Source organism: Lygodium microphyllum, chromosome 21, assembly GCF_053477565.2.
Source record: "Lygodium microphyllum isolate KBCC chromosome 21, Lygodium_microphyllum_v1.1.10, whole genome shotgun sequence".
Taxonomy (NCBI): Eukaryota; Viridiplantae; Streptophyta; class Polypodiopsida; order Schizaeales; family Lygodiaceae; genus Lygodium; species Lygodium microphyllum.
This window is the reverse complement of record NC_141155.1, coordinates 51,348,526-51,420,614: the sequence shown is the minus strand read 5'-3', so window position 1 is coordinate 51,420,614 and position 72,089 is coordinate 51,348,526. Positions and strand designations below refer to the sequence as shown.

General features: G+C 39.0%; 1 protein-coding gene and 2 pseudogenes across 5 annotated transcripts; 1 reads left to right on the top strand and 2 right to left on the bottom strand.

Moving 5' to 3' along the window:
- Nucleotides 1-21,457: 21,457 nt before the first annotated feature.
- Nucleotides 21,458-25,017, bottom strand: LOC148017997 (transmembrane 9 superfamily member 12 pseudogene; annotated as a pseudogene). 4 transcript variants are annotated; one of them, XR_015687648.1, is made up of 3 exons: nucleotides 24,886-25,017; nucleotides 24,737-24,797; nucleotides 21,458-24,490 (listed from the first exon to the last, which is right to left on the bottom strand). The product of XR_015687648.1 is annotated as a transmembrane 9 superfamily member 12 pseudogene, transcript variant X4 (transcript). The 4 variants fall into 4 exon arrangements; XR_015687645.1 differs by having other exon boundaries at nucleotides 21,459-24,497; XR_015687646.1 differs by having other exon boundaries at nucleotides 21,458-24,497; nucleotides 24,680-25,015.
- Nucleotides 25,018-35,375: 10,358 nt separating this feature from the next.
- LOC148017996 (monodehydroascorbate reductase, seedling isozyme pseudogene) lies at nucleotides 35,376-36,391 on the bottom strand (annotated as a pseudogene).
- Nucleotides 36,392-37,559: 1,168 nt separating this feature from the next.
- On the top strand, nucleotides 37,560-38,033 carry LOC148017995 (uncharacterized). The gene is made up of 2 exons (XM_087661536.1): nucleotides 37,560-37,667; nucleotides 37,914-38,033. The coding sequence occupies exons 1-2, from the start codon at nucleotides 37,560-37,562 to the stop codon at nucleotides 38,031-38,033; spliced, it is 228 nt and encodes a 75-aa protein (XP_087517662.1).
- The last annotated feature ends 34,056 nt before the right edge of the window (nucleotides 38,034-72,089 follow it).

Genomic DNA, 72,089 nt, shown 5'->3' with positions numbered 1-72,089 from the left:
TGAGGATGTGAAAGCTAATATCAACAAATGGGAGAACAATGAGGGTGAAATCTCTATAGATGAGGAAGGTGGAATAAATGATGATGAGGGAAACATTAATGACAACATCAATAGGTCCCATATAGGATAGAATGGCCCAAGACTAGTGGAGATGCAATGGAGGGGCACTCAATAGCTAGCAAGGGCCCCATGTGACACCCCAAGCTAAAAACTAAGCGAGCCAAACAACCTCCTTCTCCTCCTCCTCCTCTAGTACCCCTCCTCCCCACTCTAGAATCATCCCCTAGCAAGCAACGTTGTCTATCTAGGAAGCTAGAGAAGCATACATTGTCACCCTTTTTGAGGACCCATATCTATGTGCGATTCATGCCAAGCAAGTAACCATCATGCAAAGAGACATCCAATTAGCTAGGCGGATAAGAGGGGAGAGAGATTAGAGCTATCAAGGGCCTACAGTTTTTATAACACGCTACATTGCAATGTACTTTGTGAATTTTGATATGTAATGAAAAACCTTTGCTTTTTATTGTGCCTCGAATATTTCATATTGTAATTATGCATGACATTGTAATGATTAAATAAATTGTAACATCGATTGAAAACTTGACATTTAATTAGAATGCACAGTTGATTATCGAGGCAATGGTCTAGTTAACCTTTTTTCTTTGCCAAACGACAAGTTCGCATGCATCATACAAGTGAGGAAGTATAGGAAAATTTTTAACATTTTATTAGTTTAAAATTTTTGGTTTGACAAGCATGTTGCTCTAAGAAATGCAGGATGCCCTAGACGCCACGGTGCATGAATGGGATCATCTTGCCTATTCACATGTTGTGGCATCTAAGGCATCATGTACTACTCAAATCACCATTTTTTGGCATTTTGGGGCTTTTTGAGCCAAAACCAAGCACATTAGCATGTTAAATCAAAAAAAAAATTATCAATAAATTTTTAATTGTATTTTTGCATCTGTAGTACTTTTGAAAATATTAACATTAGTATCATGTAATGCCATTTTGTAAAATACTTCAATTTTATCATAGTTGAACACAAATGAATAGAAAATCTGATCAAGACATAGATTGTAAGAAAACTATATTTGTAATATAGTGCAAAGTACAATGGGATTTTCTTTACAGGGCTATGCTTAGAATCCTAAGGCTCAATACGAGTTTTAGGCTATTTTGAGGTGCTTGATTTTTTCATGGGTCAACTTTCGTCTCTTCTTGGCCTCTAACAACAACCCTATCTTGACACTCTCTTGCATGATGGCTTGGCTGGCTCCTATGGATTTGCCAATTCCCATGGCATATAGTATACTTCCTATCTTGACACTCTCTTGCATGATGGCTTGGCTGGCTCCTATGGATTTGCCAATTCCCATGGCATATAGTATCCTTCCAGGCATGCATGTACTAAGAACATGCTTCACCAAGTCCTTTTTAACAAGAATGGTCTTAGGCGCATTGGAAGTGATGGTGGATGAACATAGCACTTTTGACAGGGCCTTTAGGATAGAGAGTTAAGCTGGTCCATTTGGGGTGAATGTGGCTTGGACAATGGCTGTGTTACCAATGGGAATCTAGTCAATGTAGTACCCTATCAAGGTATCCTTCTCAAATGCTCCCTGCCCCTTCTGGTGACTTGCAAAATCATCAATATCAAATACAACCTACATTGACATGAAGTTAGCTCAAAATAGTATGCACAATAAAATAAAGTAAAAATATGGACTATTGATACACTCACTTCATGCTCGACATCGGCAGCAACCTCTAAGGGTTTGTTCAATTCCATACTTGACTTGGACTCATTGATTGGGGGGACTTGCTACTCTTCCAAGGGCACCTCTCTTGCCACCAAGTTGGCTTGCACTACCTCAAACTCTTGGATGCCAATTGTGGCATGCTTTGCTAAGTCCATGACATCTCCAAGATCTATGAGTGTGCCATTGATATCTTTCAACTTTGGGATGATGTACTGCATGGCTAGATCATTAGACATGGGGGAAAGCCATTGGTGATCATCAACATTGGCAATACCTCATCCTCCCTCACTCCAAAACATTTTTCCACATCATGGAGAAACATGAATTCTTTGTCATCATTGATGAAGACTTTGCTCATACTATATATGTGACAATTTGCATTGATGGTAGAGGGTGGGGCCTCTTGCTCACCTAAGCCACCTCCTAAGGGCTACCCACAACAACTATAGCTCTATCAAGAATAGGATCTAGAGCTCTTATATTTTCTATAGCCTCTGTTTCCTTTCTATCATTGTCCAATGGTGAAGGCTTTGGATTAGGGACATCCTTTAACAAGCTGCCCATATGCTCTTCAGTATTCAATGTGATAGCATGGAGGTTGTTACCTTCATTGAGTAACCAAAAAGAAGGTGGTATTCCATGAAAAATAGTTAGTGCAATTCTAATCAAAGCTATATTTCTAGATCTACCAAGGAGTGATGTTCTTGAAGTAGGCGAGGGTGAGATTTGCATAAAAATAACCTAGTTGTTTGCAAAATGCCTCCATGCCATTGATGTACTTTAGGAGATTGCATGGCACCCATTCCTTATCAAAATCCTCAAACCCCATAGTATACTCTTGTAAGCATGTGTTCATGCTTGATAGGGTATTGCAAGCTTAGACAATGCCACAATACCGTATCATAGTACTAATATTGGGACGATAGATCTTGTAAAGATCTAATCTCCTGGTGGATTCTGTTCCTTGAAGGAATTGCATGAAGTTATTAAGAGTACAATTCATCATGGAAGAAGGGGTTTAAGAGGTAAGTATAAGGGTGCTTGGGCATGAAGTGGTTGGAGAGTTGGAAAATGAAAATGAGGCCAATCAAATAGTTTTTAGAGGCCATGGACTTAAAGGTTTATTTTTTAAAAATCCATTACATTTTAATAGAGTTTTAAAATTTTAAAAAAAAATAAAAACCAATATAAATATAGAATGTTAGAGAATGTAAAATATGTATAAAGAATTTAAAAATAAAATTCCATGATCTATTCATTGTAAATTTTTGATACATCATTTTGTATATGAAATCTAACTTGTTGCAAAATAATTGATAACATATAATTCTTCTCCATTCTTTTGCCTATCTAAAAGACAACAAACAAAATAAGATTTGAAATATTATGTCTCAACTAAAAACTACCTAGATGAAATAAGAAAGCAAATAAAACACTATATATTGTTAGGAATTAGTTCTAATTCATGGACAAATTATTTATCTAGAAAAAGAAACCCTATTGTACTTTCACTACAAATAATAATAAAACTTCATCAACACCGATGAAATTATCAAGATGAACTCTAGGAAAATTATTGAACTTAGAGTGTATAAGAAAAATCATTATAATATAAATGAATAAGTCACGTTAATTTCCAATAATTAAGGACCATAGAAAATTATATAATTCTCTAATGATACAAAACACTTAAGGAAAATAATAAGGATAAAAACCTAGTATGCCATATTTAGGAGGAATTATATTAAGCTAAATAATGGCAATTATTTAGAAATTGAGTAAAGTAGCTAGGCAAACTTTGATAAATGAAATATTTTGATCTTCTCAAATTGGAAATAATGCATGTAAAATCCCCTAATGATTGCCACTAGGACCTAGACATTCTAATTATTATCACTAAGACTTAGACAAATCTAATGATTGCCACTAGGACCTAGACATTCTAATTATTGTCACCATGGCCTAAACATTCTAACAATTGGCACTAAGGCCTAGATAGTCTAATGATTTAAAAACCCATTGGGAGTCCTATATACGTGAAATAAAATCAATGAAGATCTCATTAATTGAGAAAATAGTAATTATCCTCTTATTTCTTGTTGTGATATAAATTATTTTTGTAGAGAGAAAAAGCAGTAATGTACCTTGTAAATTCCTTTTAAAAATGATTGCTAATATTGCTAGGAGATGAATAGTGTTTTTTTGGAAAATCCTCCTTGTGTCTTATATTAAAAATATTCTAAAATCAAGTTTGTGCTCTAGATGTTAGATGGAATTAATCAATATTGCACCTCCCTAAGGGCATTGTTGGGGCTCTTACACATGAGTTGGTTCTATTTGTCTCTATGAGCATCTAATCAATGTGTAGGTAGAAAGTCATATATCAAAGGTTTTCCCTAATGATGGAGCAAGAAATAGGGGGCTTGGGTCAGCTTTGGTAATGCTCACCACTAGTCCTAAGATAGGGTAGAAAAAAGTTTAAGTATAATGCAATATGCATCGAGAGCCTCGGACTCTAGGTAGGGTGATTGTCTTTCGACAATGCGGCTTTTATATCTTTGGCACTTTCAAAAGCAAAGTTGATATTGTAAATATTGTAAATATCAAGAAACTATTTTTAAAAAGAATACTTTTCTTACTTTTATGGATATGCATTTAATGAAGACATGAAATGAACCTAGTGCTAAGGGGGGATAATTAAGGAAGCAAGTACGTTTAATGCTTTTCTGTTTTAGTGATTGCATCACACAAGTTGATGAAGTCACTGGAGGGAGCCTTTGCTACTGCAGAGGAGCTTCTTGTGGCCATTCAAGGTGGTATCATCCCCTTTTTGAGTTTTTCCCTTAAGCAGATAATGTTATATGTGTATGTGGGGTTTATTTTCTTTTCATTGTTGGGGACCGGCAATCAAGGCAAGAAGTCCTAGGGTTGGTTAGGTATATCAGGGGGGGATTTGAGTCATCTACCTCCTGTTAGGACATTGTCATGCTATAAAAACCTGTGCTAGAGGGTAGTCCTTGTGACCCTATCCTCCGTGCTTGCTAGGCAATTGTCCTAGGAGTCCTTGCTAGTGTGAGGCAATTAGAGAAGCCTGCCAAAATATCAAACGAAAAGAAAGTTATGAATATATCTAAAATATCGCCTTGCGGAGGCTTGGTAGATTCCTAGAAACAAGTCAGCAGACCCGAGGTCGATGCCTTATCTTCCTAGGGGTAGTAGCTAGCTAAAAGGAAAATAAGGGGGTGTGGAGTGAAAATAAAAGTAAGCGTTAAAAAATGGTGAAGTGTCGCCTCGGGAGAGCTTGGTAGATTCTTGGGTACCAAGACAAGACTTGAGGCCGATGCCCTATTCTCCTTGGGTCACTCTATGCTCAGCTCCCTCCTTTTTATATGCACAAGTATGGAAACCCTGAACGGAAAATGTGTTATAAGAAAAATATGATGACTAAGCTATAGGATTCCTCACCTAGTAGGAGGCCTTGGTCCAGTTGTCCTAAGTTAGGTAGGTAGCTCAAACCACCACTAGAATAGCCTCTTTGATAGGCTTTTTAGCCAGTCTATTTTCGAGCAGCTGGTTAGAGACTCGCTTTGGATTTCTATCAAATTACGCTGGGCCTATCCCTTGTGGATTTTCATGCCTTGGTTCTATCAAGGGGTGGTGTGAGAGCTCTTCTTGTGCTTTGTTGATCATAATTTTTATATCAGCTTGGTGCTCTTTATGATTATGCATGTGCAAATCTATTTGTGGGATTTGACGGGCTAAGTCACCCTATCCCATGGTCGCCAATGAGAGCTAGATTTTAGGAGCCAATTTTAAGTTGTGCTTGAAGCATTTGAGACCTTTTTAAGCAAAAAGTGCCCAGAAAATGCCAAATACCAAATTCTCATGAAAAATCAAACGGTGGTGGATGGCCAAAGCTGGAGTTTTCCTAGATGCATTTCAACGTCAGGAATCCAACTCAAGTCTCAGTTCGTCGATCAAAGGTCGTTTGACCCCCCCATTTAATCCCTACAAGGTTTGGCATTATAAAGCAGCTACTAGATCCGAGGGCCAAAAAGTGTGTGGCAGGTCCCAAGCTTATAGATTTCGACGTCGCGAAGTCGCCTATCCAAACGGATCTCGAATCCAAATCTATTTGCCCATCCGAAATCGAAATATCCACTTCGGGATAGTGTGAACACAAAAAGGTGAACCAATTATTTTAAATATTATTAACCTTAGGCTTAATAAACAAATCCCAAAACTCATAAAAAACTGATAGCCTTTTGCGCCCTCTCCAAATCTGCCCGATACCTCTTCATTCATGGAAATTCTAGAGAGAGAGAGATTCTTGATCTGGACAGAGAGAGAAAGGAGATGGCTATAATCTTGTTGATTTTCATGGAGGAATAATAAATCTGAAAATTTGGTTTTTCTCTCTCCTCTCTCCTCTTTGCTATTGTTTGTATGCATCAATTCAAGAGAGAAGGGGGAGGGTTGTGGTGAAGAATCCAGACCAAATGATGATGCTAGAGCAATGGAGGACATAGATCAAACTAAGAGAGTACGTAAGCGGCAAAGAAGAAGTGTTAGCAGCCTCCCGTCTATGAGATATGAACCTCGAAATCGCGGTTTCTATACGTAAGTGAGCGGTTCTTTTGTTTTATGAAAAATGATTGAAGAAAGTGCTTGATTTTGATTTTCCATGTTGCATTCTCTCTAAAATGTGAAAGAAAACCAAAAAATACAATGATATAATATTTTTTTGCAAAACACACAAAATCTATAAGTTGCAATTTCTATAAAAATAATAGAATTTGGGATTTTTGTTGAGTGTTTTGGGATCATATGGGATAGAAATGGATATGAAAATGATGCTGAGTGTCCTTGATCAGTGAGAACTCATAATTCCAAAATATCTCATTTTTATGAAGAAATAAATGGCAAAAAATAGAAAAATAAAAAATAGTTTTTTCACCTTAAAATTTAGAAAAAATGCATTCTATGTCTGTGAACATATAACAAGGCTAGAGCATGAGGATTAAGCCTCAGTCAAGCCTTATTTCTATGTTATTTTTTTTAAATCGATTTTTACATGAAAAATTACATAAAAATTGAACGCTACACCTACCCAACAAATGCAAAACCTAAACGATAGGAGGGAAGAGGGTTTGTGAGAGCGGTTAGTTATTGAAAACAATTCAAATTCTAATCTATTTATCTATGCATAACATATAGGACAGATTATCAGTTGAATTAAGGAGACTAGTAGCACGAAGAAATTTGGTGCTAGTCTCTATCAACGCCGCCCATACGATTAGTTGAAAATTTATTGAAAGGTTGTTTTTGTATTTCACCTAGATGGTTTCTAATGATAATGCTTGAGCAAAATGGTCATCCACATTTGCATTGAGCATAACATGGTATCAAACCTAGACACATTGCAATTGCTTTCCGAACATTGACCTACGTGGAGTGTGAAAGGAAACCTAAGCTGTAGGGTAGATGAACAATTTCTTGGGGCAAGCTTGGTAAGGAACTATCAAATCTCCTAGATCGTTCAAAATATATAAGATTAGAGACTGTTCATATGTTCTTTATGTTAGAGCAATGCATCGAGGGACCAATCCTCTCAATGTAGGAGAGCTACAGTAGTGGGATCACGGCATTCAGCCGAGGGGTTGTCTCCTATGTTTATGTTATGTGGTATATTATACTAAGATGTGTGGGATCTCCCTCTGAGGAGTAAGAAAGGGCAATCGTTGGACTATGTTCCATTACAAACGCAATATCTATAGTAGTGATTAGGACAGAATGCCCCTTGGACGCTCTTGGCCGCAAGGCCATGTGGGATTGTCTTGTGAGTGTTATAGAAGCCTGGCTAGTGCTATAGCCAGTGTCAGTTCTGGGTTCCAATAAGTGCAAAGCAACAACGACAATACTTGAGGTGCTCTAAATAAAGAGCTAGAGGAGTTTGGGTTTGGAGAGTAAGAAAAATAGATGCATTGCCCTACAGAGAAGCCAAGAGAACCGGTGCAGGAAGAGGGGCTAGACTTTGAGCAAGGCTAAGATGAGGAAGAGCAACCACATAAACCTAGCCCACCATGGCAAGAGATGCCACTCAAAGATCCTGAGGGAATCACCATTCCAGAAAGGGTGATGGAAGCAAAAAGGAAGAGACAAGAGATGGTGAAGCAAGCATAGAGGAGGTAGAGAGCCCAACCACAGCAAGTTCCTGAAGTCCAAACCTCTTGCAAAAAGAAGAATGTTATCTTGTAAATTGGGCCCAGGAACAAGTTCTGTTGGGAGTAGTGGGAGAACAAACACCAACCTTTTGAGCTCTCCTTCCACTTTTCTTGCTCCTTAGACGATAGGATCATGTCTCTAAGAGTGATGAAGCAGGTGATCATGCTCGCACAATGACTAAGAAACGGATGGATAGATGAAAGAGCAAAATACCCTACAAGGTGACAGAGAGAGCCTACGAATTACTGGCAAGACAAGATTTGGGAGATGCCAAAGACCGTCAACTTATACAAAGCCCAACCGAAACGGCAGCGACATGTCTAGGACTCCAAGCTTGATGCTTGGATGGCCTTTTCTAACACCATACCAAAGGAGTGAAATGATCCCACCTACATGTCATATCCGCAGAGAATAGGAATAGACTATAACTCGAATATGCATGGCATGTATAATTTTCCCAAGATCTATAATATGAATGAGGAGAGTCTTGAGGAGTACTTAATCTTCATTGAGTGGGACCTCCATCCATCCATCATGCACTTCCTTGATGAGTTTTCATCCTGTCCCAACCCTGCATTCATCACTACCTATAATTATCTCGGGGTACTCACGATTTTTCTCAAACAAAAGCTCGCACAAGATAAGATTCCTGGTTGTCGCCACTCTTTTTTTATCTCAATGTAGGAATTGATTGCTGCCATGATGAGGGCCACACTCCTACCTTTCTTTTGTATGGCAGTCCTTGAAGATATGAACAACAGACATTTCACCAAGTGCAATCGCCCCTTCTTGCCAACGACACCCCTAAATGTACGTATTAACATAAAAGGCTACTTGCAGAGCACATCCTTCCTTACCAAGTTCCTTAGGCCTCCTCGCAATGTAGCTCTTGAAGAGCATTAGAATGACGTCTAGCATGCTCTCTCCTGATGTATTAAATATATTTTTTTAACAGAAGAGAAAGAAATAAAGCAAATAAAAGACAAAGATGGAGCACAAGAAGAGGAAGAAATGGAATTCTCATGTACCATCAGAGTGCCACAAACACTGCACCTAGGGACAATTATATCCCCCCTAGCCCCTTTCCCCCACTTTACACTTAGGGCACATCAAGGGTAGAATATGCCTAGGGAGTTTACACTTGCCTACAGTTAGACCTGTCTCCCTAAGTCACATCCACAGCACCTCTCCTTGCACAATCTAGGTCCTTAAGTGTAGGACAACACCATAGGCTCCCAACTCCCAGTTCCATTGGCACGAACACCATACACTACATAGTGAGATAGACACACACCCAGGTATTACACTTTCTTTTCCTTTTCAGGTACATTCGATCACCCATGACCAACCACCCACCTTAGAGGCCCCCATCACCCATTCAATCTCTTCTCGGTCACCACAACCTCACATCCATTTTGTTATGATTCTTCTCCATGGCCAATCTCCCCAAAGCCCCATCATCGATTCACATGGCAAATCTTCAACCACCTGAGCCCTCACCAATACGTGCCATGGGATTGGCACTCAGCTAGGAGGGGGTAATGTAACCCCAATGAAGAGAAAAAAAAAGTGAAAGAAAATCAAAAGACGCAGGACAAAGCAAAAAAATGTGGCCCAGCGAAAAAATAGAAGGAAAAAGGCCAAAAGCGCAAGAGCTGATTTAAAAATCCAAAGCAAGTGCAAAAAGAGAAATGTGCATTTTAAATATAAAAGTGCATCCTAAATTTTTGTAAAAAAGTGCCAAGCTTTCTCCTAGGCAATTTGTAAATGTAGATGGGCATGGATGAAGGAACAATGTAAATAGGAAGGAAACAGGAAAAGAGGACTTAGGCTAAAATGACCGGACATGTAAAAAAGGGATGGGCGCCCGAGGAGGAGGTAGAGCATGTATAAAAGGCAAAAAGTGAATGAAGAAACTCATTCTTGTGTGTGGCCAAAATTAGCTCTCTTCTTCTTCTTCTTCTTCTTCTTCTTCTTCTTCTTGCTTGTTCTTGTGCTTGAGAGAGGGAGTGTGAGGGAGTGAGAGGGTGAGTGTGCGAGGGTGAGGAACCATGGTGGAGAAGCTCTCTATCTTCTCCTCTCTTCTTCTTCTCTTTTCTGCTCTTGTCTTGTGCATGGCAATGGAGCTTGGAGATTGAGGATTAAGCTTGCTTGGACTTGCACCTTAGATCGTGGATCCACAAGATATTGAAAGATATGAAAATTGATGTATGCTCGAGGAAGTGATGCTCTAAATCCCATATGCACAGTGAGGCAGAATGCTACCATCCAACTACTATAAAGCATTGTACTTGACTATCACTTTCAAAGAGTTGAATACAATATATCATGATGTGTTCTTCTTTCAATTAGTGTCATTGTCATTGTTAGTCTCTTACACAAGATTATATTTATGAGTCCAAGCTTCCATCTTGGAAACTAATTCGCTTCTCTAACAGTTAGTCCATTATCTATGTCATCATGAGTCTTGTATTCATCTTCCAACCTCCATAGCTCCTCCCATGCTCTAGATCTGTCTTTCTAACATGATATCAGAGCTCAACTAAGCACGGCGGCTTAGCTCTCCTCTCTACTTCTCCATTTTCTCTTCATCTTTGGTCAGCTTAGTTCCAACTGAAGATCTTATCTTTCACCTCTATCTTCACTTTACTCTTCATGGTAGCCATAGCTTGCAGGACCCTATCTACTTGGAGCACTCATATCTCTCTCCACATGCCAAATCTCAGCTAGCTCTCTTCTGGAGATCTCTTTCTGGTCTCTTTGCACAACTTTGTGTCGTATCGCTCCTTGACATTAGGACATCTGGAGCTCAGCATTGGCGAGTTTGTGGTCGATGTAATTATGCGCCCCCGATTCCAATCGTATAGCTCATTCTCCTCTTGGGGGCCGCCATTGCTCCTATGAATAGAGGACATTTGAAGCTTGTCTTATAAGCTTCTTGCACATCAAATATTTTGACAAATTGTTGCATCTACGAGTTGCAACAAATTAAAAAAATAGTTGGTCAGAAAACCCTAAATCAAGAAAGCCATAGCCTTGAACTTCAAGCTTATCTTTCACTTCATTTTCTCACTGGTTCTAGCACACTGAAGGTTCTATCACTCAAATCTGAAGTTTCCAACAAGTCAAACTTCAAGAAGAAGATTTGAAGTGACCCATCTGAAGATCAAGAAACCTACCTGAAGATCAGGCATCATAAAGCCTAACATCAAGCTAGTATCTCTTGATACTAACCTAGTGCTTCTTGGCACTTGTGTTCTTAACATATCCGAGAACAATTCATTTGCTGGTTTTACTTCAATTCTTGCAATGATAAACATGAGGATTTTTAATTTGGAATGTCCAATTGATTAAATCCCTTGTAAGCCTCAAACTCATTGTAAAATGATAGACATTGCCCGAGTATACTCACCATAAGACCTCCTTCAAAATGTCTGAACTTGAGCAAATAGTCAAATTCAATGGTGAAGGCTTTCACATGTCGAAAGGAAAGACAATGTACCATCTCATGAGGAAAGACCTTTGGGATCTATTTGAGGATGATATATGAGATGCAAATGACAATAAGGAAGATGATAAAGATGGGTTCATTAAAGAAGTCTAGCTCAAGACAAAAGAGTGAAAAAATATGAACAACAAGGCTCTAGGCGTCATTGCCTAGGGACTATCTGATGATGTATTGCACCATATCTCCGGCATCAAAGATGCAAAAAAGACATGGGATGAGGTAGATAGGATCTTTGAAACTCAAGCTAAAAACTCAAAAGTAAAATTACTCATGCAGTTCTATAAGCTAAATGTAAAGAATAGTTTTTCTATGACCATGCACATTAACAAGTTTAAGAGCCTAAAGACTCATTTTGCAACTTTAAAGAAGAATATAGATGAGGATGAAGCCATAGCAATGCTATTATCAAGTGTAAATTAAGAACTGTATAAGAACGTTGTGTCTACCCAAGTAATGTTCCTAATCTCTCATTTAAAGACATTAAGCATTCTCTACTTGATGGAGAAAGTAAACTTAAAAACAAGGATGCAAAAGAACCCATCTCAAAGGAGGACAATCTCTTATACACCAAGGAAACTTATGGAGCAAAAGGATGTGGATAAGGATTCAACACCAACAACAAGGATTGAGTCACATGTCATTATTGTGGTAAGACTAGGCACATGGCCAGTGAGTGTTTCCACAGGAAAAGAGCACAACAGGTGCAAAATGGTAACCATCGAAATCAATTCATGAATGAAGAATATGCTTCCGCTCTATCGACAACAACTCTGACAGATTGTTTTGAAGAAATTTTCATTGTGTCTTTCCCATAGTGGATATTGTGTTTTCCCATAGTGGATTTACTTTGTAAAACAAAACTCTTGCCAAAGATGTAAAGTTTCAAGCTTTAACTTGATTAGGTTGCCTATAAGCTAGTCTCCTAGGTCATGTCATCATGTGGGGGGGCAAAATCCAGCAAGTGTAAGAACTCATCATTTGAGAGGGGGTGTTGAAAGATATGACAAATAATGTATGCTCTAAGAAACTCTTGCCAAAGATGTAAAGTTTCAAGCTTTAACTTGATTAGGTTGCCTATAAGCTAGTCTCCTAGGTCATGTCATCATGTGGGGGGGCAAAATCCAGCAAGTGTAAGAACTCATCATTTGAGAGGGGGTGTTGAAAGATATGACAAATAATGTATGCTCTAAGAAGAGATAGTCTAAATCCCATATGCATAGTGAGGCAAAATGCTACTATCCAACTACTATAAAGCATTGTACTTGACTATCACTTTCAAATAGTTGAATGCAATATATCATGATGTATTCTCCTTTCAATTAGTATCATTGTCATTGTCAGTCTCTTACACAAGATTATGTTTATGAGTCCAAGCTTCCATCTTAGAATCTAATTCACTTGTATAACAGTTTGTCCATTGTCTATGTCATCATGAGTCTTGTATTTATCTTCCAACCTCCATAGCTCCTGCCATGCTCTAGATCCATCTTTCTAATACTAGAGAGCTCATGAGCGGAGGCAACTCCATCAAGCATGAAGGTAAGCTCACTACATTTGTAGGTGTGAGAGTGCTCACAGCTATGTGAGAGCTAGCCAATTGCACTTGGCTTGAAACACTTGAAACAATAAGCAGTCCGTGGATCTTGGCAATCAAGCGTGAGCTTCCACATCCACTATCAAAACCATCAAGGTGATATGTGGCCAACACTTCACCGTTCTCTTTCTCCCAACATCAGTAAATACCTCCCAATCTCATCCTGAGATCGGAGCCGCAACAAAGCCCACATCCCACCTCACCAAGAACACCACAGAGAGCACCAAGTTGCTCAAAAAGGAGGAGCGGCCTGCCCTATAGAGCGGCAAAAACCAAGTTCTCAAAAAGGATACAACCCCATTGCCAAGAAAATTTTCGAGCAAGATTCCACGCCACAAGAGTCCACCATCTTCGATCCCCCAAAAAATCCAGCTCTTCCACCAACCCCTCTACCAAACTCACCCTCCTCAAATCGAAGGGCCACAAGCACCCAAGGGAGTAGGAGACCACAAATGACACTAAGTCTCCCATTCCCACTTCTTCCCTCACCAGTCCTAACAGCACATCCCAAATGGCCATACCCCTCCTTACCAACTTTTTCCAATATTGCCTAAGTTCAGCTTAGGAGATGGCCCACCAATCATTGAAATTCATCAATATAGGACTTGATGATGTAGGTGGATCACCTCAAGCGACGTAGGTGGATACTACTCTCCGAGAGCATCACCAAAGGCTAGAGATATGCCAACACATGCATCTGGCCTTTGTTGACAATGCCAAGAACAAAGTGCAATAGGTGGAGCAAGTGAATATCTTCCTCCAATCTCGAGCAGGAGCAGAGAACTTGGATGGCGCAACCCTTCTCACCTTGGAGATCATTAAAAGGAACTCCACCATGACTGCAAAGCGGAGTGGATGGTGCAATGGAAAAAGCTTCAACACGAACTTCAGGCCATTATGATTGACTCTTGCTCCTACTCCTCCCTCTACCCGCTAACAAACCAAATGAGTTGGAATCTAATACCCAAACCACTCCCCTTGCTCATCCACCGACCTCGACTCCTCCACCCCATCCATCATAGCATGTCAACAATATCCCAACCAGATTTTCTCCCTCTCACTCCACTATATATCAAGCTTAGCGGCCAAGTTCAAACTTGTCGCTCAAGACTGCCCACACTCTGGATCCTTTCCAATTGATTGTCCAGCACAAGCAGACAAGGTCAAGCATCCGCTATCCACTAGTAAACATAAAGAGGTTACCATGGAGGAGCCTATCGTACCCTTGAGCGAGAATGACATATTGTCGCCAACCCCGGCTCTGGACTTCTTCGACTTCTCCATGGGTACCATTTCCACCAACCCAAGAGGCAACTCATGGTGGAACACTACAAGGCACTAGAACAACAAAATGCAGATGTGGAGGAGCATATCCAGATGCTTCACCAAGTGGTATTGCACCTGAATCGAGACTAGAAGGTGAAATTTGATCTTCTTTGGAAACACATCCTAAAGGAAGAGTGGGCTAGAGTGGCCCGAGCCATGAATAAGGTTAGCATTTCCCATCCAAGCTAGGATTTAGTGGATCCATGCCCTGTCCCCCCAAAGCAATGATGCATGCCTCTAGCCCCAAGTTAAAGCCGAATAAGAACTGCACCAGAATCTAGAGAACAAATCTCCCAACCCAGATGACCCAGTCCAAGGTCAAAGAGGTAGTGATTCCAATCTTGATGATCCACTCTTTGAAAATACCTCCATCTACACCTCTAACATCATGAAGGTGGCCAATATCACCCAACTTCAAACCCGCATGACTTAGTCCAAGGCCCTCTCTCCTCAAGCACTGGCACCAAATCCATGTCCTCCTAAGTACTAAGTCCCAGCCTAAACTTGAACTGGAAGGAGTCCAAGCCCGCCGCCTTATCCAAAGCACCTTCAAATGGGACCAACTAAAGCAACAAATCTCGCTCAATGCTATCTACTTGGAGAAGCTCACAACAGAGTTCATTTACCACAACATTCCACAATCTCCATTTGGACTTACATAGACCTATGGCTATAGTAGCAACATCTCTAGTATAATCCCTACATCCACCTCCCTACCCAATAGCACCTTGACTTTGGCCCCCACCCAATCCCAACCCACCTCATCCCCTACTACCTCCCTTTTCACCGCCCTTCTCACCCCACCTCTGCTACCAAACCAGTTCCAAGCTAACGATGCACCCAATACAGTGGATGATGGCGACATCAACATGAGTAACTTCGTGGATCAAAGTCCACCATTGTGCTAGTGTTAAAGGCAATAGCAATTAGCAATCTTTAAAGCTAGGAGCCGCCAACGATGCATTAAGGAACTAACGACTGCAAAAGGAGTAAAGACTACCTAGCACGGCACATAGGCAAAGAGAATGTCTCACTACAAGAAATAGCCTATATAAAGAAAGGGAGCGAATCAGTGTTATTGTCGAGCATATGCATAGCCCTAGAGATCAAGTACCAAAGAATCTTCCTGCTTCATGCCATATCCTTCTCAAGTCCTTTCTACTACTCTTCATTGAGTGGCATCGTGAGTGTTGTCTAATAGTAGAGCTTATATTATACTATCCACAATCATTGCATTCGGCACTGGTACTGCCTTAGTCTTGTATCCCTACAGGTATTTAATATCTTTTGTCCCCAAAGATATGTCTTGTTATTGTTCCGATCCCTAACTATTGTATTGATTCTTACTTCAGCAATATATTTTGGATTGAGTATTGAGTATGTTTGGTGTTTGATCTCTATGCTGTGAATATGTATCGCTCTGCAACTTGGGTGCTGAATGTCGAAAGTGATGTCAATGTCTATTTGTGTCAGTTCTGAGTACGCCCATCGTCATTCCTGTGATAGTTGTGGTTGGACATTGATTATACATTTATAGTCATTATGATAGGTTCGTCACCTGATATTGCTATTTTTAATATTAAAAAGCTTGATGGCTATAAGTTTCAACACTAGAATATGCAAATATGGTAAGCTTTGATGCAAAAGAGATAGGCTAAACCATTGAAGTTAAGAGGGCATAAAGCCTAAGCTTTATGATGCAAAGGATTGGGTAGAACTTGATGAGCTCTACAAATCTACTATCATTCTGTTGTCATCAAAGTAGGTGTACTTTATTGTCATTGATACTCAGGGTAGTGCTTATGCATTATGAAAAAATATTTGTTAAGAAAAGTCCTACATCTTAGTTATAATGATTGAAGAGACTTATGGATCTTCGCATAAGGGAGGGTATAGCTATGTCTACTCAATTGTATGAGTTTCATTCCATTTTTAGTGAGCTTGTATCATAAAGCATTCAACTTGTCTCTACTCTCTACTAGATAGTTGGATGATGCAAGATATCGTGTCTCTTTTGATGATTCTGGCATGGAAGATTACATGTGGTCACCTTGTTTTTTCTCAAGGTGCCAAGGCTGGAAACCTCTATTCTTTATTTGTATATGGATATGTTGACCATGTATTGGTTGTGACTATGGTATCGTCGCCTTAGGCACATGTCTTTGAAAGCAATGAGAGTATATGGGTCTGTTAACCATATATTGGTTGTGACTATGGTATTGTCGCCTTAGGCACATGTCTTTGAAAGCAATTAGAGTATATCGGTTTGTTGACCATGTATTGGTTATGACTATGGTATCCTCACCTTAGGCACATATATTTGAAAGCAATGACAGTATTTACTTATCTACAATATATTTTGCCCATTAATTACTCGCATTTTGATTCATGTGATCATTTTCTTTATGTCTGGCAAACGCGTAACACTCATAGAAAGTCTAGCTTGATACACATGGGTGAGCCTCTGGCTCTTGTGCATTCTAATGTATGTGATCCCATGCTCTTTCAATCATTGGGTGGCGTAAAGTACTTTGTAACATTTATTGATGATTATTCGCATAAGATCTAAGATTATCCTATGACGCAGAAATCGGATATTCTCGCTACATTTTAGGATTGTTGCTCTTGTTGAGAACCAATCTCTAGGTAATAAGTTAAATGCCGAAGGTTTGACAATGGGAATGAATGTCTCTAAGGCATTTGAGCAGTTTTGCGATAGATGGCCTATTAAGTGTCAGTTGACCGTCCCATATACCCAACCCCAAAATGGTATTGCAAAGTGCATGGACATGACTATTCAAGAAAGAGTCCATAATATGCTTACTAATATGCTTAGTCAAGCAAGCTTACCACAATACTTTGGGGCTAAGGCAGCTACCATTGCCATGCATCTCATTAATAGATCCCCATACACTACTCTTGGTTGTCAGGTTGTAGAGGAGATATGGTCTACTAGGGAACCTCCGTCGTACACTCATTTGAGGATCTTTGGATATGAGAATTTCTACCCTGTTCCCTAGACAAGCGTAACAAGCAGGATCTAAAGTCTATCAAATGCATCTTTCTTGGATTTGGCAATGTAGGTGTAATGGACTACTACCTTTAAGATCTGCAAGCTTGGAAGGTTATCTATAGCCATGATGTGTTTTATGGAGAGAAAATGCATAAGCAATCTAAGCAAGTAGTTGAGGTACGCATGGTGGTCTTTCAAGAGGAGCCTCGTATTATAATACAACCTAAGCACATAGTTGAGATACACAAGATGGTCGTTCAAGAGGAGACACCTATTAGAGTACAGCCATCTGGATAACCTGCAATTGATGATGTCGTGCCAACTTTTGAGAAGCTCTGCTAGAGCCTCATGTTCTCCAAATCACTATGAGTCCTCTATGGATTATATCATGGTGACAGACTCTACTAAGCCACTTATCTATCAAGAGACTATACTGAGAGATGATTCTCATTCTTGGGAGAGATCTATGAAGTCTGAGTTTGATTCACTGCAGAAGAACCATACATAAGACTTAGTTTCCTTGCATAATAAAAAATATGCATTGTCATACAAGTGGATGTACAAGTTGAAAAGTACCCCCAATCACCCCAAGCCAACATATAAGGCTAGATTAGTTGCAAAAGGTTTTAAGTAGAAAACATCATCTTTAGGTATGTCTTTACCTATGCTAGAGATACCTTTTCTCGGATATTAAGGGTGCAAAAACAGATATCCTTGTCTACCACTAAGACTGAGTATATTACATCCACTCAAGCTTGTAAGGAGACCTTAGGATTGGGCCATTTAGTTACATATCTTGGGATACCGATGACATCTACATTGCATTCAAATTCTATAAGTACTATTTAGTTAGCCAAGAATCCAGTCTTCCATGTTAAGATAAAGCACATTGAGGTACACACTCACTTCATCAAGACAAAGGACAAGTCCATTGAGCTTGTCAAAATCTCAACTAACAAGAATCCTACAAATCTTCTCACTAAAAGTAGCTCAGCACAATATTTTGCCTTCTTGAAAAAGATGATGGACATAGGATGAGATAGTATCTTTCCTCATCCTGTTGTACTCTATGTACATGTACTTTTTCTCTTTTTCTTTCACTCCTCACTGAGGTACATTTGACTTTCAGTGAGACATTGTTGGGGGTAAAGGTACATGTCCCTAGCCATCCATATTTACTCACTATACACTATACATGTACAGCTATATACTACAAGTGACAAGCCCCATCATTATCACTTTCCTCTTTATTCTTTTGGTGCATATTGAATAAGGAAAGATTGGTCACACATCATGACTGTTGGAGTTCCCATATATTGTTTCTCTTACTTTCTCGCTCCATCCACCATAGCTCTCGCCTTGCCCTTGCTTCTCCTTATGTGCTTCCCCTTGGGCTCCACACATCATATAGTGCAAAGAGATCCTTGACCTATTCAATCTAAGCCTTTAGATCCTATAACCAATCTTGTTTTCGCCATCAAATTCATTGAGCTTACTTTCTTGAAGACAAACTTCATGTTAGATTCTCTTGCATCCTCTTCAAAAAAAATTTCAATTTATCTTTCTTTATTGCATACTTGGTTGTTGCGATAGCTTACAGCCATTAGAACTACTGTCAATTATTATTTGTTCACCGCCCAAATCTATGGCAATGTCAAGTGTCTTCTCAACTCCCTTTCCAACTTATACTCTTTTCAAATCAACAAGCAATCACTAGATAAGTTCTTCCTATTGAGAGAGAATAGAAGAGGAGCTCCATATTGTATATAACAAAGTTATAAGGAGCAATAGCCAATACACTCCAATGTGGAGCTCAATTCACCCAACCACCCCTAAGCTATATTCATATACATGAAGAATGCCAATCACAATCATAATCTCTTTTAATCTTCACTCAATCTCATTCTCATTCACAATCTCAATCTCAAAATTTACAAAGAATCACTTGTCTCAATCAATTGTCTTCTGATCGACTTCACGCACTTTGGCAAAGAAGCTTTGTGACAAGAATGTATTTTTTTCAAGAAAACCATGGATATAATCTTCCAAAGTTAGTATACTAATATAAAACAAATCAAAAATCGCAAAAGAAAAGCAAAAGCAACACAATAATATGATTTCTTAATTTCACAAGTGTTGAAAATAATTTATATTTCATTTCTAGAGATTCGCATCTTCAAAACAGTGGGGAGTTTGACCAAGCCTATAAGAGAACAAAGTGCTCTCGATATCCTCTTCAAACTCCATGAGACAGCCTTTGACTAAATTCTGCTCAGATTGACCACAATTTAAGCTTAAAGACAAAACATGTTACTAAGTGCTTGAAAATTTTTGACCAAAAATGTGCAAATACCAAAATGTATCCACACACAAATAACCTTAAAATCACTTCTAAACACTATTTACACAAGCTACAAGAAAATTTTGTACGGTTTTATTAGAACATATCATAGTCTAAAAAAGCTCCAATTAGAGCTCGTAGTTCTATCATTCCCTTTTTTAGTTTCATCACATCCAAAGCATTCACCTCAAGGTCACCAACATGTTTACCTTTATGTTCTATAGCTTGTGTGTATCAAATGCTACCATAGAAATGCTTGAAAGCATTACTCTACTATGCTCCACCATCTTGGGACAAGGTTTGACTCTAGCAATTAGGATCGTGTCTTCAAAGATCACATTGACTTTAATATCTCCATCAATAATCACTACATTGAGTCATTCCTTCCTATGAAATCTTTGCAACTCCATTACATGCATCACCTTCCATCCACATATTTTACAGATATACACACATACAAATGCATACATACATACGTGCATGCATGCAATTCATGGCACCTAGCATGACTTAAGTTGGTTTACTAATGGTGACCCATCAATTGGGGGCCCAATACTTCTATTTTGAATACTTCTAATGGTGACCCATCAGTTGGGTGCCCAATACTTCTATTTTGAATGGATCAATTTCCTTGGTGGATAGCATCCTTTCTGAATCAACCAGGTAGTGAGGGATCATGGGGACCAGGGGCCACCAAGGCCCAATACCATTTTATCAAGATGCCATGATATCCCCACCCACACAAGCTCTACCAATGCTTGACACCAGTGATGCAAGGTAGACGCTTTGACCTATGCACATGACAACATGAGTCATTCAAAATGATGAGCACGTATGACATGACACGAATATACCATATCCCATGGTGTAAATGTGACTATTCTTCAAACTGGGGGAAATTCTCATGCTTGAGAGTTGTTACCATGGTAGCTCAAGGGCATTCGTATGTGATCTCAACAAGGACTAGGATTTACTGTTGCATCCTAGTCTACTGTGATTGGCCATCCCATTTTAGATATATTTCAATTGTATGTGGGACAAGACAAACGTGCCACAAGAGACCCGATGATTTAAAGCCAACAACCTCAAGGCAATTGCAATGTGAAGAAGTTCACAATGCAAGGAGACTTTTGTGAAGCTTGCTACCATACCATGGTACAACGCCACCTGAAGAAGTTGAGCCACAACATATATATAAGTTGGGAGGAAGCTGTCTGCATTGAAGCAGGCTGTTCTCCACTGATTCAAGGCAGGAATAGCCAAGAGAATAAACTTAATGCTCCTGAAGCATAAGCTCAGAAAGTTGATACATTGTCTCTACATCTGAGATAGCATTGTAAGGAGATTTCAGCATAGGAGAGACATCAAAAATATTATAAAGTACTCACACCAAATAACCAAAAAGTGCCTAAGGCAATCTGCAGAGAATCCAGTGTACTAACACGAATGTTTTTTTTCAAACTCTGTGCAACAATCAGTTAACAGTTGAGCAGCCGAACAAGCTCTACATCTGAGCTAGCATTGTAAGGAGATTTCAGCATAGGAGAGACATCAAAAATATTATAAAGTACTCACACCAAATAACCAAAAATGCCTAAGGCAATCTGCAGAGAATTCGGCGTACTAACACGAATGTTTTTTTCAAACTCTGTGCAACAATCAGTTAACAGTTGAGCAGCTGAACAAGCAAATGAACATGCATGCAAGGGACAACACACCCAGTAAAGCCTGAACTAGTTGGGCCCTAATCGAGGCAATTTTGTCATTTTTTCTACACAAGTTACTACATAGGATGTTTCCATCATAGATTGCAATTCTGCTCACGAACCATACTTGATGGCCATTACCGCATAAACTGAGAAAAGCTTGTGCTTCATACCTCATAATGCCCACCCTAAAATGCATTTCACTGGCTATGGAACCTGAAACATTTTGCCTTACATTGATGTTTCACTGTACAAAATGTTCCATAGTAATTGCATGGTTTGAAACAGAATAATAGTGTACCAGTCCAACATTTTTTCAAAGATTCGAACGGTGAAACCATTTAGGCTGAGTCTGCAATCCCCTTCATACTACAACAAAACCAGGTCTATTACATTGTCAAACTTATAATCCTGTGCTTAGAGACGGATACAAAACACTAGAATAAAAATCAAGCCAAATTTTCCACTGACCCACTTTTCTTGTTTGCCATTGAATTCCCAAAACGTGTACCTTGAGAGGGAATGATTACTGGGTGAGCTGAAACCATCTTGGTCCAATGTAATACAAAGCCTCAAGAGCTTTATCTATGGACTTTCACACAAGAACTTTTGAAAAAGTCAGTCTAGAAGCAACAAAAACTATCAGCAGCACAAATACACTATTCTTAATAAATGGAACGTATTATGCTCATATTCATCAACTTCTGGTCAAAAAATACTACAACTTAGATTCTGTGATCCTTAACTACTGCCTGTTTCTTGGAAGAACAGGCATTGCTCTACTCGCCTGTACCAATCACTTGGTGAGCAACAACATAGACAGCAAAAAAAAGTCAAGGAAGGTACTCTTACGGCGGCCACCTTCCAAACCTGACCTCAATCAGATGGAAAATAAGGGAAATATCTCGTCACAAACTGGCTATTAATCAATTTTCACAGATGAAAAGAGATAATGGACGAAACAGAAAGATGTAAGGAATCCAATGGTGCCAGTAGCAAGCATAATGGCCAAAACCATCAAGACTGAGTATCCCAAGTACAGTGCAGTGGAAATGGAACCACTGAGACTTCGCAAATCAAAAACCAGATAGTTGATGGCATATAAGAGAACATAAAGAGCAACTGAGCCTGAGGCAAAGAAGGACTTCCACCACCAGCGCCAATCCTCCACGCATAGATGCATGTATGTGAGTACCACAGAGACTTCAGCGCAGACAATCACAAGTAGGATCAGCACAATAAAAAGGAATCCAAATACGTAATAAAACCTGTGAAGCCAGATGCTGGACATAATGAAGAAAAGCTCAATGAAAAGAGTGCCAAAAGGTAAGGTTCCAGCCCCAAGCACCAAGAGCCATGAAGGGTACTTCTGTTTCGGGATTTCCCTTGGAATCTGATTAGTGCGTACGGGGTACTGAATATGCTCCGCTCTTGTGCCAATAAAGCCTCCAAGTAAGGTCAAAGGGACTGAAATACAAAACCAAAGGGCCAGAAGCCTGAAGAAAAGAGAGATGGGAATAGCACCCGTGCTCTTATTGGCCCAGAGAAGAAAGTTTAAAGCCATGAAAATCCCAAAAGCAATCCCAGGAAAGAAGCAAGCCACACGCCATGCTATTGATCTCCAGCCAGATGTATCTCCTTTCATAGTCCTCCACAACCGCACTGCAACATACCCTGCAGCTATTCCAAGAATCAAATACAGCATAATCATCCCAGAAAGAAGCATTCCTCTTGAAGCAGGAGACATAAATCCAAATGCTGCAAAAAGGATCGTTACAACTGCCATTCCAGTAATCTGAACCCCATCCCCAACCATGATACTCAGCAGCTCAGCATGTGGTGGAGCTCTGAAAACATCCCCAACCACAAGCTTCCATCCAGAAAGTTCCTCTGTCATCTGGGCCTGCACTTCCTTGTCTAAGTCTTCATACTTGGTCAGATCACGGCGTACAGTACGAAGGAATATGACAAAAACTATTCCAGCAAGAAATGTGATGACCATCAAAGAGTTTAGGATTGAAAACCAGTGCACCCGTGCACCTTCCATCTTTAGATATGCATCCCACCGTGACGGCCAGCGAATGTCACTCTTCACAAAGGTTACATCATAGGAAAAGGCAATCCGCTCACCTTCAGAGATACATTGCTGTACGCTATCTTCACAAATTATAGGAGGAATAGTGTCATACATTTGGAGTTTTGCGAGGGCCTCTTTGTCAGCATGGCGAACACTGCAAGGACTCACTTCAAAGCCTACCACCTGAAAGACTGATGAGTTTCCATCACCACCTGAGGCAATTACCTCTAGCCCATCACCAGTGCTCATCGCTGACACAATCCCAGAATCCTCAAACTCATGAATGTGTACAGTAAACCTAAGATGGTTAATGATGCAATGCTGCCTCGAGTGAGTATCATCAAAGTAACCCACTGGAAATCCTGTCCATTGAATCACGAAGTCCCCTATCTTGGTATGTCGGATAGCAGGCAGATTATCCAGCATTATATTCACTTGATACAGGTCATTGATCCGCTGTTTCAAGACTTTTACAGTGTCTACACTGAGTTTCGGAGGCATACAAAGGAAGATGCTGGACCGATTCACGTTCATGTGAAATTTGTAAGGGGAATTCTCTATTCGATCACCCATAAGAAGCTCCCCAAGATTCTCGGGACTATGTTGTTCGCCTTCTTGCGGCCTGCAGTAAGGTAGACTGTAGTAGCTGAAGGGAAGCTCTGTCTCAATTGATGTGATGGAATTCACCATTACCATAAGAGTATCGTTGGTAGCAAATTTCCGCATATAGCTGCCAGGCAAATAAAATGCATCTGCGTCTAACTCAGAACCCCATAGAGCCAAGATGAAGGCACTGCAAATGATGGCAGATCTTGAGGTGCCCATCGCGCAGATCTACGTCAACCAGGCCTTGAAAGTCACCTATGGGATGCAGATCTGAGAGGCCCTGCTAGGCGGCCGGATGTCTCTTGCTTGCAAGATGGCCCATCGCCTGTTCTCTAGACATTTACACAAAACAAAATTACAAAATAAGGATGATCCATTGCCCCGCTATCTAGACAATTACACCGGGGGGAAAAAGCCTAACGGTAAATTTAGGACAGTAAAAGGTAGACTTTCGTTGCTTCAAACAGCCAATCTTTATACATCTGCAGCTACAGTCGAAGTGTTTTAGGGTTACCGGGAAAAACAGTGGCTGTCAGGCAGTGGATGCTTCATCAAACGATCCGAGACTTACCTCAGATCGAGAGGACGCAAAACTATCCGTGCCCTCGAGAATTAATGGTCGATGGGCGCACCTGCATAGCATTCAATTCGCTTCCTTACTGCGCACGCTTAGAGTGCCTTGGCAACTGTCATCCCAGGCGCATGTAAAGAGGCCCTTACCTCCAGGGTTTATTTACACATGGTTTCAGGCGGCGGGGCATCGCCTTTTCCAGTGAGGTACAGGAAAGACAAAGGCCCCGGCAACCTCCATTGCTGGATTTTTAAGTTGTAGCTGTGTGGAGAAGAACTCGGAAACTGAAAGAGATGAATGAAGTACAAAGTGTAATAGGTGTATTTATTTATTAAGTGTCACAAAGTATTGTAAACATCGTGTATAATTGTTAATATGTTGCTATTTTAAATCAAGTTTCTTCTTTTCAAAAATTGATATTGTTTGCATCTCACTAGGTGTCCATATAGGTAGGTTGTTGTAGCTTGCAATAGTTGAATTATTTTTCAGAATCATTTTGTGCTCCAAGTTCTTAGCCTTTTCTATGCTATCCACCATGGCCTCAATGCTAAACTTAAAATTTTCTTTGAATGGTTGGTAGGTTTGGATTCCAGAGATCATGTCATCGTTTGTTCTTTCAATACGACTGATTTTACATGTGGCACCTATAGTAAGGTCGACGTTCTATATTATCATTGCATTCGCTTCGACTGCTATCTCTTCTATCTTGTGGAAGTTCTTGTCTTGTAACGAGCTCTGCAATATTGGCTTTTCAACTGTGTTTGTTTGAAGCTTGATAGTGTGGATCTCTTTGGATGTGTAGTATTTATGTAGAAGATGCTTGCTATATTTATGTACGTCTTCATTGTGTATGCGTATGATTGTTGTTCTCTGGTCTATGAAGTCTAAGACCTCGTTCTCATTAATGATGTATTCCTCCAAGCACTGTCATATCTCTTTTTTAGTTGGATACCGTTGCCTAATCACTTGCAAGAATTGTAGGAATGGTAGGTCTTGAGCATATCAAACTGAAGTGTGGAGGGTGTGGTGTTGTGCATGTGTCCAATATGCTGACAACGTGATGTGATATTGTTGGTAAAAATGGGTCTAATGGTTGCAGATCGATGGCAACTGTGCAAGGTCACTAAACAAGATCATGAGCTTTTTATTAAATGGATTGAGTAGAGAGCCTTGATAGATGGCTATTTGGCATACCATTATGTCAAATGTTGTTCGCGTCAACATTGGCATCTCATCGATGATGACTATGTCTACTTCTCTTAATGCAATGTACCTCTTATTTGTCTCCTGCAATGATACATGATATTGCTATGCATGGATCTATATTTTAAATTGGTAGTGGATTGTGGTTGACAAGCTAGATAGTGTGGCTATAGTTGCTCATGTACTTGATGTTAGTAGCACACTTTTATTCTTGGCAATGAGATTGTAATTGTTGTAGCATATGAGGAAGCTTTCCCCAATGCCTAGTGTGCCATTAATGATGTGAAGGCTAGATTTTGCATTAACGAATTGGTTGTAGACTATTTATTGTTCTAGTATTAAGGTACTACCAAGTATTGTTCTAAACTCTCTTTTTAGCTGCAACATCTTAGTTCGTATTGATGTGACGTTGTTCTAATGCTCAGTTGATGTTGAAGCAATTGTGAATATTACTAGGTTGTCTTTTATGAATTGGATGATCATATTCATTAGCTAGTGGGTCTAGTCTAATGTGAGTAAATTTCTTTGTGTATACTCGATGACATATATTTCAAGGTCTTCCTCATTCATGACGAGATTATGGAGTTGGCACTCTATGTAGACTGATTGTGTTGTATTTTCTTCACTTATCAACTCATTCTCAGATCTAAACATTACTCATTACAATAATGTGTTGAAAAAAAACCTTCAGTTTGGTGGCCTATGTGGAAATCGGTGAATCATATTAGTCTTTTGTGATGTTGGATGATGTTTCCATAAGTGTCTTGTAGATTATATTTGATATCAGATATAGATGTACATTTGGTGATGCTATAGTTTTTGTGATACTCATAGAATGTTAGGTTGTCTAAGCATGATGGTTGGGCACTGTATATGACTTGGTGCATGATGATATTTCCTGTCTGTGTGAGCTGTCATTGTTGTATGCTAGAAGGGGACATGTATATGTATTCGATAACCTTACTTCTTGTTTGTACCGGAATTTGGATGCAATTAAAGGCCGCCTCAATGGGAAATATTGGCTTAGAAAGTGTTGTGAGACAGAGACTATTTTTTGCTTGTTTGAATCCAAGTCTTGCTGAACTAGTCTTTTAGCATCTTCTATATGAATGTGTGATCTACCAAATCGCTCAGCCTTCATTGCATATTTCAACAAGTAGAATGAGATGGATGAATTTGTTACTCATTGAATGTTCATGTGGACCCCCACAAAACTAGTAATATTGGGTGATATGGCACAATATTGTGGTGCTCATCTCCAAGACGCTAGTAGATGTATTGTTGCATTTTAGGATCTATTATTGGTTTTGGATTGTTATATGCAACAAATCAAAATCCATACTTACATTTTGCATAGCTATTAGTACCAATTCTATAGTAGGTGCAACGACACTTATGAAGTTATTTTGCCAAGATAAGGGCTCTTAGTTTTTGTGTCAAACTATATTGATCACCATTTGATGGAATATATGTGTAGATCTCGTTTGTTGTATTATCAATGTTTGCATCATGCAACCATAGGATGACATGTGTATGTAATGAGCCCTTCTGTTGAACTTCATACTTGGCAACATGATGCAAGATGTGCCCTAAACAACTAGCTTTCCCAATGACATATTGATTGAAAAATGTGGAACCTAGTGAACCTAGTGTAAAACAATAGAGCGCACTCCATAGGACAAACTTTCCATGAGAATTGTGGATTGAACTACTTTGCAATGGCTTCCAATGTGTTGATCTCAGCCCATCTTGTACTAGTCACCTCATCTACAAGAGTGAACATAAGGAAAAAGTGAGGCATGCCCCACACATTCACTATTGTGATAAGGTCCTTCAAGTTTCGTCGATGCCAAGAAGGGGACCCTTGTATTGATGCAAGAATGCTATGTCAAAATATATGCCTGATGACTTTCTCAAGGAAAATGTTCTTATTCACTCGCTTATATTGTCAATGTCTCTTTGCAAGCAAGTATTGCTTGTGTTGTTTGCAATCAACACCACTTGTTTTAGTTGGTATAAGATTAGGATGTAGGGCTTATGTAGGGTATAGACAGAGAACAATGTTGATGTGTGCATCTTGATGTATTTACTAAGATATATACTACCATTGTATGTACCACGTCCAAGTGGAAAGAGGAATGGAAATAGCACATTCTCTAATGCGATATCTGGGCAAGATGAGCCTATTGCAAGTAAGTCGTTGTTTTGGACGTTGTTGTTCTTTGTAGAAGCTGGATGTTGTCCTAGTGGATTATGTATGCAAACTCATGTTGATTGGCCTTTTGAAATGCTTGTCATTTGTTGGCAAACTCAACTATGTTGTTGAGTAAAGTATAACCTACTTCATTTTTTATTTGTAACATTGGATCAAATGGGGATCTTTCACAATGTTGTTCTAGAATCCTTTCAATTAATTACTTACTAAGAACACAAATACTTGTCTTTGGATGTTCATGTTCTGTAATTGTGTTGTACTTTTGGATAACTGGATTATGCATGATACTGAATACAAATACATTAGTGACGGTAAACGTTGTCAAGTTAAGTCTCATGGATGGATGAGAAAGCTGTGCATCATTCCAACAAGCCAAAGGATTGTTAAGAATTGATCCATCGATCCAATGTTTCGTTTGCGATTGCCATGGTTGTTTTGGGGACTGGCATGGAGACATCAATGATGCTTAGAAGCTATAGTTGTAGTAGTTTAGCGTGCAGAATCCTTTTTGTGTAGTTTGGCAATAGGACCACTATGTATTTGTTCTAGTCTTTATTTGCATGACACAGTGCACACCTTGCCACAATGATGTCAATCGTGTGTTGTTGGCATGCAAGAATCAGGATGATGCTTGATAAAGCTGTCATAGCTTGCATTTGTTTTATATATGTGTTACTTGTTTGTGAGCTTGTAGATTGATGATGCATCTTGACTACTCCACAAGTTGAACATATTGTTAGTGTGCCAATGATGCTTGCATATTCTATTACCCAAGATAATTCAATTTTGTGTATGTCATACCAACTTGTAGCATATGGTCTTAGTGTTGTTTTTCTAGAAGCCATAATTTTCATTTTCCTAGAAGACCTTAATGATGACCTACGATTGGGCATCTACATGGAATCCATTACTATTATAGGATAATGTATATTTATGTGTTATTGATTGAATAGTCTCTTACATCTTAATTCATATGCATGAAATAACTAGAAAATGTGTTCAAGCATAGCTATGCAAAATGAAATGACGTCTTTGAACTATACTTATGAGTTTTTGGAGCTAATTAGATGTTGTTAGGAACTTGTCGTATAGCTTGGCACGTTTTGTTGATCAAGAGTACCTTGGAAAATAGAAAATGGAAAACCAAAAAATTGCATAATCGAAGTCTGAGATGTGGTGTTTTCTATGTTTGTCTTTTTTTTAAAACATATTATATTTGAGATTGAACGTATAAGTTTGTAAAAGTAAAGCATCAAGAAAAAAGAAGACACAAGCATACTATAGAAGTAGCATGTCGAAGAGCTAGCATAAGTCTCATCATTGTTTTATGATCATGGGGAAAGGTCCCATTCCCCCATCTTTTGAGAAGGTGTGGACTTTTCTTTGCTTTGCTTTTCTTTCCTTTACTATTGATTATGACAAAATGGGAAAATATAGAATCTAACCTTGTCAAAGATTGTATATATCATGATTGTTCCTGCCTTTGCTAAACTTAACCCTGTAATGATCAAATGGAAGCAAATGAGCAAACTACATTAATTCTAAGTAAACAATTAAAAAAAATAACAATATAAATACTAAAAGTATTAGTAAACTTAACTATATGTAGATTAAGTTTTAATTGAATTACACTAATTAATTGTAATAATTACCAAGTTAAATTAATTATGATCACTTCTAACTAATTCATGATATTATAATTTCGCTTGCTATAATTATTAAGTAATTAACTAGTGAATCACTAATCACTATTATTAAATTATAAATAATTAAAATAATTATTAAATAATAATTTTAATCATTTTATTAATTAATATTACTATTAATTAACTCATTGTAATATAATTACCATTACTATGATTATAAAGTAATTGAGTACTAAAATATTTAACTAATTATTATTAGTATAGTAAAGTAATTAATTATTAATTTATTTAACTAATTCTAATTATTAGTAATTAATTAATTATACTATAATTACGATCACTATAATCATAAAGATATTAACTTATAATCAAAAAATCAATCTAATGTACTAATCAAAACTATATAACAATCCCCCACACACATGTCGCACTAGTAACTAATTAATAGTCTAACTAACTATTAAATAATTATACAAATATTTCTAACAAATTAACAATTAAACTACTAATTGACTAATATTAAGTGAATTAACTAGTTAATAATCTAAATAATTGTCACTAATAACTAACTAATTAATCATTAATAATCCTAACTACTAACCAATTAATAGTCTAATTAACTACTCATTAAAACTAATTAATTATTTATGTACTTCCAAGGCTTAACTATCAAAACTAACTAATTAATACTTAAGAATCCTAACTAGTAACTAATTAATAATCTAATTAACTACTAATTAAAACTAATATTTATTTATTTATTTATTTTCAAAACTTTGTAATTAATTAAGTACTAATAAAATGCAATACTATTAATCAATTAATATGTAAGTAGTTGTTAATTATTAATAAATAAATAATTAAGATATACTTATTTGTTATTTAATAATAATAATAATAATAATAATAAATCAATACTAACTAAATTATTAACTAACTAATTGCACATTAATTAATTAATTGATGTGTAGCTAACTATTAATTATAAATAAATATTTAATAATAATAATAATAATTGACACTAAATAAATTGTTAACTAACTAGTCACACACTAACTAATTGCTAATTAATCTAACTAAATTGTAAACTAACTAATCACAAGAATTGACACTAACTATATTATTAACTAACACTATAAGTATACAGGAGTATAGCGACAGCTATTTCCAACGCAAATTAGTGGCGTTGCTATTTGCATCACAAATAGCGACAGTACTCCGATGAAAAAAAGCGGATTGAAACTCGAGCACGGCATTTTGCGCGAACGAACGAAAGATGGAGTGAAAGGAAGAGCGAACTGCATCTTGCGTTTGAGAGGGAGAGGGAGAGAAAGGGAGAAAGAAGGAGAAGAAGAGCTTCTCACTGTCGCTGCCACCGTTTGCAAAGAAGAGGAGGAAGTATACGGAGGGCGAAGAGGAACCGCCGTCACGAAGAGGAGCCGCCGAATCCATCCTTGGGCCTTTGCGGTGAGTGCATTGTTCCCTCTTGGTTTATTTTCGTTTTTTCACTTTTTTTTTTGCTTGTTTTTGTTAAAAATGATGCGTATTGAGAGAGAAAGAGAGGAAATGAGAGAGCGAGAGGAAGAGAGAAAGAGAAAGAATGAACGAGAGAGAGAGGAAAAAAACATTAAACATAATAAAGAAAGAGAGAAAGAGAGAGAAAGGGAGAGAACGAGGAGAATGAATGGATAAAAAACAAAGAGAGGGTAAGATCATGTTCTTTAATTTATTTTCTTGTTTGTAGTAGTAGTAATAGTAGTAGTAGTTCTTTAATTTCTTCTTTTCTTGTTTGTAGTGGTTCTAGTAGTAGTAGTAGTTCTTTAATTTCTTATTTTCTTGTTTGTAGTAGTAGTAGTAGTAGTAGTAGTAGTAGTAGTAGTAGTAGTAGTAGTAGTAGTAGTAGTAGTAGTAGAGAGAGAGACAAAGAGAGGGTAAGATCATGTTCTTTAATTTATTTTCTTGTTTGTAGTAGTAGTAATAGTAGTAGTAGTTCTTTAATTTCTTCTTTTCTTGTTTGTAGTGGTTCTAGTAGTAGTAGTAGTTCTTTAATTTCTTATTTTCTTGTTTGTAGTAGTAGTAGTAGTAGTAGTAGTAGTAGTAGTAGTAGAGAGAGAGAGAGAGAGATGTTTTGTTAAAAGAAACGAGAGAGGGAGAGGAAGAGAGAAAAAGAAAGAAGGAACAAGAGAGAGAGGGAATAAACATACAACATAATAAAGAAAGAGAGAAAGAGAGAGAGAGAGAGAGAGAGGGAGGGAGAGAAGAGAATAAATGGATAAAAAACAAAGAGAGTGTAAGATCTTGTTCTTTAACTTCTTCTTTTCTTGTTTGTAGTAGTAGTTGGTGGCGAGGTCTGGTGCAATACCACGAGACAAGAAACACTCCCCGATATACATTAATTTGTGGGTGGGTGGAGACTTTACATACATTAATTTTGTTGAGTTACAAGAGAAGAAATCCCTTCTCAAACAATTTAAGAAAGAAAAAAAGATGATAATAAAAACAAATTGTTTGTCATAAGGTAGACCAAATGGAAAATGATGAAGGTCATGATGTTCAAGATTGCGAGGCGTATCTTAATTAGTGTGTCCCATGTCCTTGCTCTCAATGTAAGCTGAAAATTAGATGAAAATGTTGATTGTCTATAGAACACGTACGACGCTTCGGTGAGTTTCAATCAAAGATCATTGATCAGGCGATCTCAAATTTTGAGCAAACGGTAAGAAAAGTGTATATCAATCATGCATTGTATTCGCAAACTAATTGAATATCATATACAAAAACATTGGGTGTGGCTGACAAATTTACTACAGGGAGGTGACATCTCATCCCAAGGAGGAGTGCACCCTTTGCGGCCAATTAGAAGAGTTCGTGGGTGTGCGATGGATGGAGTGCATGAGCCAATCCACCACTTGGGAAGGTACTTCCCAATCTATACTGTCAATATCAGAGGAGACATGCAGCCTTCTAGACTTTCCTACAATCTTGGAGCTTGAGATGGAGGCAATGATCGATGCATTGATGCCCATGGATGTTGAGACATTTGATCAGCTTAGAGAGGAAGCATCCATACCATTATATGATAGGTGCCGAGTATCTCGCCTGAAGACATTGCTTGCACTTCTAAGTGTGCAAGCAAAATATGGGTGGAGCGATGCGAGTGTGACCGAGTTGTTCAGGTACCTTGTACGTACTCTTTGTTGATTTATTTTCGACACTATCATTAAAAAAAATTGTGCTTTTTAAAAGTATTTTATGATTTTTTTTCAGGTTACTAAAGTATCATATATTGTCACTTGCAAATACCATACCTGAGTCTCGTGATGTTGCGCGACATGTTTTAGGAAAGCTTGGCATGGACTACAACAACATCCATGCATGTATCAATGATTGCATACTGTTTCTAGGAGAATACAAGACTATGGAGACATGTCCAAAGTGTGGTGCTCACAGGTATCCACAGGACTTGCAAGGGCAAACCATCCCTCAAAAAGTTCTTAGATAATTTCCACTTATCCCTCGCATAAACCACATGTTTCATACGTTCGTCATGGCGAGCTTGACAATGTGGCATGCACAGAATAGATCCATAGATGGAGTTCAACGAATATCAGCGGATTCACTCGCATGGAGCCATATTGACTCTACCTTTCCAGGCTTTGCCCGAGAGCCAAGGAATCTTCGGCTCGGTATTGCTATGGATGGCGTGAATCCATTTGGTTTGCGCTCAACTTCTTACAGTGTGTGGCCCACAGTCCTTGTCAACTACAACATCCCTCCATGGCTTTCTACGAAGACAAAACATCTCATCCTTAGCTTGCTCGTTCCTAGCTGCTACAAAGTCAAAAATATGGACGTGTATCTTCGTCCATTAGTTGATGAGCTTAAGATTTTGTGGGAGGAGGGGGTCACCATGGAAGATATGAGCAAGCATGATGATTGATGGTCCAGCCGCCGCCAATATTTGAGTCATTCTCATGTGGACCATGCATGACTTTCTGGGACTCGGGAAGTGCTTAGGTAAGTAGGTTTCTGTTCTCGTTGGTAATATCTATCATAGCTCATTATCGAAGGGTTTTTGAAAGCAAAGTCGTGACCACAGAGGTCCTTGAGAAATTCCAAGATAGAAGATCAATCAAGCAAATAAGCAAGATGAGAAAATGATGTCAAGTCTTTGTTTTTATTTCTACCAATAACTAAAGACGAATAGAAAGCCAAATCAGCTTATAGTGGCAACCTCCACAACCTTCATATTTACATTCCAACAACTCTTCAGAAGAGTGATGAGACAAACAGCTTTCTAGCTTAGCAACTCCCTCTTTTACATCAGAAGAGTTGAACTCTGTTATGACAGCATGTTCTTTTGATTCAGACAGGTAATTATTGTCTATGTTCACATCCACAGTCTTTGAGAATCCTGAACCCAATTTGGGACAACAATGCTGTATATCTCAGCTCTTAGAATAGCTAAAAGAGCCTATTTAGGGGTGCAGCCTTGGCAAGGAGAAGTGAGCATTCATGTCACAAGACCTTCTCCAAAAACACCTTGAATCCAGTAATCCAGCACCAGACTGTACCACGTTACATAAATGGAGCTCTCTACTAAAGCATTAGAGGTCAATTGCAAGAGTGAATGATGCCTCCATACAGCAAACTAAAGTGACCAAGTTTGTATGTGAGGGTCTTGCTGAAGTATAGACAGAATTGGCTTTGTGTTGATTTCAAAATAAAAATCATCAGTAACTGCTTGCTGGCATAGCAGGTAATGTCCACCACAACATTTCTCCAGATGCAGAAAAAGAGTGGCTCATTTGGTAAGCATCATTCTCACAAACTCCTCATAATTTACTTGTCCATCATCATCTACATCTACCTTACAAATCATCTCATCCATTTCATCATCTGTCAACTTCTCTCCAAGATTCGTCATCACGTGGTGCAGCTCTGCTATACAGAAATAAAGCCATTTTGTTCTTTATCCAAAACCTTGAAGGCTTCCTTTAATTACTCTTTAGATTCAGTGTCCATTTCCATCCGCATCAACCTCATTGATCATCTCTTGCAGCTTAGCCTCCGTTGGATTCTGGTCAAGGAATTGCATCACAGTTTCCAATTCTTTTGTGGTAATGTTTCCGTCCCTGTTTTTGTCGAACAAATTGAACGCCTCTTTGAATTCAGCAATCTGCTTACTCACTGTTGAGGCCGCAATTTTGACTGATTACTGGATACAGTCTTGAAGATCCAAAAGCACAATTTAAATGTCGTGAGGCCTAATTAGGTTGCTAGATGATAAAATTCACTGGGCTTTCTGATTAAGGGTGTCGTGGTCCCCTATTAAAACTACTCTGCATCCGTGCAAAAGCCAGAAACTCACGGCTATCATCAGAATGTGCTCACAACTCTGTAGGCCCTTCCTCAACAAGCTTGACCAGCCTTTCAACCTGCTCCTAGATTGCCAGCTTGACACATCCTCCTCCCCCCGTAATGTCCCAAAAGCTTTTTTTTCCCTTTGTTTTTCCATCCCTTGCTTTCTCTTCCCCGATGCTTTTGCGTTTCTCCTCCAGAAATACGGTTCCCCTCAGAAAAGCGGGCCAATTTCTCCAACACCAACCATAACCACGTCAGCTGACAATTCTCGCCCATCTTTGAGCTTCACTACCTTAACATTTCCAGATGCATCACTCTCAAAGCCAGTGGCAACTGTTCCCTTCGCAATCTTTACACCCTTATTTGCATAATAGCCCTCATAAAAGGCTGCTATCTCTGCTGTGAAAAGGTGAGGCATGCACCATGGCTCTGGATAGACCATTGTAACGTTGAACTTATTCAGGACCAAAGCTGCTGCAAGTTCCAAACCAATGTAACCACCCCCAACTATTACAGTTGACCTGCCTTCTTTTCCATGAATACCCTCCATCAGAGCATCTGCATCAGTAATCTCTCTCAAATAGTAAATGCCTTTGGCATCTGCTCCTTGAATGCCAAAATCAATCAGCTTGATGAATGTGGCCCCTGTTGCTATAATCAGAGATCCATAGGTGAAAACAACTCCAGGGTTTTGCTGGCAAGGTCGACCTTAACCACTTCAGTACTAAGCATAAGTTCAATGTTTTTCTCGGAGTACCATTCAGGTAGTAATCTTTCTCCTCTACTGCCAACACAAGTATGGAATCCAAGAAGCCTTGCAACACCTTCTGGAAAAAGATAAGCTTTGCTCAAAGCAGGCCTTTGAATGTCAACAAGTAGGTGACTTTGCTTGGTTTAATGCCCTCATCAAGCATTTTGTCATACTGTTTAAGAGCAGAAATACCATCACTGCTTCAGACATATGCACCAACCATGGCTGTCCATGCAACTGCATTGTGGACTGGTAATATATCAATCAATTAGCATGCTTCCTCTAGACTATCATGCTTAGCATACATATCGACCAGAGTATTATAGATAAGTTCCTCTTGCTCCAAACCCCTCTCCACTTTACTGCCCACACAAAACAAAATACAAACATAACAACTAAATATGTACAAAGTAACAAATGTCACACACACAACTTTTTGGTGGATTCCACACCTCAGATGCGTAGCAGTACGACATCGTTAAAATTTATATTCACTGGATAGAGGTGTTGGGACATATCTGTTTACCTCAAGTTATCATGCATGTCTATTGTGTGGGCCACAATTAGACTCCCGAAAGTCACAAACCATGAAGAAGATGGTATATCAAGGACACACCCCTTTCTTGCCAGAGAGTCATGAACTCAAGGAAGGTTTTCTTGGACGACCTCTAGCATGTATGAACACCCAAACGGAATGTGACGATTCTCAGTTTTCTACGAGTTGCCGTATTGAACCCACTTACAGATCAACCACTTGTTGGATCCCATGCATATTTTCAAGAATGTGGCCAGCTTACTATAGGATCACATCACAGGAAAGAGAGACACTGCAGGGGCACGAATGGATTTGAAGGAGGTAGGCAAGATGGATGTGCTTTGGCCGCAGTCGAGTGCTGATGGTCGCTTGTAGCTATCTCGCGCTCCTTGGGTTTTGTCCACTAAAGAAGAGCGCATTATGAAGCAAATTATCAAGTCTATCCACACTCCGACGGGTACGATACGTTCTCTCAAGTCTGCATTTTCTAAAGACAACCAATTATCAAGGCTAAAATCCCATGATTGTCATAAGATATGTCAGGTTTGTACTACTAATGGATTGTAAGTGGCATGCGTATTTTGCTATTTGGAGTGTAGTTGTTTATAATACTTCCTCATTTGTGGCAGTTTTTACTACCGATCGCGATCGCAGGATGCCTTACTCCAAAAATACGCGGGACGATTTACAGGTTGTCAAATTTAGTGCAATGGATCTCACAGAAAGAGATCAAGATATCCTCTATTGAATCTACAAGGTGGGGAGCAGTGGAGACGATCTGTCTCTTTGAGAAATACCTGCCCACCAGCATGCTCACAATACAAATCCACCTTCTTGTGCATCTTGTAGATGAAGTGGAGATTGCTGGACCTGTCCATACGTGATGGATGTTCTTCTTAGGGTGCTTCATGAAAAACCTGAAAGGCTTTGTGTGACAACGAGCTCGGTCAGATGGTAGCATGGCTGAAGGTTGGTTGGTGTCTGAGATGTTAGTGCATATTTCACAGTGGCTACCAACGGTGGATTCAAATAACAGTATGCTATGGTCACTGAAGGACGATGATAGACTGACCGGAGATGTGGTGGTTGGTAATGGGATAGAAAAAAGAATGGATGTTGTAATGGAGGAGAAAGTGAATCACTTTTGTATGTTGCACCATGTCTCCATGGAGACGTGGCTCGCTAGGTACGAGCAATCCAGGAAAGATATGGAAGAAGCGCGATCTGAATTTCGATGTAGTACATACCATCAACCAATTCCTGAGGGCATGGAGGAGATGCCGCGGTTTATGTCAATGCGATGGTTGCATGGATCTTTGACCGTAGCATCTCGCGAAGGAGCGGAGGTCTCAATCGAGGAGTGGGAATTCTCTCGGGGATGTAGTCCAAAGGTGACGATGTGTTTAGGGTTTGTCGTATCTACATTTTATATGCGACAACTAATTGAGTGTTTCAATGTACAGTACAAAATATATAGTGCGACATGGTCGCACAGACGACATTTCCGCATGGAGCGTATCGATAAAATGCGCTCAACAATAGATTGTGGTATCATGGCAAAGTTTGAGCAAGAGAGCCAATGACGAGCAATGGATCCAAACACCGTTATAGATGAGATGGAGTATTTTGGGAACTTGCAAAGTATTATCACGGTGGATTACCATAGCTTCTCCATGATCCTATTCGATGTGCAGTGGTTCAAAGTGGCACTTGAAGGAGCTAGAGCAAGTTTGACGAGGCCCATCTGGATTTCTCAAAATAGATTTAAAAAAAAAGACTTATTTGCACGACACGTTTGTATTACCGGCCCATTGTGAACAGGTACATGAACTCATGTTTTTTTAAATTTTATTACGACATGGTACATGTCACAAAAGTTAAATCTCTCTTGTACGTGATTTTGAACATGTAATTTTCTATCTAAACCCTCGACAACCTCGATGGTGATATGTTATACCTTCAGCTCCCTGAAGTGTGAGAGTATATGATCAAAGCAATGTTCCCAGCCTAGATGGGGACAATATGCAAATAGAGGGGTTGATATTGCAAGGGGTGGAGGCCGCCGAAAGCTTGGAGCATGTAGAGGAGCCAAAATCAGGTAACAATGATGGAAATACAGGAGTCCATTGAGAACGAGGTGGACTCATCCTTTTGTGGTGAACTGTCTATCGATCTTCCAGTGTATGCGGACTTGTGTTAGGAGATTGACATGGGACCATAGGGTACTTCATACTTGGAGCATTCACCTACTCAATTCGTTGACGAATCGCTTTTATAAGGATACATAAGATATGCATTTTAAGTCAAATCATTTTTTAAAGATTTATATTACCGTGCTTTGCTTGATTTATATTGATTATGCTAACATCAATTTTTGTATGTGCAGGTGACCTTTGTGGATATTTAGATCAACACGATGAGTTGAGGGATGAGTGACGAGGAGCTACAAGAGATCTTCACACGCTTGTCTCCAGATCAAATAGATCGATTCAGAGATATGGCAGACCAGGAGCTATCTCGAATACCATCATCCCGTTCTGTTAGATCTACTTTGGTGTGCTCTGATGCTTCAATTTCCAATAGACGAGGTCGACGCTCTAGACTTGGGCTAGATGGAGGGAGTGGTTCTAGGGGATGCTACGGAGACGTGGATGCAGTGAGCTCGCGGTCGCCTCAGGATACATGTACTACTCCTCGCCCTCGTGTAGGTTTGAGAGAGGGTGGCTCAGGTGGTTGTTGTGGAGGTACCGACACAGTGTCTTTGTCTCGTCGTTCTGCTGGAGTTGCGTCACCTATGGGATTTGTCACACTTGTGGGGACGTCTACTCCAGTCACTCCAGCTTTTGCTTAGCTGTCCGCAGGTGGCATCCCTATGAGTGCTACTCTGAGAGATGCTACCCCCATAGGTATACGAGATGTACATGGGTCTCTTGGATATGCCCAGGAATGTGGTCACATGTGGGAGGGGACACATCTTAGGCATACCCCAGAGGGGTATGGATATCTTGTAGATGATAGGACAGGAGCCATCATGAGGGGAGGAGGGTGATGACTCATTATGTATGCCATTATAGCCATTGCATTTGCAGTTGGTGTTGTAGCACGCTATATGGCTACACCTGGCAAGAAGCATTGGGATGCCGTGAAGGGTATCATGAGGTACCTGAAGGGCACTACAGATATGTGCATATGCTATGGTAGCCAGGATACAGGAATAGTGGGGTACACTAACTCTAATTATGCAGGACATGCAGATAGTAGGAAGTCCACTTCTGGCTATGTATGCACATATGCTGGAGGTGCTGTTTCTTGGATGTCCAGGGTGCAGAAATGCATGGCCCTTTCTACTTTAGAGGCCGAGTATGTTGCAGCCTGAGGCTTGCAAGGAGGCCATTTGGTTGGGTCATTTGGTTACTGACCTTGGTATTGATGCTATCCCTACACTTCATTTGGATTCTATGAGCGCTATTCAGTTAGCCAAGAATCCAGTCTTCCATGCAAAGACAAAACACATTGAGGTGAGGTATCACTTCATACATGGGGTCGTTGAGGACAAGTCTATTGATCTTGTCAAGATCTCAACTGACCAGAATCCTGCAGATCTACTCACGAAAAGCCTCTCTATAGAGAGCTTTGCCTTCCTCAGGAGGTTGACGGGTGTGGGATGAGATGACGTCTTTCCTCATCTTGTTGTACATGTGTACATGTTGTACTGTCTTTTCTCTTTTTCTTTTCACTCCTCACTAGGGCAGATTCGCCTTTAAGTGGGAGGTTGTTGGGGGTAAAGGCACCTCCGCCTAGCCGCCCGTGTATTACTACACTGACAGTCATCGCCATTGCACACTGCAGGTGGCGAGCGCCCATCACCATCACTTTATTCTTTATTCTTTTAGTGACAGTTTGAATAAAGGAAGGCCCGGTCACACATTGTGACTGTTGGAGTTCCCATTTGTTGTCTCTCTCTTTCTTGCTCTTGCTCTCCTGCCATAGCTCTCGAGTCCAAGCTTTGATCCTTCTCACCTTTCAACATGTCCTAAATTATCATATTTAAACCTTGGAAGCCTTGTAACAAGCTACTTACACTGCATACTTTTCAATTTTTGAACATCTATATGTCCAATATGCACATGCCAAATATTAATGTCTCGAATACTTGTCCCATCCTGAGCAAACATAGGAACATTCAATTTAGGGATGTTTGCATCTAGTGTAAACATCCTTCCATGTCTTTTGCCTTTAGCAACCAATCTACATCCTTTGCCATACTCCTTTATGAAGTAGCCATCTTTATTAAATCGTACCTATAGGTTTTGCTCAACTATCTTTCTTACAAATAAAAAATTCTTGGTGATCAAGGGAACATGTAATACATCATGCAAGTGTTTTTTCCTGCCATCAGGCATAACCAAGGAAACAATCCTTGTGTGTGCTATGTCATGCTGAGAATCATCTCTAGTATATAGAGATAGCCATTAGCACATGTTTTTAGCTTATCAAACTACCATCATGTGGTGTCATGTGGTTTGAGGCACCAAAATCTATATACCAGACATAATCAAAATTTTCTTGTTGTTTGCCCTTGAACACAATATTAGTGAGTTTGGAAATCTCCCAATTCCCATTTTTTGAATACTAAAAAGGTAGCACTTAGATAACATGCCCATAAGTTTCTCAAAACCATATGATGTGACCTATCATTGGAAAGCACTTGAAAAATGGAATCTATTGAGCTATAGAGCGCTTGATTTGGAGTTATCGTGTTCAAGTTATAACAAATCCAAAGATTTGACCACGTGTCCCAAACTTATGGGAAATTCCCGTGGGTATGTTACTTATGAATATATGTGAGCATCACGTGGGTTCAAAATAAGGTATTTTTAAAATATCATATTTTTACATTTTTTACATACAGAAGGGTGTAATGTAAAGGGGTTATTTACAGATTGAATAGAAAAGGGTTATCTTTTATTCAATAAAATTTTATAGATAAGGATATTTGGAAATAGTCCTTGAACGTGTTAAAAATGCGGGATCTAGAGCATGGCAAAACCGGAAGCTATGGAGGATGGAAAAAGAAGTGTAGACTCATGATGGAAAGGACACTGTTTGTTACACAAGTGAATTAGGTTCCAAGATTGAGACTTGGACTCATAAACACAATCTTGTGTATGTGGACAATGACATTGACACTTTACTGAAATGAAAAGAGTACTATCATTGCATTAAGAAAGGAAGCAAGTACAATGCTTTATAGGAAAGTAGGAAACTGTAGTAGGCACCATTGTGCATATGGGATAAGTTAGCCTGCATATCCTTGACCCTGAGACTCCATACAAAGAGGCTGTTTGAGTGTGATTGCTGATTCTCAACAGAACGCACGTGATATAGAGGATATATATATAGTAACTTCCCTGAGGAAATTCCCATATTCTCTAATATGGTGTTCTTGTTGTGTACATGAGTCATAGCAAAGAGTCTCTCACCAATCTCAGGCTTTGCATGACTAGAAGATACATAGTGTCCTTGCTATCTACCATTTTGATCAGCGTGCTTCTTCTAGCACTCTTTTGCAATGTGGCCATGCTTGCCACAGTAATGACAATATTTATCCTTGTTTATATTTTCATGACTAGACTCTGTATGCTATTATCATTTTCCCTTACACTAAGAGCTTTCCCTTGCACATGAGTATCCACCACCTCTACTAGCAAATCCATGCTAGCTTTGCCTATACTAAGAGGCACGCTACTGGGTTTTCCTGCCATGGCTAGAACCTCTGTGGCCATGATGACCACAGCCTCTCTGATTAGAGAAGAAAGCTACATCTCTATTTCTAGAGCTACTTGAGCTCATAGTCAGAGCTCATAGTCAACCGCAACTTTACTTCTTCATAGATAAGCAAGGATACTAATTCATTAAAGCTAGGTATCTCAGTCCTAACTAAAATTGACATATCAAAGGACTTATATTCCGATCCTAGACCATTCACGGTTATGACCACCAAATCCTCATCATCTACCTCAATCCCATTGGATGCTAGCTAATCCGCAATAGTCTTTATCTCAGTCACATAGTCCTAAATGGACCATCCTTTCTTGTCCATCGTGTTAAACTTATGCTTCAGATGTATTTTTCTAGCACTAGTGGTAGTACCATAATATCTCATCAGAATATCCCATGAATCCTTTGATAAGTTGAATTTGATTATTTGCATAACCATAGCATCATAAATACATAGGGATAGCCAATGTAGTACCCTTCAATCTCTCTCAATCCTACCATGCTCAGGAGTTGTATCCTTGTCATGGAGTTTGAGCTTAGTCTTTACACCTCTAACCAAGTCCTAGTAACCCTTATTGATGAGAAAGTTCTCCATCCTAAACTTCTAGATACCATAGTTGTTGTTATCGTGTTTCTCATCCACTGTTTGAGTTATGTTATCAATCCTATCATCATTTTCCATCTCTACAACTTTGGGTATTCAATGCAATTTGAAATAGACAGTGCTTGACTGCCTACTACACATAGCACAAGATAGTTTCAGTCCTTCCTTAGTTTTAAACTCTTCAAGGCCACCCCCAAATGCATGAGAATAAATACATATACATTGCCAAGCATCAATAGACAACAATGGAGTTCAATATAGCTCCCAATGAGCTACAATAGATGTATGATGTCCTCTTCTTGTTTGCCCATAAACACGTGCAACCTATCTTGCCCATGTTTTTTAATGTCATGCACTTATTGAGGTCAATGATCATTGTCAAGAACTCCAATTATCACCAACAACCATTGCAAAAAAGCCTCAATAGGGTCTGATTACTATTTGGTAGGTAGACTATAGAAACATATCTAGATCTTGAGCTATGGCTACCAACATTCTAGGACAACTCTTTACTCTTGTAGACCACTCACAAGTCTCTTCAGTCTAGCTCCTGCAACTCCAATGCCAAGCTTCCAGGCTCCACACACTTCACGGGTTCATGGGGGCTCATTGCTCTAATACCACGTCAGAAGAATGAGAGAGAGATAGGGGTAACATAGAGTAGATAGCTCTCAGTGAGATTTTTCAGCTTATTCATCACATATACTCACTAACTTAATACATGAACTAGGTCTTAGTGACCAAAAGAACTAACCACTGACTAGCTATGGTTAAGTCAAGTACCAACTTATTGAAGGCACACCTATGATAGGGAGCTAGACACACCTAGCTATCTTGTCGGTAGGTAGTAGGTAGGTTGATTGAGCTTGCATATCTCAATACCCTTCTCCCAATAAGTCAACCCACTTCAAGTGGGATTGTAGTAACACCATTACAAACTCTTATAGAAAATCTTATTGTTGTTATGGTGCAACCTATTGCAATTCCTACAAGAATACTGGATTTTCCAACCTTAGGTTTCCCTTTATCCATATTTAATGGGTTAGCGGATGAGGATGTGGAGCTTCACATTAGTGAGTTCTAGAAACTCATGTTTAACAGCCAAATTTAGGACATTGAGGGATATCTAATGACGTTCTTTAACATGACCCTAAAATGGAGGCCTGCAATGTGGTAGCATGGCTTTGAAGCTGGTAGTACCATAATCACAATCAATTTATTCTTTGAAGCCTTTCGAAGGAAATTTTCTCTTGAGAGAGGTGGTCAATAGTATTGGCTACATGCTCTAAATGTGACACATCAAGAGCCCCATGAAAATGCCCGAGCATATGCCAAGAAGATGAAAGAGGCATTTTGCAAATTGCAAGCCTCTATCTCTATCCCACTTGTTGCTCAACTACTATATTTCTTGCATGGATTGGACTTCAATATTCAAGTGCAGTTGAGCATTGTCTCTCTAGTGGATATATATATCGCTACAACCCGAGCAAAGGAAGTAGAGTCTTTCTTACAAGCGACCTACACATTGAGGGAAAATCTAATTTTGAGCCTTAGTTGTCCTAGAAATAATTTGAGATTGGTTAGTAGAGATTAAGGTCCGATGAGTACCCTTGTGACCAACCCAAATGCTAGAGGAAGCATGATACAGAATGTGTATTCGTTGCCAGCTTCTCAAATTTCATTAATTCAACATCTAGCCAAAGAGCTCCTTTTGTAAATCAAGGGTCAGTATAGGTAGCACCCCCTTTGCAAGCTATGCAACCTAGTGGGGGGGTAGCTCCTCCTGTGCATTAGACATTGTAGAAGAAGTAAAAGATAATAGATGTTAATTTTTTGAAGCACTAAAAAAATTTGATGGGTATTGAAAATCTTGATAATGAGGGACCCATCACAATTTAGTTATAAGTGGTGCGGTGGATAGTATTTCCCTCGTAATTGTCCTAATGTCAAATGTGATATATGTGGGAAGTCTAGTCATTTAGCCACTACCTTTTGGAGTAGGGTTAGTTTTCTCCAACAAGGTAGTTAGCAACGTGGGCCTATGAACCATCATGCAAATAATAAGAATACTAAAGGAGAGGGGTTTAAGAAAATTTTGCAAAGGGATAAAGCCACACTCAAAGGAAATGCCCAGTGGGATAAGTCTAGTTGAATATTTTCCAATCAGTGAGAGTTTATCTCCTAATAATATTAGGGTCGTAATTAGGGGTCAGAAATTGAAAGACACTCAACAAGATAATCCTAGTACAAGCAAAGTTAACCTTAAACCTAGCAGGGATGATAAGAAGGTGTTGGATGCCCATGCAAATCTCTTAAAAATGATGGTGTTTTAGAGGAGCTAGTGGTCAAAAGAAAATGAAAATGGAAAGAAAAGAGAGTACTAAGATTATCAAGAAGCCAAAAGCGTGTCTGGTGTGGAAAGAGAGGAGAGTAGTGGCAAACTTCCATGAGTTTGACCTAGCAAACATGCTATGTGAAGTCAAACCAAATATAAATGTGCTACAACTAATCTAACTATTACCAAATGTTTGTAAGGAGTCCAAGGAAATCCTATGAATGGGTTATGTTGTAGAACCTTTTGGTGTCCATTGAGTGGGTAGTGAATGGTGGGATCATGTAGAGAAACACTGCCTTAGCATGCAAGTATATGTCGATGAAATCTTGATAGAAGATATAGTGGTGGACCCTGACTCATTTGTGAACATTATGACTATGGATCTATTGGAGAGACTAGGTCTACCAATCCAAAAGGATGTCAAGATGGTTTTAAAAATGGCTGATGATAGCCTAAGGCAACTAGAAGGAATGGTAGCGCAAGTATATGTGATGGTTACTAGTATTGAGTGCGCCCTTGACTTTCATGTTATTTGATTCACTGGGAGGCCAAGCTATCAGTTGTTTCTTGGACATCTGTGGATATTACATTCCCATTGTTTGGTAGATATCCTAGCTAGTTGATTGATTTTTTGGCATGGATTAAAGAGAATAATTCTGGATGCATACCTTGAATGCCCGTTGGATAAAAGGGAATTACCTTCCACTATAGAATGGGAGACACTTGAGGGAACCTCAAATAATGGAATATCAAGTTTCAATGATTCTGAAGAGGGTTCTACCACTGAGGAGGTCTACCAAGTGTGTTTAAATGAGCCAAAAGAGGCAAAGGATAAGATTCATAATGTTGATATGATAAAGCTAGATCTTAGGAGTCCCAATGATCCTTGCCTGGAACTATGTTATTTATTGATGAGCATATAGATTATGTTGCACTCCTATAAGAGTTTGAGGATATATTTACATGGAATTATGATGAACTCAAGGGGATATCCCCCTCTGCTGCCATGCATACGATCCCATTGAAAGACGGTAGTAAGCCAATGAGGCAAAAGGTTAGATGCATGCCTTTTGATCTAAGAGAGCCTCTTTTTGAGGAATTGATGTGTTTTAGGCAGGCTCGTCTGATCTTTCCAATTAAATATACAGAATGGTGCTCACCAAAAGAACAATCAAATCTTCCCGTGTGTCAATTTTAAGGAATTGAACAAGCAAAAGGTGAAGTACTATTATTCTCTTCCCTTTATCAATTATATTTTAGATGAATTGGTAGGGTGAGAGATATGCTCTTTCGTGGATTGTTTTGCAGGTTATAATCAGATGGCCATAAGTAAAGAGGATAAGTTAAAGATGACATTCATTACATTACTTTTGCATACTATGTGATGGCTTTTGGCTTAGATCATGGCTTAGGTCGTGCTTTTGGGTCTTGGCAAAGAATGGCTAGAAAGATGTTTGCAGATATATCCCCTGAAGAGTTGAAGGTTTTCATAGATGATTTGTAGGCACCTACCATGACCCATCATAGACAGTTAATTATTCTACATGCATGATTTTGGCAATGTCATGTGTATTGCATAGCGTTGAATTTGGAGAATTTTTGCTTGATTATGGTGTTTACCACCAAGAAGTTTAGACACTATATTCTTTATGAAAAGATGGTGTTCTTATAAAGTGATTTGAAGCTTGAGCTATGATGAAGGACAATGCCAAGTTCCATTTTTCTTTTCTCTAGGGGAGCTAGTAAGGCTATAGATTACAATTGTATTGGGTAATTAAATCCATGATCCTCTTGGGGATAGCAAATTTGGGGTTGGTGATAGGAAGGCATCAAGGAGCTCTACAATAGGCTACTTTGAATTAAAAGCATCCATAGTAAGTGCATGTGTGTGTTGGCCTCCTTAAGCACTCTAAAAGAAGGTTATCTCCACCATTATGGATGCATTGTGCATTTTGTTGGTAGGGTTGAGATGGCTTCAAGGTCTCTACCATTTTTAGAAGCTCTTGCTGATTTTTTATATCATCCATGAGGTCTTTCCTTGGTTTTATGTATCGTTTACTTCAGTCTTGCCATGCCTTAGTGAGGTTCTTGATGGCTACTACTAATGGCTGTTTGTCTCTACTTCTCTCTAGATGTAGGTCATCAACATAGATTGCTTCATTGAGCACATCATTAATGCTAGATCAAGTCAAAGCCCAAGTTTCTTAATATGAAACGTTTTTATCGTAGATTCCCTTTATGAAATATCTAGTCATAGCTTTGGGAGTGGGTCTTTCAATTAGCTGGTATGCATTTAAAGAGGCTTCTTACTTTGTAGATAGTCTTGCATGCTCTCCTCATCCTATCAATGTTCACTAGATGAATCATGAGTTTTTTACCATAGTTGACCTCTACAAAACACTTGATAAAGAAGTCTTAGAGTAGTACAAATGAGGATTTCTCAGTGGCATCCAGCCTAGTGAACCAAGTTCACTCCTTCTCTCCAAGGCATATTCCAAAAGCTTGTCCAATCTTAGCATTGCCTATAAGGTTATTTTCTTTGTATACTTTCTCCAACTATTCAATGAAGCTATAAGAGTTATCCCATGTTGGATAATTATGAAGTAGTTAATGGGATTTTAGCTTAGTCCTTACTTGCAAGGGTATTGCCCATTCTTGTTAACATAGATGGAGTAATATTGTGTGCCTACTTACAGCATATCAATGTGGTCAAACAAACATCACTACAATAGATTTGACAATGAATCTTAAGAGGATCTTGCAGCTCTAGCATTCAATTCTATCCATTTTTTTCTGCATGGTTGCAAGTTGCTATCTTGTGTTATTGTTGGTATTCAATAGCCAATTTAGGACACTAGTGCCTTGGTCATGTAGCTCTATGATCTTGCATTCTTTGCCCTCTAGGTTTATGTTTTGAGACATCAAAACTAACACCCCATTGGAAGGTAGCAATTGTGGCCTAGAAGTCATCAAGGCACTCACCAAATCTTCACTTATTTCCATTGTGTTATATGTAGTAGCCTCTATGTAGACTAATTAAATGACTTGATTGATAAGGTTATGAATAGGGGTGTTTTTTAAATTTGTAGATCTACTATTAGGAGTGGAATCTCTACTTGTAGTGGGAGTCGAAAGGTCGCATCCACTCAACAAGCGCATGTGTCTATATTGTGAATTTTCACCCTAAGAATTTTTTAAACCAGTTAAGTTTGTTATTTTTATTATCACTAGTTGTGCCCCTTATTTTGATCGATATCTTTTTGTCTTGATGATTGTTTGGTTATTTAGCAAGAAAGGTTTTCTTAATCTCAAATTACCTTATGCTTGTGCATTTTGTGCATAAATTACTTTTCTCTTTTTTTGAAACAACTTGTGAATTCATAGAATAACTATTGAGAAATAGACAAATGATGTATGTTGCAAGAAGAGTTGTCTAGAATCCCATATGCAGAGTGAGGAAAGTGGAACAACTCAAAGTCTATAAAGCATTGTACTTGACTATGAAATGAATACAATGTCATGATGCATTGTACTTTCAGTTAAGTGTCTTGTCATTGTCAATTCTACACAAGATTGTGTTTATGAGTCCAAGCTAATCTATCTTGGAACCTAATTAACTTGTGTAACAGTTTGTCTCTACTTGTCCATGTCATTATGAGTTTGGTCTTCATCTTTCATCCACTATATCTTGTGTCATGCTCTAGATCCACATCTTCTAACATGGTATCAGAGCCCAGAGCTCCTCCCTTGCACCTCCGTCATTGACATTGGGTCACTATTGCCTCAGCATTGCTTATTTTTGAAGTTGCTGCCATATTTGTGTCTATGGACAACAACACCCACCTAACTTGGAGGAGTTGTATCTCCACATAGATGCCATATCTCTCCAATGTCTCTTCTAGGAAAACCTTCGGGAACTCCAAACGCTTCTACCTAGCACATGATAGTAAGACATTGGTCCCCCAACCACTCAACATTGCAAAAATTGGACGACGCTATTCGATCTGCACCTGGTTCGGTTCGAGCCATCTATTCTCCTTCCACACAATGTGATTTCCGCTGAGATCATAGGGCTTCTATAGAGCTTGAAGAGAGCTATATTTCCATAATTTTTTTTTGGAAATGATCCATTGTAGCTTATGAAATCAGTAAAAAACCAGACCTATATCTAAACCCTAATCCAGGAAGCCATAGCCAAAGCTTCAAAATTTGACATTCTTCACAGGTTCTTCTCATTGAAGTCATCAACAATGATTTTAATCATTGAGAAATACTCTCTGAAGTTCATTACTATTCTAGAAGTGCCCAAGTAAGCTCAGAAGCCATCCAGGAAGTTTGTAAGAGAAAGTAGATCAAGTACCGACTAGTATCCATTAACACTCAACTAGTGTCAATTTGACACTGATTCTCTTGTGTCTCTTGACACATTAAAATACAAACATTTGCTAGTTAATTGAAGTTTAGCAACATGGCAGATCTTGAGCAAGTAGCTAAATTCAATGGTGAAGGATTTCATGCATGGAAGGAGAAGACCATGTATCACCTGATGCGAAAGGACTTGTGGGACCTGTTTGAAGATGATGCAGATAGCAAGGGGGAAGATGATGAAGACGGGTTCATTGAAGAAGACCAGCTCAAAACCAAAGAGTGGAAGAAAATGAATAAAAAGGCACTAGGTATCATTGCCTGGGGACTAAGTGATGATGTACTACATCATATATGTAGCATTAGAAATGGTAGAACTGCTTGGGAGGAACTTGACAGAATGTTTGGTACCCAAGCAAAGAACTCAAAGGTAAAAATCCTCATGCAATTTTATAAACTAGATATTAAAGACAATGCTTCTATGACCACACACATTAACAAGTTCAAGTTTCTAAAAACCCAACTTGCAACTCTTAAGAAGAATATTGATGAAGATGAAGCAATAGCGGTACTGCTTGCAAGTGTAAACAAGGATCCATATGAGAACCTTGTGTCCACTCTAAGTAATGTTCCGAGTCTCTCACTCAAATATATTGAGCACTCACTGCTTGATGGAGAAAGCAAACTTAAAAAAAAAGATGTAAAAGAGACCAGCTCAAGGGAAAACCTCTTATACACTAGAGGAGCTACTGGACCCAAGAGAAGAGGTCGAGGATTCAACTTTGACAATGTCAACAATATTGTTTCCATGGATTCAATTGGTTTTTTACTATGTTTTTCCCTTTTTTTCCTTTGGTTCTTATGTTTTGGCTTTTTAATTTATATTCAATTCTCAAAGCTTCACTTGTATGAAGGTGTATGTGTGTGCAATAGTGTGATTGAATCTATATGCCCTATACCTCTATGTATGTGGATGTGGCATGCAAAGATGAATGTCTACGGATACACTCAGATGAGTATTCTAGGCTATAAGTTTAGGTTAATGTGCATGTGTGCTATTGCTAGTGCATAAATATTTGAGTTAAGATACATGCCAGGAATATTGTATACCAAGGTGAAAAGTGCTATAGGTACATAAAGATTATTGTACACTAATACACATGTGCACTTGTGCACATGTATGAGGATAATGCAGTATGGAGTTGAGTATGTGTACACTAGTGTGTAAGTCTAGCATGCAAGGTTGTGACTAGAACAAGTGTGTCATAGGCTAAATATAAGAATGTGTCGGTTTACAAGGCTAGATAAGTGTCCTACCATGCAGGGTGCATAGTGTGCATTAAGGTATAGTGCAAGACAATGCACATGGAGCTCACAAAGTGGAGTGTTCTTAGCCAATCTCCATAATATTCTATTCTTAGCCAATCTCCATAATATTCTACACTAGGAAATTATTTGTATACATGGTGTAAGAAAAACCAAGGCTAATACAAAACAATCACAGAGTGCTGCGCAGGTACAAAGGTCAATGAGAATAAGATATCATGTAAACAAATTGACATATGATGGTTATGTTGCTCACTATCATACATGTATCGCAAAGGTTATAAAATCAGTTAAGCCCACCTTTTTTGAGGAAGCTATTGGTAATCTGCATTGGGAGAAAGCCATGGATGAAGAAATGGTTGCATTGGATGTAAATCTAACTTGATATTTGATGCCACTACTTGAGGGGAAGAAACCTATAGGTTGTAAGTGGGTTTACAAAGTAAAACATAATGGAGATGGTAGTGTGAACAAGTATAAGGCAAGACTTGTTATCGAATGTTATACATAGACTTATGGGATTGATTATGAGGAGACATTTACTCAAGTGGCAAAGATGACAATTGTAAGAGTTTTCATTGCAGAGGTTGCAAACAAAAGCTTGGTTTTACATCAAATGGATGTAAAGAATGCATTATTGCATGGTGAGTTATAAGAACAAGTGTACATAGATCAACCACAAGGTTATGAGATCATGGTTCACCCTAATTACATATATAAGCTATACAAAGCCTTGTGTGGGCTAAAAGAGGTACCAAGAGCATGACTTGATAAGATAGCACAATATCTTGTCTCTATTAATTTCCATGTTGGAAATGTAGATCACTAGATTTATGGCCATCACAATGATAGGGACATTATTGAGATTACCTTGTATGTGGATGATATAATTATTGGAGGTGACAATGTATAAGATGTGGAGCATGTAAAGAGTATTCTCAAGTAGAAATTTGATATGAAAGATTTAGAAGAGTTGAAGCACTTTCTTGGCATTGAGGTGATACAAACATCTAAGGGGATATGGATCTCACAAAAGGCAATACATCTTGGATATGTTGATTAAGTATGGTATGGTTTTTTGTAAGCCAATCTTGTGCCATTGGATTATATTTTGTGAAACTAAGTACTTATGTGAGTGAGATATTAGAGGATCCCATAATGTATAGGAGGATGGTGGGAAATTTGATCTTTACTACGATTATCCAGTTAGATTGTAACTACACACTTGGCTTAGAGAGGTAGTTTATACAAGTGTCTCCTAAGACTCATTTGGATAGTGTGAGACATACCTTGTGATACCTTAAGACCACATTAGATTATGGTATCTCTTAAGAGGCCGACTTGATGGTGCAATAGTTTGGTTATACGAATGTAGATTGGGTTGGTATTGTGTTTGAGAGAAAGTCTACCAATGGTTATGTATTTTTCTTTGAAAGTGGGGCTATGAATTGGAGTAGTAAGAAACAACCCATTGTTACATTATCAAGTATAGAGGCAGAGTATAAGGATGCAGCTATGGCAGTATATAAAGTAGCTTAGATGTGAAAGCTACTTGATGATTTGGGGATGTAGATAGACAGGAGAGTTGTCATTTATTTTGACAACAAAAGTAGTATATAGTTAGATAAGAATCCAATGTTTCATGCACACATGAAAAACATTGAGGTTCTTGGTGCTTGTCCCCAATGGCTCCTTTTCTCGATTAGCAGTTCTTCCTCTTTTTAGGAGCTCTTCCCCTTCACACAACTTAGGGGATAGTAGAGAGGATAAGCGCGAAACATGGTAGTGGAGGGGTGGGTTATGGAGGAGAAGAGAAAAGGGGTAGGGGGTGGCGACAGAGGTTGTAAGCGGGTGTTGAAAGGGTGGAAGAAGGGGGTGAAGAGAAGGTGAAGTGGTGGAGAAGGCATATCTGTGGAGGGATGATAGTATGCAGATGGAACGCAAGGAGGCTATGGTGGTGAAGGGGTAGGGAGTGATGGTAGTTGGGGGTTGCCAGTATCATCGGTTGCAGCGAAAAGAGAAGCGGCAAGAGCAACGGCCAAAACTGCGGAGGATGGAGAGATGGCTACGGTTCTGGAATTGACTGCCACAGCATAGTTGTGCTTCTTGTCTACGACACTGGAGCTTGCTATTCACGCCAAAATGCTTGCTATTGGAAACCTCCCCCCTTTCGATATTCGTAATGGCCACTATTACCCATAGTGATGAGCTTGGGGGTTGCTAATGTTGATCCTGAAATTCACAGGCAGCAGGCTGCCGGCCAATCAAAAGAAAAACACTCATATCAATACTGATCCAAACGCAGGCTGGCGGCTATGGTGTGGTGCAGGCGCACTGGGGCAATGTGTTGGATGTTGGCCGCGTGTCGGGTTGCAGCGACCGCCCAGGGCGACGTCTTGGTTGCTGCTGAATAGCATATCAGGCTGCTGTAGGTGCACAGGGCGGCATGTCGTCTGCTGGGAGGCGTAGTAATGGAAGGTGGTGGAAAATGATGAGCAAGCCCGATGGTCACCAAGGCGCGCCGTTGGTGATGATGAGCAGCAAGTCTTCTTCCTTCAGATGATGATGAACGATGATCAGCAGAGCTACTACTTATAGTGATTTGACACCTACATGCAACAAAGCAAGCATGAAGGAGAGAGAGAAGAGAGAGAGAAGTTTGAGTGACTAGGGTAAAGGGGCCAATAGATTGTCATCTAACATTCCTCTATTATAAATTTGTTTTCCAAGTGAGTTGTATAAATGTTTTTTAATGGTCAAACTATTTATATTATATAGACTTTAAAGAAAAAATATTAGGACATTTTGATATTTTTATCAAGTAGCCTTAGTTATAAATGAAAGGTTCATAAAAGATGGACAATGAGGGGCCAATAGAGTGACACTCGAGGATGCATTACTTTAGGATTTTACGAAATCTAAAATATAAAAAAATTTACATGGCTCAATTGTTTGACTTAGGTTATGCTCATTTGTAATTAAAAAAAATTCATATTATATTGTTAAGTGGCTAAAAGGCCACATCTTTCTTGTAAAATTGTCACTCAATTGGGGTGGGGTGTGTTTTCTTTTTGGAGGGCGCTACTTTATTGGCCCCTTTACCCTATATAGAGACCCCGTTTTTCTTCCCTTTTGGTTTGTGCTACTCAATGCTCATCACCTCCTCTTTTTTCTATGATGGACTTCCTTTTTTTTTGCCTAAGGATTATTAGCTCGCATTCTCACATAGAGAGTATTGGCATTTTGCACATGTTTTGTATGTATGAAATGTTAGGCCACATTTGTTGCCATGAAGCGGCAAGCGAAGTTGTACCCCATAGCAACTTCATTCGACAATCCATTTCTCTTCTTTCTCTCCCCTCTTTTCCCCCTCTGTTTTAAATTTTTTTATTCTCTCTCTTTCTCCCAATTCCCTATATCTATTTTCTCTCTCTTTCTCTACTTTTTATTTTAGTTTATTTTCTCTCATTTTTCTCTCTCATCAAACGTAAAATTCTCTCTCTCTCTCTCTCTCTCTCCTCTTTTCTTCTTCCCCCTCTCTTCTCTCTCCCTCTCCTCTTTTTTCATTTTCTTCTTCTGCTTCTCTGTCTCTCTACATTCTCTCTTAAATTTTTTTATTCTCTTTTAAATTTTAACTTTCCTCTTTCTATAATGCTCTCCCTGCACTACAACAAAAAGGCTCCATAGACGCGCTTATAGATGTAATATTTGAACTGTGTTAAAAAATGTCGGGTGCGTTTATTACCACGTCTACTGTTGCGTCTAAAATTTCGCGTCTAAAAGCGCGCTTATAGTCAGAGTTACACACCCATATAGACGCGCATATTGACGCGCTACGTAAATATATAATCATATTTATAAAAAAGTGGATATTTTCATATTGTGCATCTATACACGCGTGTATCTGCGCGTCTAAAAAAGCGTTTACTCTGCAAGTTTTTGACGAGAATAGACACGCATTTATCCTACAATTTAGATACACTGATAGACGCGCAAAACAGAGGTGTGAAAAAAAAACCAGAGAGCATGTGGCAAGCCACATGCTCTTTGGTTTTTTCCCCCCCCATCAACATCAAATTGTATGCTTAGGGAAAACAAAGAAAGATTATTTCGAAGATTTTTGTACTAAAAACAAAACAATGTATGTAGAACACAAAATTTCATATATATAGACGAAACACTTTTACATGATGAGTTCTAGTGCTTGTGACCTCAAGCATGGTCATGGTCACAAGCACTAGCTGAAAGTAATACATATAAAAAATGAAAACTACAAGCCAAGGGGAGGCATGCATGCATGGGGCTCCTCTCTCCTCAGAAGAGGCATCATCATCGCTACCACCACCGCTGCCTGTGCCGCCACCGCTGCTGCCACCGTTACTGCTAGTCCCCCCTTCCCTATCCTCAACTGCATCAGGATTCGCCTACACAAAGGATTAAGGTATATAAATACCATTACAAACAATAAATTAGAGTTACCTATACTTTTCATGTGAAAAATAAAACATACCTCTTCTGGTTGTGAAATCCTCATGGCACGATTATATTGCTCCTCCGTGATGAGTCCCTCCTCATAGAAATGTTGCCAAGTGGATGCCCGGTTATGACCTCGATGGTAGCCTACCTCTCTAGGAGTAGGCATCCTACCAACGATATGATACTACAAAATAATTTGAACATATAACGTATTAGAACACACTACATAATGAAGTGAAACAAATTACAAAATTTAATAAAAAAAAGAAATCAAATAATACTTACAAACTCAGCCTCCCATGACTCCCTGCCACCCGATCCATAATGCAACGATCCCATGGTTGCCATCTGGATATGTCGCGCCTCTGCATGCTGGCGACTTGTCATTTTCTCTGCTACTCTCTTCTTGGCCTCTTTCCACTTCTTGCGGTGGCAATTGGATGGTTGGCCATATCCAGGGTACCCTTGCTTTTGTCTCCGCAGTGACTCCTTGGCATGCGTCATAAGGTGAGACCTCTTGTTATGAAGCGCATCTCTCACCTTTGACCATCCCCAATCATCTGAGAATCGTGAATTCTTAGGATTAGGGTACCGTCTATATACTGTTCACAACACCTCTTGCCACAAACCATTTTTTTGGTGCTTGAAGGGAATCATGCAATCTTTGTATGTGGCATGCACGACACTCCTCAAGTAGGCTATCACTTCCCTCCCCTCAGAGTCATGCAAGATACCACCAACATCAGTGTGACAGAGTAGCACATTTGTGAAGGCTCACCTCTCTCATTTCCCGATGAGGGTGATCAAGAGCCACCTCCTAGGCAATCCCCACAAAGCCCTCGACCTCCTTGTCCTCTCGCACGACTCTCCCTCCTCCCTCGATGGGCACCACCCTCTATCTCACTCGATGCACGTGCTTTTGCAGATGCATGTGCTTCAGTCGATCCATGTACTTCAGCTGATCCCTGTGCATCAGCTGATCTGTGTGTATGCATAGTGCGTGGAGTACCTATTAGTAGAGGTGTGCCAAGGTTTGGTGTTTGTGCGGCAGTGCTAGGCAAAGATGTGATAGGTGTCCCAGACATGACACTGAAAACCTCCTCTGCAGTGGGAGGGCGACCAAGTTAATTGGTCATCTCCCCCATGAATTGGATAAAGCCACAACTTTTTTTAAATTTTTTTAATATTTACGTGGCGCGTCTGTAAGCGTGTGTAATTGCGCGTGTATATGCGCCGATAAGACATATTACACGCGCTGATAGATGCGTAGTTACAATTAAACTGATTAGATGCTAGCTTTTGGTTGTTTTTGAATCAACATGACATGACTTTCCTAGTCTTTCAATATCAAAATGTTTGCCTCCATGTTATAAGTATCAATGCATTTAGGGAATATGACATATCCAAATGAAATCATATATGTCCTTATGATTCAGGTGTAATTATGTTGTCATCTTCTACTAGTATGGGACATGCTGAGTCAATAAACAGTACATCCTTCAGTGAGGATGAGACATTGCGTCTTCACAATCGAGACACTTGGCTACGACGGAAAATCAAATGTATGTGTGATGATGAAGATTTGAGGATGACCTTTATAATACCTCAAGGAAAAGGAAGGAGCAAAGTGCTAATGAAAGAGGAACTTTGTAAGTTAAATGTATTTTGTGTGCTTAACAACGAAGTAATGAGCAAATGGGTGACACTATATAAAGAAGCAAGGGCAAAAAGAGTAAGCGAAAGGCAAGTATTTCGTGCTAGACATGGATGTAATGCCCCATATCCAAAACATTTAAGTGCGCTTCCACGTCATATTGATATAGATTGGCTACATGAAGAAATGGAGAATATGAAAAAGAGGAGGTGATGGATGTATCGCAAGAGGAGTGGGAATACACACGAGGTTGCTTATCAAAGGTGAGACATACTTATAATTAAATTATCTTTAGTTATATATGATATAATAATTTCACATGTTTCATCTTTAACTAAATCTTTAATATGATCTCAACAATGTACTACTAGTGCACATTGTTCAATGCTATTTGGTGTGAAGGCAAACATTTTCGAACTCAATGTATAGATGATAAGAGAAATACCCAGGATTGTGGTATCCTTGCAAACTTCCAGGATACCAATGGCACCATGGAAAGTTATTGTGGCTTGATCCAAGATATTTTGAAGCTTGACTTTAGACGATTTTTTATATATGTATTAGATGTGAAGTGGTTTAAAGAAGTAGTAACAACGGGTGAGCATTGCACAATTAGACGTCATCCAAGTGGTTTTGTAGTGATTGACTCTACAAAATTTCACCAAGGCAAGAATGACACATTCGTACTACCTCAACAATGCGAGTAGGTATATTAGAAGCTATTTATTTTTATATATATTACTTCTTGATACATTCTCAAAATACAATAAATATCTAAGTTGCTTACTTTTTATTTTTTAAATGCAGGTTGTGTATCACCCAATGGTAAACAATAACCGATGGTGGCACGTCATCCCCATATCTAATCGTTCAAAACCAATATATGGCAATGCTACCAATATAGAGATAGTTGATGACAATCCAACAATCAATGATGATGCACATGATGATGCCATGATCGATGATATACATGATGCAGTACAAGATGATCCCCATGAGGATGTTCAAGGAAGCGCAGAAGAGAATAACAATATGGTTGCAGATGATGATGAAGAAATTGAGCATAGCAATACATCTAACAGTGGGATAGAATTATTTGTTTCATTGCCTATTGGTAACATAGACCTAGAGGTAGATAGTCTAGCAAGGGCCGATCTCATTGAAGATGAGATTGATCATTCATTGTAGCATATATAATTAGCTTTGAATGATTGGATGTATATTTGTAATACTCAGAAAGAAGTAAAGTTGGTAATGTATTCAAAAAAATACTAGCTATTAAGATGTTTGGTCATATTTAGGGACTTTATGAGAAATAAAACATATGTGCGTTTATTTTTCACATCTATAGGCGCATTTATAAATGCAGGTATATAGACACGTTCTGTATACTAGCGTGAATAGACGCGTTGATACACGCGCTTATAAACACACCCACTATTTTGCGTGTACAGTGCGTGTCTATAGGGCCTTCCTCTTGTAGTGATGTGTTCATATTCTCTCTCTTCTTCTCTCCTTGCTTTTCTTCTCTCTCTCTCCCCGTTTCTTCTCCTCCCCTCTCTTCTCTCTTTTCCTTCTCTCCCCTTTCTCTCTCTCTCTCTCTTAAATTTTATATTCTCTCTCTACAATTCTCTCTCTCTCTCTCTCTTCTTTTTCTTCTTCTCTCTCTCCCTTCCCTCCCTCTTTCTCTGCCCTTTATTTTAGTTTATTCTCTCTCTCTCTTATCAAATGTAAAGTACTCTCTTTCTCTCTCTCTATTTTTCTTCTCTCCCTCTCTCTCCCCGCTTTTTTTTTCTCCCCCCTCCTTTCTCTTTTCCTTCTTTCTCTCTCTCTCGTCTCTTTTTTTATTTTTTTTCTTCTCTTCTCTGTCTCTGTCTCTCTCTCTCCCTCTAAATAAATTTTTTTTCTCTTGCTTTCTCTCTCTCTTCTTTTCTTCTCTCCCCCCTTCTTTCCTCTCTTTTCCTTCCCTCTTTCTCTTTCCTTTTTTCTTTTTTTAATTCTCTCTCTATTAAACTTTATATTTTCTCTCTATAATACACACACACTCTCTCTTTCTCTCTTTCTCTCACACACTCTTTTTTTTCTTTCTTTCTCTCTCTATCTCTCCTCCTTTTTTCTTTTTCTCTTCTTCTTCTCTATCTCTTTTTCTTTTTCTTCTCCCCCTTTCTCTTCTTTTTTCTTTTCCTCTCTCTCTGTCTCTCTCTTGTTTTTTCTTTTTTATTCTCTCTTTTTCTTTTAAGTTTGATATTTCCTCTCTCTCTTTCTCTCTCTCTTCCCATATCTTCTTCTTCTTCTTCTTTTTCTTCTTCTTCTTCTTCTCTCTCTCTCTCTCTCTCCCCCCTTTCTCCCCTCTTTTCCTTCTCTCTCCCTCTCCTCATTTTTCATTTTTTCCTTCTTTTCTCTCTCTCTCTCTCTCTCTCTCCATTCTCTCTTTTAATTTTTTAATTCTCTCTCTCTCTCTCTCTCTTTTGAATTTATCTCTCTTTTCTTATTCTCTCTCTTCTTTTTTTCTCCCCCCCACTTTTTTAATCTCTCCTCTTTTTTTCCTTTTTACTCTCTCTTTTAAATTTCATATTTTGTCTCTTTATAATTCTCTCTCTCTCTCTCTCTCTCTCTCTCCCCCTCTTTCTATCTCCTCCTCCTTTTCTTCTTCTCTCTCTCTCAGTCCCTTCCTCCCTCTCCTCCCTCTCTCTTTGCATTTTATTTTACTTTATTTTCTCTCATCTATCTCTCCTCTCGTTTTCTTCTCTCCCTCTCTCTCCCCTCTTTTCTCTCTCTCTCTCTCTCTCTCTCTCTCTCTCTCTCTCTCTCTTTTCTTCTTCTCTCTCTCTCTTCTTTTTTCTCCCCACTTTTCTTCTCCCTCCCTCCCTCTCCTCTCCCTCTCTCTCTCTCTCTCTGGTTTAAATTTTATATTTTCTCTCTTTTTAATTATCCCTCTCTGCATGTTCTCTCTCTCTATCTCTCTCTCTCTCTCCTCCTCTTCTCTCTCCCTCCCTTTCCCCCTCTCTCTCTTTGGCTTTTATTTTAGTTTATTTTCTCTCATCTCTCTCTCTCCCCTCCTTTTCTTCTCTTCCCCTCTCTCCCCACTTTTCCTCTCTCTCTCTCTCTCCCTTTTCCTTCTCTCTCCCTCTTCCTTTTTTTCCTTCTCTATCTCTCTCTTCATTCTCTCTTTAATTTTTTTCATTTTCTCTCTTTTAAATTTTATCACTTTCTCTCTCTATAATTCTATCTCTCTTTGTTTATATTCTCTCTCTCTTTCTTATTATTATTATTATTATTATTATTATTATTATTCTTTTTTGGTGTGTAGATCGGGTGCTGGAGGTGTGCGTAGCGAGCATCAGAAGGTCCCCAAGAACAAAATAACTCTACTTTAGCACAAACAAGTAAGAAGATAGACTTGCACGACATGAAGCAAAGAGACCAATTGGGTACAATCTCACCCCATGCCTTGTGTGAGCGCTCCACAAGGCATGTATTTATAAATTTATTCATCTCAAAGCTAAAAAATAGCCCAATTTACAATTAGCATGCTTTAGCTTTTGTGTTTGCTTTTGTCCAAATAAATAATAAAGCGGTTGGGTGCCCAAGAGTCGGGCTATGCCCAAATACAATGTCCAGTAATAAAATATTTAAACCATACGTCCATGTGCATAAAAAATAATAAATATCTATCAAATGCTTAAATAAATAAGTGCATCTAAATACATATTAGTACCACGCCTTTAATGATAAGACGTATGCCCATAAAAAATGATAATTTCTTTTAAGTAATCTGGATACATGCAACTGTCTAGTGCTTCCCAATACCACTGCTGCCTGATCTACATATCAATTGAAGCATTCACAATTGATAAAAAACAATAAAATTAAACCAACAAAAGTGAATACCTAGTAGTCTTTAGCTACAAAATAAATAAATAGGTTGGAACTCTGTCCTAACCTTAATTTAATAAGAGTGCACTCTAAACTTTTAAATGTCCATTAATTTAAATATGTATTTTATAGAATCACCCGTTGTGGAATCACCCACGTGCACATTAAATTAACATGACGCCCAAAAAGGACATGTGTTCTCGTCAACTTCTCGCACAAGGAATCCACATTGTGTACGAGCCCCATCAAATAAATATAGTGTTACGAAATCCATCACAAAACCTCATGGAATCCACCGTGGAATAAAAACTCACGGAATCCACCATGGTCTCACGGAATCCATTGTGGAATATGCCTCCTGGTATCATACCCCCAGGGTGGGATAGCAATTGTCCTCAATTGCTATTAGCTCAATGTGGAGCCAACAGTGAGAGGTAAACACTTAGATCGTGGCCGTGCATCCATTGGGCCACTTCAACATGATGATTTTTAAACTTAACCAAATATCTAAAATATCTACAGCCAGTTCTAGTGGTCATAAAGTGAGTGTTTAGAATAGTTTCAGGTTCAAGGATCTCAGTTTTTTCTTTTAACAAAGGAGGGTTTTGATAGACAGGGTGAACAGGTAATTGGCCTCTAAAAGGTCATAACAAACTGATATGAAAAGTGTTGTGGATTTTCCAGTGTTGGGGCAGTTCTAATTCAAATGCATTGTCATTGATTTTGTGAATGATTTTGAAAGGTTCATAAAATCTAGGAGCTAACTTTACAACAGGGTGTTTCTCAACACTTTGTAATCTTCTCTTTTCAATGCGTAACCAAATATAATCATCAACTTTGAAACTCATAGCTTTTCTTTTCTTGTTAGCTTGTCAAGTATATGATTGCTGGGCTTTCACAATCATATCTTTAACTTCGTAAAAAATAGTAGCATGCATATTGGCAATATCATCAACAGCTTTAACTTTGTTTGACAATAATGTAACATGTGTAAGCAATCTATGTCCATAAATGATTTCAAAAGGTGCTTTCTGTGTAGCTGAATGTGGTGTGCTATTGTATGCAAACTGAAGTAAATGCAATTGTGTATCTCATGTTTGTGGTTTTGAAATTGTGTATGCACGCAAAAGATCCAAAATTGTACTGTTAGTAGCTTCTATTTGCCCATTGGTTTCAGGATGAAATGCAGATGAAAAATCAATCTTTGTACCTAAATTAGCAAACAAAGTAGTCCAAAAATTATTGCAGAATCTAGAATCATGGTCAGAAATAATAACTTTTGGCAAACCATGGTTAGTGAAAATAGTTTTAAAAAACAATTGAGCACCTTGAGATGCAGTTAATGTTTTCTTGCATGAAATGAAATATGTTTGTTTGCTAAATCGATCTACAATAGTCCAAACTATATCATGATTAGCTTGGGTGTTAGGCAAATAAGTTATAAAATCCATTGAAATATGTTCCCATGGTCGTTTAGGAATTGGTAAAGGCATTAACAAACTATATTGCTTACCATGGTGTCGCTTAACTCTTTGACAAATTAAACACTTAGATACAAAGTTAGAGACATTAGATTCCATGTGTGACCAGTAAAAATCTTCAACCAACATACGCAAAGTAGAAATAATACCTCCATGGCCTTAGTATGGGGGACAATGAATTTCGTGCAACACAAATGATCTAAATGGAACAGTTACACACAACCTTTTCTCATAAAGTATAAATCCATCAGTATACGAAAGTGAATTTATTGGAATCCAGTTATTTGCAACTAATTTATTTCAATCTGGGGTTTTGGATATAGGTATCTTTCATAGGAATTAGGGAATCAAAAGATATAACAGAGATATTATGGATAGTTGGTCTTCAACTTAAGGCATCAGCAACAACATTCTCTTTTCTGGGTTGATATTGGATAAGTGGATGAAAACTTTGAATAAAAGCAGCCCATTTAATATGACGGTCAGAGATTTGTGGTTGACTAAGGAGATGTTTGATACTTTGTTGGCCAGTTTTGATCATGAATTCACATCCCATTAAATAGTGTTTCCATTGACGTAAAGCTTGTACTATAGCTAGCAATTCCTTATCATAGGTAGAATACTTGAGTTCAGAGGGTTTAAGTTTGCAGTTAGAGTAGGCTATGGGATGTGAATCTTGCATAAGGATAGCTCCTATTCCAGATCCACTAGCGTCAATGACTACTAGGAAAAATGATCTATTAAAGTCAGGTAGTTGCAATATAGGAGCATGTGTTAAGGCATGTTTCAGTAAATCAAAAGACTTTTGCTGATTTTCAAACCAATGATACACAATACCTTTCTTTAATAATTTTGTCAAAGGTAATGCAAGCAATGAAAAATTTCTTACAAATTTTTAATAAAAGCTAGCAAGACCTAAGAAAGAATGTAATTCATGCAGATTTTTAGGTATCGGTCAATTCAAAATTGCTTTTATCTTTTTTAGATCAACTTTAATACCTTTAGATGAAACAATATGTCCTAAATATTCAATGTGAGTTTGAAAAAATTCACTCTTTTCAGGATTAGCATATAATTGATTCTCTTTCAATAATTTGAAAACCAAGGGTAAATGTTCATAATGCTCATTTTCACTACAAGATATAGGCCTTATACTGACGTTAAAAGCGATGAAAATGTAAATAAAGAAATTTACCACTGTCGTCGCAAAAAGCATCATTATTGGCGATGCCATAGAATAGTTGATATTGACATCGTTATCAGCATCGCTATCAGCATCACAAATACCGCTGATACTGACGCAAATAACGACGTTGATAACGACGCTTTGCGAGGCTAATAACGACGCCAATAACGACACGTTGTCGTGATGCTATGAGGACATAGTGTGAAAAAGTATGGAATGCATCATCATTTGACTTCTCTATTGATCTAGAGAGTCAATGTGATATGAGCCATTAGTATTAGTGTGAATTGCATGGATTATCTGAAAATACTAGATTTTTGGATAATTTTAGTCTATTTTTGATATTATTTATTGTAAAAATCTAAAAATTTTAGAAAAAGCTTCTAGATTAGGATGGTATGCAAAAAGCTAGTTGCTTTTTCGGCCAATTAGGAGATTTTTTATAAAAAAGATAGATGGACAAAATCGCACGCGTCGCGATCGTTGTAAACAGACTGAAAACTACAGATTGAACTGAAGGAAGAAGGAGTGATCTAGGAGATCCGTGAGCAGGTGTCTTGAAGTTTTACCACCCTTTTGGAGCCAACGGAGCCATCAAATTTGGGTTCCGGACAATAGAGAAAGAGAAGATTTTTCTGATCGACGTTTTTGGGTCTACGAAGGAGCTCCAGGAGAATTAATGCCTGGAGATTGCTTTTGACTAGTGTGAAGATTCCAGGTTCTTTCAATACATATTGATTCAATTCATTGTGATTTGTTTTTGTCATGTTTACCACTTGGGTATTCTCTATCTTCTCTTCCATCTCCTATCTCTACTTCCTTCTACTTTTGATCCCCAGTGGATTCGACCTTTTGACGAAAACCCCTCCGACAACGTGCAGGTAAATTTGCAACGCTAATAGCGATGGTAACAGGGAAATTTTTTTTGGTGGCCTGCCACATATAGCACTATGTGCTTTGTTTGGGCCATACAAAATAGTTTCTGCACTGTATACAATGCTTGTGTAAATAAATGCAAAGTGTACTTAAATCATAACACTGATAAATGAAATAAATACATGATCGCATAATGAAAGCGATTGGTATAATCATGGCAAGATATCACTACTACATAGAAAATATATATACAAATCATGTGACCAAAAAAGACGGATGTGTTGTCAAGAATTGCGTGGTAGGGGGACTCGCTCAAGATGCTACGCTGAACACATACAGAATGCACAAGGAGAAGCTCACTCAAGAGACAAGAAGAGAGATGGAGGCCAAAACGTTTTCTTACTGGTTTCTTCTTCTTCTTCCACACACTTTTCAATGTACACAAAGTATAGATAAGATACAACATAAAGGAAAGTGGCCTACTAAGTCAAACAATGCATAATCGACTATACTAGTCGATTGGCGCTATAACTATGCTAGATGTAAATAGGTGTAACAACCTGAATATAACAAGTAATGAATCAGTGGCCATGTGAGAGTCATAATGACCACCGATGTGCTAAGTGTAGATGTGTGGACCCATCTAACCAGGCGGTCCATCATTAATGTCCACATGTGTTGAGCTTGTCATCTCAACACTCCCCCTCAAGCTCAACTGCATCTTTACAACTCCAAGTAAGCTTCGAAACTTTTGAAGCTTCTCTGTACCCAATGCCTTCGTGAAGATGTCAGCTATCTGATCTTGTGTGCTAACATACACCAAGTCAATCTCACCTACTAGTAACTTCTCTCTCACAAAGTGGTAGTGTACCTCAATATGTTTTGTCTTGGCATGGAACACAGGGTGCCTAGCCAACTGTATACTACTCATGTTGTCACAATAAATGACAACTGGACCTTTCACCTATACATCTAAATCAGCCAATAACTTTTGCAGCCATACTACCTCACATGATGCAACATTAGCACCTCTATACTTAGCCTCTGTACTCAACAAAGCAACTGTAGATTGCTTTTTGCTGCTCCAAGTAACTGCTACACTACCAAGAGAGAACATGTATCTACTAGTAGGTCTTCTATCTGACATAATACCTGTTGAGATATCAAGCTCCACTCGTGATATGCCAGGGTGACCGTTGTGCATTTATGTCACCGACTTGTCAGTTTTGCAGATGCGGTTGGTACACCGCCAATGAATAATAGCTAGATGATAGCTATCCTTATCTACTTTAGTTCGTGGCTCAGTTAATATGCCACCTTAGTTAGTTGAGTTTGGTTTGAGACCCATATATAGGGTTCTTCTATTTTTTTTGTATGTGAGTTCTTTTGGCTTACACAACTAAGAAGAGGAAAATTGTTTTTCAGCCTCCACCCTTGTGTGTATTCCCCCATTGTGCAAGCAAGAAAGCTACAAGTGAGACTCCTTCCTTCTCTCCCACAATCTTGACATGGTATCAAAGCCTTGTTCGTGGTAAGGAGCTCAAGAAAGCAAGCTAAGTTCGCGGTGTTCTGGTAAGAGGACCAGTGTTGCTTTCATTTTTCTGTTTTGGAAGCAAGTCTCTGCAGGTAGCACAGCCGGGAAGTGCAAGAGTGCATTGTCTCAGGTTGAGACGCCCTTCGCGGTGAAGCAAGAGGGCAGTATATGCTGTGGTGGGGAAAGGGCTTTAGCCCTTGGTGACCCTATTTTTTTGATTTGAGGCCATTTCGGGGCCTGTTTTGGAGGTGGAAGTTTTATGCACGCACTCAGGAAAAGGCCCGGTTTTATGCTGTGCGACCACTGTTCTACAGGTCGGTGAAAAGCTACTGTAGAAATTGCATCGTATGCTTGTGTGCAGAGACATTGGGAGTTACAGAATCATCCTTGTTGCCTGTTGATGCAAAATCGTCACTAGGAAGTGACCGTGTGGTCAAATACCACTTTCGTCAGTTTTGCAGATTAGCCCTTGTGAGGCTGAAGCTGTGTTCTTTGCAGTGACAGACGTTTTTGTAGTGTTCTGTAATGGCATCTGATTCTCTCTCACAGATTGTCACTGAAAAGCTTGACAAGAACAACTTCCAAGCATGGAAGTTTAGAATGACGAATTTCCTTATGGGAAAAGGATATTGGGAATTTGTTGTAGGAAATGAAGAAGAACTAGTTCTTCCTAATGTTCCCAATCAACAGCAAATGCAGGCATTTAAAGCATGGCATGAGAGAGCCAGGAAAGTTATGTACTGGCTGTCTATCAGCATTTCAGACTCTATGATTGTGCATATTGAAGATGCAAGTACGCCAAAGGAGGCATGGGATACTTTGTCAAAAATGTATAGCACAAATACGCAAGCCAGGAAAATGCAGCTCAAGCAAGAGTTGCATAATGTGCAAAGAGAAAATATGAGCATCAATGACTACCACATGAAGGTGAAGAAGATTGCAGATGCACTTGCTTCCATTGGGTTGCCAGTGGAAGATGATGATTTAGTTTCTGTGACCTTGAATGGTCTAGGAAAGGATTATGCACAGTTTCGAACATCCATTTCCATCCGTGAAAGATTTCCTGATTTTGAGGAGTTGATTGCTCTTCTAATTTCTGAGGAATAGAGAAATGTTGGTGCATCTTCTTCAGGAGGAACTTCAAAAGAAGTTATCTTCTACTCAAATGCTGGAAGAGGTAGAGGCAGAGGTAGAGGAGGCCGATCTGGAGGCCGTGGTAGAAATCAGAATATGTAGCAAACTCAAGAAAACCAATCCTATGGAGGAGGATGTGGTAACTCTAGAGGCAGGGGGAGCCAAAGAGGTCGTGGTGGATGGCAAAGAGGCCAAAATGCAAACAGTAATGTTGAATGCTACCACTGTGGTAAAATGGGTCATATGGCTAAAGACTGATATGAAAAGCAGAATGACATCATGAATGAAAAGCTACAACAAGGGAATTATTCATCTTCTAGTAGACAGGGTGATGACAGAAATGAGAATTTGTTTATGGTGCAGTACATGAACAATTCTGTGACAAGTGCAGAAGAAAGCAACGATGTATGGTATGTTGACTCAGGTGCATCAAACCACATGACAGGTCATGCAGAATGGATGGAGGATGCAAGGAAAATGGAAAAACCAGGATTTGTGGAGCCTGATGATGATACTGCACATCCTATTGTGCAGATTGGAAAAATTCCTTTGTCTATGCAGGATGGGAAAAAGAAATACTTGTCCGATGTATTTCATGTCCCGAATATCACCAAGAATCTGGTTTCTGTTGGTCAAATGGTTGAACATGGCTTGTAGGTCAGATTTAATCCTCATGGATGCTTTGTTGAGGATATAAAAAATAAAGGTTGCTTGATAGAAAAAGGAAAGAAGAAGGGCAGAATGTTTACGTTGGATGTAGACATGCCTGAATTGAGTGCAGCAATGTTTGCACATGGGACCGGTGTAGTCACAGATATTGATATCTGGCATAAACGCATTGATCATGTTAATGTACAACGACTTAAATCAATGCAGGCCCAAAATATTGTTGTAGGATTGCCTAAAGTCAAGGTTGCAGAAATGCATAAGGTATGTGAAGCCTGTCAATTTGGAAAACAGGCAAGGAAACCATTTCCTAGACATGTTCAAGAGAGTAAGAAGCCATTGGAATTAATCCACTCTGATGTGTGGACTACTAAAGCTGTATCTCTTGGAGGCTGTCATTATTTTGTCACTTTTATTGATGACTATAGCAGAAAAGTTTGGGTGTATTTTATGAAAAAGAAACGTGAAGTTTTTGGGCATTTCAAAACTCTTAAAGCTATGGTTGAAAAAGAAACAGTCATGCAAATAAAATGCCTAAGGTCAGATGGAGGGGGAGAGTACCTCTCAAATGAGTTTGCAAGGTTCCTACAGGAGCATGGCATAAAGCAACAATATTCATGCAGTCATACTCCACAACAAAATGGAATTGCAGAAAGGAAAAACACGCATATTGGAGAGGTATCTCGTGCTATGCTCAATGAAAAAGACTTGCCAGCTTTTTATTGGGTTGAGGCAGTTGCTACAGCAGTCTATATAATGAACATGACTCCCATTGCAGCAATACATGGGACGACTCCAGAGGAGAGGTATATTGGTAGGAAATCAGATATTTCTCATTTGAAGATTTTTGGTTGCATTGCCTATGTTCATGTGCCAGATGAGTTGAGATCCAAGTTGGATCCAAAAGCTAAGAAGTGCATCTTTATTGGTTACTCTCTACAGCAAAAAGGGTATAGATGCTATAACCCTTCTACTCGTAAGTTTACAGTGAGCAGAGATGTTGTTTTTGATGAGATGAGTAGCTGGTATAAACCAGTAAATGTGATTGAAGATGTAGATGCACAAAATGGTAATGCTGCACAGAATTCACAGCAGCAGTCACAAAATATTAGTGGACCTGGAGCGTCCTCTAGCAGTGGTTCAGATTCTTCGCCATGGACAGGCAGATTGAGATCAGGAGAATCTTCTCAAAGCAATGCAGATAGTGGTATGCATGTATCACGAAAAGGAAAAGAGAAGGTAGATCAGCCCATGTTTGATGTGAATGCAGGTCACTCTTATGTGGATGGTGAATCCAGTGGCTCAGAACAGAGCATTGATGATGAGTTGGGTATTCCTTCTATTGTTACACCTGGAGTAAGGAAGACCAGGGATGTTTTGAGAGAACCTGGGAGTGAACCTACTTTGCGCATGTGTACCAGAACTAGGTATCCTGTGGATAGGCTGAAATATGATGGATTTACAACCATTCACTATGCATATATGGTCAAAGTGATACAGGAACCAGAACCCACTTCTTTTGAGCAAGCCATGGGAAAAGAAAAATGGGAGAAAGCCATGGATGAAGAAATGGATGCCTTGGAAGCAAATGCTACATGGGAATTAGTACCTTTGCCTAAAGGTAAGAATGCAATTGGCTGTAAGTGGGTTTATAAGGTGAAGCACAATGCAGATGGTTCTGTGAACAGATACAAGGTAAGATTAGTAGTCAAGGGGTATGCACAAACATATAGCATTGATTATGAAGAAACATTCAGTCGGGTTGCAAGGATGGCAACCGTAAGAGCAGTCATTGCTATGGCTGCATAAAAGAGATGGTCTTTATATCAGATGGATGTAAAGAATGCCTTCTTGCATGGTGATTTGCAAGAAGAGGTCTATATGGAGCAGCCACCAGGTTATGTGCATGCTGTTCATCCTGAGTTTGTTTGCAGGTTGAAGAAAGCCTTGTATGGCTTGAAGCAAGCAGCTAGAGCATGGTCTGACAAGATAGGACACTATCTTGTCACTATTGGCTTTCAGATTTCCAAGGCAGATTTTTCACTTTATGTGAGAAAAACAGAGAAAGATATTATGCTACTTGTCATTTATGTTGATGATTTAATTATGACAGGCGACATTGATGAAGATATCCTTTATGTGAAAATGCTATTGAAGCAGAAGTTTGAGATGAAGGATTTGGGAGAGCTGCGTTATTTCTTGGGCATTGAGGTGATTAGATCACCAAGTGGGATACGGCTCTTGCAGAGGTAGTATGGATTGGACATACTGTCCAAATATGGGATGACAGGCTGTAAGCCTATTTCAATTCCTTTGGAGCAGAATGTGAAGTTGAGCGCAGATGTAGGTGAGCTTCTAGAAGACCCTACTATGTGCAGACGCATAGTAGGAAGTTTGATTTATATGACTATTACCAGGTCAGATTTGAGCTATGCTGTTGGATTGGTAAGTCAGTTTATGCAGGCTCCAAGGAAACCGCATTTGGATGCGGCTAGACGCATACTCAGGTATGTGAAGTCCACATTGCAGTATGGACTATTTTATGAGACTGGGGTTCATATATAGTTGCATGGATACACTGATGCTGATTGGGCTGGTAGTATTTCTGATAGACGATCTACCAGTGGATATTTTTCTCTTTTGGGAATGCTGCAGTCACTTGGAGCAGCAAGAAACAACCTATAGTTTCCTTGTTGAGCACAGAGGCTGAGTACAGGGGTGCAGGAATGGCTGCATGTGAGGTAGCTTGGTTGCATAAGCTACTTTATGATATGCATCAGCCTACAGATGGGCCAGTTGTCATTTTTTGTGACAACATGAGCAGTATACACTTGGCAAATAACCCAGTCTATCATGCTAGAACAAAGCACATTGAGGTGCATTATCACTATGTGCGGGAGAGGGTTTTACTAGGTCTTATTGATCTAGTTTATATCAGCATAGAGGATCAGGTAGCTGACATATTTATGAAGGCATTGGGCGCAGAGAAGCTGCGCAAGTTTAGAGACCTGCTTGGTGTGCAGGAATTGGGATTGAGCTCGTGGGGGAGTGTTGAGATATTGAGCTCCACTTGTGATATGCCAGGGTGACCATTGTGCATTTATGTCACCGACTTGTCAGTTGTTGCAGATGCGGTTGGTACACTGCCCATGAATAATAGCTAGATGATAGCTATCCTTATCTACTCTAGTTCGTGGCTCAGTTAGTATGCCACCTTAGTTAGTTGAGTTTGGTTTGAGACCCATATATAGGGTTCTTCTATTTTTTTTGTATGTGAGTTCTTTTGGCTTACACAACTAAGAAGAGGAAAACTGTTTTTCAACCTCCACCCTTGTGTGTATTCCCCCATTTTGCAAGCAAGAAAGCTACAAGTGAGACTCCTTCCTTCTCTCCCACAATCTTGACACTACCAGCCCAATTTGCATCTATGTATCCAAATACATGTACATCTGTACCTACCTCATAGAAAAGTCCATAATGTAATGTGGACTTAACATATCTCAATATGCGTCTGACTGCATCCAAATGTGGCTTTCTAGGTACTTGCATAAACTGACTCACAAGACCAACATCGTAGCTCAAGTCTGGCCTTGTAATGGTCATGTAGATCAAACTCCCCACTATCCTCCTGAACATAGTAGGGTCTTCTATCTCATCCCCAATGTTAGCACTCAACTTTATATTCTGCTCCAATGGGACTGGAAGTGGTTTGCATGATGTCATACCATACTTGGACAACATATCCAAGCCATACTGTCTTTGGGACAGCCATATACCATCATCATATATGATCACCTCAATGCCAAGGAAGTACTTTAGCTCACCTTAATCCTTCATCTCAAACTTCTTCTTGAAAAAGTCGTTGACTTCAGCAATCCCACTATCACTATTACCTGTAATAATCAAGTCATCCACATAGATGACTATGATGACCAAACCTGCATCTCCCTTTCTCACATAAAGTGAGTGATCACCATCAGAAACATAATAGCCAATATTGACAAGATACTCTCTGATCTTGTCAGACTATGCTCTAGGTGCTTGCTTGAGCCCATAGAGTGCCTTCTTCAACCTGCACACATACGTGGGATGCTCTAAATCTTCATAACCTGCTGGGCTGATCCATATACACTTTTTCTTTCAAATCACCATGCAAGAAGGCATTCTTCACATCCATTTGCTACAACCTCCAACCTTTGGCTGTTGCCAAGCAATCACACATCTGATAGTTGCCATCCTAGCAAATGGATTGAAGGTTTCTTCATAATCTATGCCATATGTCTGGGCATAGCCTTTTGCAACCAGTCTACCTTTGTACCTACTAATAGAACCATCTGCATTGTGC

Excerpts from the sequence above, each read along its gene's own strand:
- LOC148017995 (XM_087661536.1), top strand. The coding sequence starts at position 37,560 with ATGGATGTTGTAATGGAGGAGAAAGTGAATCACTTTTGTATGTTGCAC. Across the intron at positions 37,668-37,913 it reads CCAGGAAAGATATGGAAGAA|TACAAAATATATAGTGCGAC; the intron begins GCGCGATCTGAA and ends TTCAATGTACAG.